Below are 72089 nucleotides of genomic sequence, written 5' to 3'. Positions count from 1 at the left end.
CTATAATAATAAGTATATAAATAAATAAGGTAAAATAATAATAGCGATAATAATTTTAAATTAATTAATTTAATAATAAAATACCCAAAATAACAAAATAGGATTAAATTGAGCTTTAGAACAAAGTTTTGGGGCAAATTAGAAATAAACGCAAAAGGGAGGACTAGATTGAATGCGTGGATAAGATAGAGGGACTGAATGGACAATAATTCCAACCCTCCAAAATGCACAGTTCCATCAGGGACTAAAATCGAAGCCAGAATAAATTAGAGGGCAAATTTTTTTTAAAAAAAACTTGATTGTAAATAATAAAAAGGGCGGAAGGGTCAAAAGCGCAAATATACCCTTCCACAAAAAACACGCGGATCCTGAGGTTGGTGCCTGAGAGGCCTGCACCAAAACGACGTCGTTTTGGGGGCCTATAAAAGTCAAGTTTTAAACAAAAAAATCATTTAGCCCCTAGTTTCAAAAAAAAAAATTGAGAGCTCTCCCCTCTCCCTTCAAAGATTTCCAGAATCTGGCTAGCTCTAGCGCCGGACCACCGCAGCGACCGCCGGTTGCCGTCGACAACGCCGCCGTCCGTGGTGGTCGAAAAATAGAAAAAAAAATATATTTTTTTGAGTTTTCTTGACTCCCAAACCCAAAAAAAAACCAATTTTCTTCAGAATCAGCACCTCCATCGCAAAAAGGTACGATTTTTATCCTTTTATTTTCGGTTTTCTTCTAAAAAAAGAAAAAAATCAAGGAAAAAAAACAAGAAATCAGGAAAAAAACAAGTTCTACCTTCGAAAAGGGTTTGTATTTAAATTGATTTTTCTCTGTTTTCTTTTGATTCATTCGTTAGTAAAAAAACATAAAATCAGGGCCTTTTTTATAGCCTGAAAATACCACTCATTTTTCTGTTTTTTACACTATTTTTTTACTTTTAGACTCTTCTTGTTCGTTTTGCAGGTACAGACGTGGCTTACGGAATGGCGTGCGCGGGAGAGGTGGCGGCAGTTAGGGCGGCGCGTCGCGCTAGGGATTTTGGAGGCAGCGACTGAAGCTTCTAGGGTTTCTGTTTGCTGTTTTTTTTTGTTTTGGACTTGTTTGGGTTATTGGGTATTTGGTTTAGTTGGGTTTAGGCTGATTTGGGTTTTAGGTTTAGGCCTGCTATTTTATTGGGTTTGTAACTGGGCTTTTAAAATTTGGTTTTAATTGAATTTGAGTTTTTTTCCTTTGGCGTTTATTGATTTAATTGGGTCCGGGCAAATTGTACCAATTACAATAAAGGTCCTAAATCTATTTATTGTTCTATATTTTTATTAATAAGAACTTGTTCTAATTTATTATTAACTTCAGATAAGATATCTTTAGATTCGTTTTTCAAATCTAATTCTATAACTTCTTCTAAATTTTTTATTTGTTATTCTATTTTACTTACTTTATTATATAACTTATCAAAATATATGGAAATAATATCTATTAAACTATAATATTTTAATTATAATATTTTATCGAGAAAGTAATTTGGTATTTTTCTATTATTTAATGACCTAATGATATATGTAATGACTCTCACTCCCAACAATTTCATTAACACAAACATTTTTGTCTTAGTTTCTGAATGCAAGGTGGTGATACTGAGATTAGATGAATTTGTTGAAAAAATTGTATTTTATGAGAACTTTGAGGTATATTCTCAATAGGTAAAGGTGGGGAGTTAAATCATAAAATTATGGTTTCCTATTTTACTCCATGAGACATTTACAACGATATATCATATGCTCAAAATAGTTGAGTGATGAATGAGAAATTGATGCTCAAAGTAAGCCACTTAGAAATATTTGTTGAGGAAAAATAAAGGCTTAGATTCCATATTGGTTTAATACCAAGTCTGAGATGTGTTTATATATAGGAACCCTCTTGAAAGGTGATTGAATGAATAAGTTTAGAACCCTGCCTTGCGCTTGCACCCGCATGACGTGAGCGACATGAAATGTTCGAATCAATCGGACCCAACGTGGGCCTATAGATATTTTAACCCAACACGAAATTATTTTTCCTCAGCAGACAGAATCTGTTTATATAAGGACATTTATCTTATTTATTTGATTCCAATCAAATTGATTTAATTTTTAATCAAATTAATTTATTGGCTGCTTAATGGCAGATTTTGTGGAAATTTCCAAAATTCCAACATTCTCGATGCCTATAAAAGGCTATGCATTCTGTAGAATTTCACACACTCTCATATTCTCTCACACTGAATTTCTTTTGCTCTCAAAATTCTTCTTTTCCTCTCCGTATTTTTTAAATGTTCTTTTGATAGAAAAAGATATTGTTTGTTCATTGATCGTTGTAGAGGTGTTGTTGCTTTGATCATTGTGTTGTTGTATCCTGGGAGACATTCGACCAACGTTTTTCCAAGTACCGTAGGAACGATTGAATTTGTCTTAAGGAGACTGTGTTAAACAGGTCTCGGCGTTTAGTAAATCTCTATTCTTATTTTCGATTTCAACTTTTGTTACACTTTTATTGATTTACATATTTGACAACTTAAATATAAATTGTTTTATTTATATTTTACATTATATATAAACATGTGTTTATTTATATTTAAATATTTTGTTCGCTAACGTGTTTTGTCCAACAATCTTAAGACATATGATTATTTTTGTAATTCTCTAATCCGAGACCAAGGCGAAAAAGTAAAAAATTAAAAAATATATAATTAAATAAATTTGTTTTGGGATTTTTCCCGCCGTTCAACAGATTTTTTTCTCTATTTTGTTTTATTTCCAAACGAATATTAAAACTAAATAAAATCTGTTTTGAGATTTACTCCCCCCGTTTAATAGATTTTATTTGATTTTTTTTCCAAATTCAAAGTAAATAAAATTCGTTTCGGGATTTATTCACGTCGTTCAACGTATTTTATTCCATTTTTTATTATTTCCAAACAGGAAATTAAAGTTAAATATAATCCATTTCGGGATTTATTCCCACTGTTCAACGAATTTTATTCCAATTTTGATTTTATTTTCAAAAACGAGTATTAAAATTAAAATAAAATCAGTTTCGGGATTTATTCCCGTCGTTCAATAAATTTTATTACAATTTTGATTTTATTTCTATAAAACGAGTATTAAAATTAAAATAAAATCTATTTCGAGATTTATTCCTGCCGTTCAACAGATTTATTACATTTTGATTTTGTTGCCAAAAACGAGAAATTAAAATTAAATAAAATCTATTTTGGGATTTATTCCCGCCGTTTAACAAGATTTTATTTTATTTTATTTTGTTTCTAAATTAGAATTAAATTTAATAAAATCTATTTCAGAATTTATTCTCGCAGTTTAACTAGATTTTATTTGATATTTTTTTATTTTTAAACAAAGCCGTAATCAAATAATTCTGTTTCAGGATTTATTCCTTCCATTTAACATGTTTTATTTTGATATAATTTTGTTTCGGAATTTAATCCTGCCGTTTAACAAAATTGTTTTTGATTTTGTTTTAGAATTTTTATTCTCCCATTTAACAAATCAAATGAAAATTTTTCTGTTTATGGTGGCCTTAATTTTGGCTTTAAATTGTGAATTAAAAAGAAATTTATCAACGGTGAATTAAAAAGACAATATGAGAATGCATGTCTAGAATTGGTTCTTTGAAAGACTTGGTATTTAAGCGTGCCGAGTGCACCACATCTCTTTTAGGGTTACCTACCTAATGCATTGTTTTATTGTATTTTTTATTAGACCGTATAGACTTTTGTTTCGGGTTTTATTAGATTCCTGCCGTTTAACAAAAGTTGATAAGTTTTCTAATTTTGGTTTAATTCCTTAACAGAAAAATGCAGACTCCCACCAATTCAATCAATTTGCAATCTGAAGTTTTGGTTCAATCGCAGTCTTTGATCAAAAACTAGTATTGTCAGTGGCAGCTAACGAGAAACCTGTAAAATTTTCGAGACAGAATTTCATGACTTGGCAATAGAAAATGTTGTTTTATTTGACCATGTTGAACTTGGCCAAATTTTTTAAAGATGACCCTCCTACTGTTAAAGAGGGCAAGGTAGATGAAGTTACCGCTTTCACTGCTATTAAAGCTTGGAAACATTTTGATTTCCTATGTCGAAACTACATTCTGAATGGATTGTCGGATATACTGTACGAAATGTATAGTGTTAAGAAAACAACTAGGGAATTATGGACATCATTGGACCATAAATACAAAGTCGAAGATGCTGGAACTAAAAAGTTTTTAGTTGCTAAATTCTTGAATTTTGTAATGGTTATCAAGTGCATCATTCATGGAATTCTTGCTAAAGGGATGATAATAAGTGAATCCTTCCAAGTGGTAGCCATTATTGAGAAACTGCCTCTTGCCTAGAATGACTTCAAGAATTACCTAAAGCACAAAAAGAAAGGAAATGTCAGTGGAAGACCTAATTGTCAGACTTCGTTTGAAGAAGACAATAGAGGTACGGAAAAAAGGCTCAACAAAGAAGCAAATAACAATGTTGCTAGGGCAAACATCGAAGAAGTCAAGAAAGACTTTAAGAAGGGAAAACAACAACAGAATGGGTCAAAACTGGGACCAAAAGGTGGTGTTTCTGAGAAGCAAAAATTTTAAAGAAAATGCTTCAATTGCAACAATATGGGGCACAAGTCATTCTACTATAAGATCCCAAAGAAAGTTAGAGCTAACGAGGCCAATGCTGTGGAAGAAGTTTCCAAGGAAGTGTCCGATATGGACTTATGTGCCTAACATACACAAGAACTTTGAATAAAAATGTTATTTCTAAAGGGGGAATGTTTGTGGGAAGGGAATATGTATTAAACTAAATGCTATCTCTGTAAAAGCAAAACTATGAATAAGAATGTTGCTTCTTTTCTGTTTATATGCTTAAGTCATTTAATTTATGACATAACAGGCTTGGACATGTTAAGATACTTTATGTACATTAATTAACTTAGAGAACATTCTTTCATTTCACAAAAATTATAATTATAAATATGAAACATGTGTTGAGACAAAATTAACAAAGGTAAAAAAACCACTTGATCTAATACATAGCAATGCTTGTAAAGCTTGTTTAAATGAGATGGATGAATAAATATTTTTATTACCTTCAATGCTACGTATATTTGCTTAAAAGCAAAGATGAAGAGAATTTTATTCTCTATAAGTAAGAAAGTTGAAAACCAACTTAATAAAAAGATTAAGTAATCGTGGTGATGGATATGTTGAATCATTTGAATATTGTACACAACATGACAATATTCATGGAGTAACACCACCATACTGTCCTCAAATAGAGTAACCGAACAGAAAAATCAAACTTTAAAGGAAAAGATGAATGCACTGCTAAAAAGCTTTGGGTTATCACAAGAAATGTGAGGGAAGCGTTTTTATGAGTTAATTACCTTTTAAATAAGGTGCCCCACAAGAAAAGGAATAAGACACCATATGAGTTATGGAAAGGTAGAAAACCATCGTACAACCACTTGAAAGTGTGGGGTTTGTCTTGCTAGCATAACATATAATGGTAAGTCAAGACATATGCGTCGTCGACACAATACCATTAAACAACTGATCTCAAACGGAGTTATCTCTATTGATTTTGTAAAATCAAAAGATAACATTGCGGATCCACTAACTAAAGGCTTAAATTGAGATCATGTTGATAAAAAATCGAAATCAATGGTATTAAAGCCCATGAAAATAAAAGGCGCTATGTGAAGGAAAACCCTACCTAATTGACTGGAGATCCCAAGATCTAGGTTCAAAGGGACAACCTAATTGCATAGATCTTGTGAGATCACTGTGGGGGTACTTATCCCAAGTCCGTTCCTATGATGTAAACAGTGACTAAAAATGGGATAGGTTAAGCAATACTTTTTAATGATCATTGTATGTTTTGGTGAGCCAAACAACATAAGTCACCTATGTGAAAGTGAAGTGGGGCCGCTTCAAGGAGACTACTGGGGAATAGTTCTCTCAAACTCTTGTAGAACCAAGAGATGTTTACGGCTATATAAACATACCCATGAGAATTAAAACCTTGTCTGTGAGGCAGTTGTGTGAGGTATATCATCGTTTACACAAAAGGCAGAACAGTTTAAGGACATCACGTCTACTGGTCAGCTAGTAAAGTAAATACACTTTCATAAAGGAAGGTTCAAGGGTGGATACCTATCTATCTTACGCAACTATCAATCGTAGATTCTATCACCACATCGAGTCAATGTTTCTCAAGAAAACTATCAATTTTCATTAATGTGGGGGATTGTTGAAAAAATTACATTTTTTGGAAACTTTGAGGCATATTCTTAATAGGTAAAGGTGGAGAGTTGAATCATAAAATTATGATTTCATATTCTACTCCATGAGACCTTTACAACGGTATATCATATGCTCAAAATGGTTGAGTGATGAATGAGAAATTGATGCTCAAAGTAAGCTACTTAGAAGTATTTGTTGAGGAAAGGTAAAGGCTTAGATCCCACATTGGTTAAATACCAAGTGTGAGATATGTTTATATATGGGAACCCTCTCAAAGGGTGATTGAATGACTAACTTGGAACCTTGCCTCACGCGCAGGGGGTGTAGGTCTAAATCTGACGGGGTTGGGGCGCACTCACACGACGTAGGCGACGTGAAATGTCCAGAATCTCTTTAATATAAAACAACATTTATCTTATTTATTTGATTCCAATCAAATTGATTTAATTTTTAATCAAATTGATTTATTGGCTCCTTAATGGCAGATTTTGTGGAAATTTCCAAAATTCAAACATTCGTAATGCCTATAAAAGGCTATGAATTTTGTAGAATTTTACACACTCTCATATTCTCTCACACCGAATTTTTGTTGCTCTAAAACATCTTTTTTTCCTCTCCGTATTTTTCAAACATTCCGGTGATAGAAAAAAGGCATTGTTTGTTCGTTGACCGCTGCAGAGGTGCTACTGCTTTGATCATTGTGTTGTTGTATCCTGGGAGACATTCGACCAACGTTTCTCCAAGTACCGTAGGAGCAACCGAATCTGTCTTAAGGAGACTGTGTTAAATAGGCCTCAACGTTTAGTAAATCTCTATTCTTATTTTTGATTTCAACTTTTGTTACGGCTTTATTGATTTACGTATTTGACAACTTAAATATAAATTATTCTATTTATATTTTACATTATATATAAATATGTGTTTATTTATATTTAAATATTTTGTTCGCTAACGTGTTTTATCCAATAGAATTTTTGAAATTTAAATGTTCTCTTTATTATTATTATTGTAATTTGTTAATTGATTTATATCATATTACAATCATAATGGCTTTCCTTTTTCATCAAGATAGATCCAATTGTTTTTTTTTTCTCAGCAAAAAATATTTTATTAAAATTAAAAAAGTAAAAGTTTATCGGTATGAAAACAAATCGAAAGCAAACGCCACCTAAACATAAAATCAATGAAGCAACCCGAAAATACCAAAGAAATAAAATCCAAAATACACATATCAACACCAAATCAACAGCCTAGTATGCAACACATAAAAATGAACACAAACCAAAACAAAATCATCAAGACATAACCCGAATCCCAAACACTCAACAACCTAAAGCATTGCTGAAAAATGAGGACAACATTTATGACACCAAGCCATCATCATTCCTCAACACCCCAAAACACCAAGACCAAATTGATCCAACAATTGAAATTCCGCAAAGGACTTAATGGAGATCAATCCAATTGATTCTCAAATCTTGGGGATGGACTTCATCTCAATAATCTTTTGATGCTCAAATGAAACACCAAACAACCCTTCTTTCAGAGAACCAAACTGTAACTTCCTACAAGTCAATAAATCCCAAAACAACAAGCACCTATTGAACTTTCAACTCAAGTGAGCCAACACATCAACGGCTCCTTATGCAGCTATTGAGAGTTACAAAGCTGTTTAGACAACAAATAACTTGGCTTCGTTAGATTCATCACACCACACCCTTATTGTCCCTCAACATTCCACTGCATCCAGCAGGCCCCACTTATCTCCGTGCTAATCCATCGGCATTGAAATTAACGACATTAGGCATTGGATAATCCCAAGAAAATGGGGGGGGGGGGTCGAATAAAGGGCAAGGCTCCACAACTTACTCGTAGCATCCTTCAAATAATATCTGACTTTGAGAGGACATTATCTCCTTTGATATCATAACAGAATCACCCCACTCACAACCACTTCTTTCCTCTGCATATAGAGTTTTATTTAAATCGCTTCCTAGGACCCAATTCCTTTAAGGCCCCTCTTACCTTCAAGTAGATATGCCATAGCTGAGGTTTGCCTTTTCAGATTACACGCGACGTAAACAATCATGATAGATCTGGGGAATTCCCTAGAATCCGTATAGAATTGTTGTTCGAAATCATGAGATGTTAAAGTTGATTATATTTTGAGGAATCATATTATAGTTTTATGATTTTTAAATCAAATTTATGAATATTTATTTCTAGGTTTTTCATTTTTTTCTAAATTTAAGTATTTAAAAAACCCCTGAAATATAATTAAAAGATCAATTGAGTCATTCAAAACTGCAATTAATTAAGCTCTTAATTGAAAGTTAGTAATTAATTGAGCCTTTGGGTTATGCTTCTCTGTTAAGTACTGATATGGAAAAAATGATCTGACAACCGACATGACATTAATGTGAAAAAATGCTAATAGGGATGACTTAATTGATCTTTAATTATTTTACAAAGGCTTAATTAAATTTTTTAAATTATTTTAAAAGGACTTACTTGATTTTTAATTATTGAAGCCTAAAAATTATAAAAATATTATAGTTTTTGGAAATATCAAAATTATAGAAAAACTATAAATATTATTGAATATTATAAAAATCTAGAAAATTATAAAATTTTATTAATATGTTATGAAAAATATGAACATATTATATAAATAATATAAAATTTTAAAAATATAAAAACTATAAAAATATATCAAAGAGATTTTATAAAAGAAGACCTCATCACATATAAGTGTTAAAGTGATTTTAAAAGTAACTCTAAATCTAGTTTATAAAAGAAGGGGGACTAACCGGTAAAAACTTATAAAAGGCCATTCAAAAAAGATACACATTCTTTTACTAAGAATCTTTTTTCAATTTTTTTCCTTTTTCAGTTTATATGTCATTATTTCGATGAGCACAAAAATTTAATTAATATTAGGTTTTAGCGTCTTTTATCATTAATTTGTTGACGCATTTAGAATTTTTTTTAAAAAAATAATTAGCCTATAATTTTAATAAGAAAAAAAGGTAGGGGTCAAATTGACAAAATTTATAAAGGTCAGGGGCTAAATTTATGATTATACCTAATTTTTTAGCAAAGTTAATAGGAAAAAGTTAACAGAGGGACTGAAAATGAACAAATTGAAAAGTAGATAAACCAATTTTGAGCAAATAAAAGTAGAGAGACTAAATTCACACAAATTGATTAGTAAAGGGACTTTTCTCAAAATTTAACCTATTTTAAATCAATTATTATTTAATTTTTAGTTTTGTATCAGTTATATTATAAATAACATCCAACAAATTGACATTCGAGATTTTCTCGCCTTTTCAAAGTTTTTCATCTACCCGATTTTTCTTTGCTAAGCACAACTTTGCAAGAATCTTATATTGACTATACTATAGTATCCCTTAGTTTTCACTCTCAATTATTCTTAAACCTATATAATGTATCCACCTAACTCTCAATATTAATGACTCTACATCTATTTTCGTGTTGGGGCCAAAAAGAAAAAGGATCAAGAAATTATGCATTAGGCTCATGATTTCATTTGAGGTTCATCAAAAAGTGGAATTAGGTTAAAATATTGGGTACTAGGGAATTTTCTTATAGGTTCGGCTTTTTGGCTCTAGTGGTGACCAAACAATGCCTTTGGCCATCCCTAATTATCTCAATTCATGGATTCAATTAACCAAATTTCAACAATCTAACAACTTATAAATCAACTGAACACATATGCTTTTCATGCACTTATTTTTCATTCAGTATACTTAACACACTTTCACCTATTTTACAGTGTAAAAAAATGAACTAATTATTTTAAAACTAAACAACTTAAAATCAATTATGATTGAGCTAAATTTACAGTTTAAACACAAAATTCTATTTACATGCTCCTAACCAATCACTTGTATTTCTATAAGCTCATGCACAAACAACACATAAAATTAAAATTTACACTACTAAGCTACTAAAATAAAACAAAACATAACAATTTTGAAAAATTTCTATGTTATACCCCACACTTTATTTGACACATTGTCCTTAATGTGCACCTAATAGATAAGAGAAGAGATTACCCGATTTAAGCGTTGAAGTGCTTCAGATGTAATCGGTGATTCTCCTGTGTCGGTTTAGCTCTAAATTGTTGTGTCGCATAATGAATGGGGTTCCCACACATAATAACGCACGTTTTTTACAATTAAAATAAAATAAAATCAAAATAATAATAAATCATTTTTAAGTTCTGGATAAACAACAGGACAGTTCAAACATGTTAACATAATTAACAGACTCAATGTACAAAGGAACTCACTAGAAACCTTTACACAGAGTTTTCTACTCGACAGGTTCTTTTCCTTTAGCACTGGAACCTTCTCTTGTATCTTTAGCTAAAAACAATCAAATAACTCATTTAAATACAAGAAGAATTGAAATTTAACATAATAACAAGAATTGATAAACATGCAAATAGTTTCAAGAAGAAAGTTTTCTTCCTGTCCGATAATCAGATGGAAACCCTACTGAACAACTCTTAAAACTACTTCCTATCTGGTAAAACTTAAAGAAGGATTTAAGAATTTACTAGCAGACAACTTAAAGAAGGAAGCTTGTACAAGCTTAACAAACAACTCATTCCGTTAACGATGAAAAACACCTCTGGGTGTTTCTTTGATGATAACGAAGGTAAGTAGAGAAGATGAAATGAAAATCTTATCTCCACTATCAGTTTATCCTATTCATAGCTAACTCTAGCGCAAATACCACTTAAGTAAATCTCTAATCAGTAATCATGCACACAAGTTTCCACTAATTAATCTCATCTTACGAGGCTCTTTAGGTGTCCTGGTTATTGACACGTTACCTCTACTAGGATGCTAGATGACTTAAACATGTCCCACTAACCACTAATTCTAATACCCAATTACATCTACAACAAAACAAAACATGGGTGGCAGACTTATTAACAAAAGATTTCGTCAAATAAGGATCTCGCCAAAATAAGAAACTCACCAACTGCGAAATAAGAATCCGCAAACTTGATAAGCTCAATTAAATACTTTACTAGGAAATTCACCAACACTAACCAGTCTAAGTCTCACGACTTAGGCAGTCTCGCCAACACAATCTTCCAAACATATCGATTCGCCAAATAAGGGTGTGACAGAGTGGATTATCATGATACCTTTTCCCTTGTTGTTAAACAAATCACAATGAAATTTGTCATAGTTGTAGTTGCAATGTATGACTAACCTCTATATCACATGGAACTTGCTCAGAGATTTTGCAGATAGGGGAGAATAAGGTGTGTAAACTATGAAATCCTTTTATGGTTTAAAACATACTTCTAGACTGTGGAATGTGAAGCTTAAAGAAGAACTTATAAGTGTTGGCTATGTTCAGAGTAAATATGACTATTCTTTGTCAAAAAAGAAACAAGGCAATAGACTTGTGATCATGATCGTTTATGTCGATGATTTGCTTATAACGAGGAATGATTTTGCCTTAATTGTTTAATTAAAAGTTATCTTGAACTAGAATTTTAAAATGAATGATCTCGAAGACTTGAAATTCTTCCTTGAGATAGAAGTTGCAAGGCTGAATGAGGGTATTTTTCTCAACCAAAGAAAGTATGCTTTGGAGCTTATAGCTGATACAAGTTTAGGGGAAAAAAAACTTGTCAATACTCCTTTAGAACAGAATATGTGGGTTTGTTTCAAAGGCTTATTAGAAGATTGATTTACTTAACTCGTATATGACCAAATATTACTTTTGTTGTACAACATTTGTGTCAATTTATGCAAAGGCAAAAACAATTACGAGGCAACAACTAGAGTTGTAAGAATATAAAGAAGGATCTAGGTCAAGGGATTTTCTTTCTTGCATAATGTTCAAACTAGCTACATGTTTTTGTGACTCAAATTGGGCTTCTTGTCCTATGACTGGAAAATCAATTACTGGTTTTTGTGTTAAGCTAGGAGAGTCTCTCATCTACTAGAAGTCTAAAAAATAAAATACAGTTGCCAGATTTTTAGCAAAGGCTGAATACAGAATAATGGCGTTGACTATAGTTAAAATCACACGGCTTAAAGGATTGCTAGAAGAAATTAGAGTAAAAGTTGGAGAGCCTATCAAATTATATTGTGATAGTTAAGTTGCACTTTGAATTATAGTTAACCTTGTTTATCATGAAAAAACGAAGCATATCAAAATTGATTGTCATTTTATAAGGGAGAAAATACAACAAGGTCTCATTAAAACTGAGCATGTGTCAACAAAGGAACAATTGGAAAATATCATGACAAAAGCTTTCAGAATACAACAACATTGTTACTTGACTTCCAAGTTGGGGGTAAAAGATCTTTACCACCCTCCAACTTGAGAGAGAGTGTAGAAAAGTTAGTTGTAAATTAGTTAATTGACCTACTAGTTAATTAATTGATTAGTGCATAAATAGCTAAAAGTGTAAACATTAGTAAGTTTTTTTATGTTATTCCTATAGTTTGTAGTTTTTCAATAAATCATCATTTTTAACATTTAGAATAAAGGTTATAATTTGAGGATGTTTGGTGGAATTAACACTTTAGTTTCTTATTCATATTATACTATTCTTTTAAACTCACATTTATTCACTTTTCCCTATTTTGTCTACATAACGGCCTGATTTATTAAAGTCTGTTTTACGAATTTTGTCATAATTAAGCATATGTATCAGTGGTTAAGCATCTTAATTCTGTGTTTAAGGTATTAGGTTCGAGTCTTAGTTCGATTGTTCTTTTTTTGCTCCTAAGCCTATCTGATTTTAAATAAAATATGTTTTGTTGTCAAAATAATTTTGAAGTGTTTTCAAATGAGTTTGTTAAAAAATATATATTACTAATAATTCAAGTGCTTATTTTAAATATTGTGTCTCTTGGGCTTGTTTTGAAATAAACAAATAAATTAAGTATTTGAATTACTTTGCGTTTATCCATCTTGTTTTTTTAAAGGAAAAAAAAGATTAAGTAAATCCATTTTACCTTTTATTTGTTTTATTATTATTTTTGTTACAAACCACAAAAAAACCCACGTTCTTTCCTCTCATATTTTCCCTAGTCATGTCGCAAACCCTAATTTCAAAATTGGATTTTCTTGCTTTTGTCTTCTTGTCCGTTCCTTCAATTTTCGTTTGGGAAATTTTTTTAGTGTGGGTTGCTGTTAATTTTTGAAGCTGTAGGGTGATTCTTTGACTGCAATCCAAGGGTAAGTATTCAAGTTTAGTATACTATGTGTTTTTCTAGAGGTGTTGGTTGTTGGATTGTGTTTAATCGGATTAGTGACCTTGTATAAATTCTGATGCATTTTAGGAGTAGAGCAAGAGGCAGAGGACAATCCTCTAGCACTTTAGAATTTGCGTAGTGGCGACTCATTCATCGGTAAGTGGGTGGTTGTGTTGAAGGGTTATTTTAGTTTGATTGGGGGCCATTATTAGTTATGTTTTCGCGAATTTTCATTTAACTTGGTTGCATTAACATAAGGAAAATACCAGGTGTGTAATGAGAAACCCAAAAATCAACAAATGATGAAAGCTAAAATTTAGGCATGTCAACGCCACACGGCCGTGTGACAGTGCGTGTGCAAGGCCGTCACGTCTTAGGCCATTTTGGTCCATGTGGGCCACACAGGCATATTGACCCAAATTTTAAAAAATTTCTCTAGGGTCGTACATGTCGTCCCGATTGATTGTGGACCTTCCGTGGGGTTGGTATGTGTTTAGACAAGCCTTAAAGCATGAAATCTGTTAACCTGTTTGTATGGAATTTGACGTAAACAACACCTAAATGCATGTAAGGTAATGCAAAATGTCTGATCTGCTATGTATATGCATGTTTAATATCTGTTATACGAGCTTGCCTGATATATTAATTCTGGTGTTTGTTAATTCTGTTGTATCTAGTATTTTGTTTGTATCTGAATATGGGGTGGGGTATGTATTATGTGGAGGAAGTATTCTGTGTGAGGCGATATCTCACCAATTTACTGGCAGCACTACTGCGATTATTCTGAAAAATTTCGTATAGATACTATGCGGTGTGTAGGGCTGGGTGGGTGTTTAATACCCCACATGGTGTGTTGGGATGATCGGAGCTGATGTGTAGAGGATGGGGGTAGGACTATGCATATCTATATCTGTACGACTCTGTTATGAATCTAATTCTGTAAAAGACTTATGTCTTTATCTGTTCTGCCATGTGATTGAATTTGAATTTATGTTTAAGTATGCATTACACTCTTTTATTGTCTATTACTTTTAGGTAACCCTCAAACGTAGGCGGGTCGGTACGACAGAAGCTCGGATGTGCCACGACTTCGTAAGACATTGATTACAATAATTTGCGTAGTTAAAATTTTGGTTTTGAAAGTTTTGTAATTTGAGACTCTCTGGACATTTGGGTTTGATTTTGAATTTGGATTTTAATTTGGGATATCTTGCATGACATTTGATAAAACGATTTATGGAATCAACCATTTTTAAGAAAACAAACTCGGGTTTTCAAAATATAATGACTTAAGAACTTCCACTGCAATTTATTTTTTTTATTTGAAAATATAAGCAATTGATGGTTTTAACTGATAAGTATAACAACATGTTTTTTAAATAATTGGATTCTTTTAGCAACAAAGATATATGTTGTTTTCAAAAGTAAAAGTCAGATTTATAACTTTTCTTCGTAATATTATCAGATTTAGCCATAAGGTCTACGTCGGGTTTGCGGTGTTACATTTAGTGGTATTAGAGTCAGGTTGCAAAATTCATGCTGTGAAATTTTGGGTTCAAAATTTTATTTGTAAAAACTATTTTTCCGGGTAAAGTTTAGTTTTTAATCTAAAAAGTGAATATGTGGTATATCGAGTCTCCGGCGTTGTTCCTGTAATTACTTCTAACTTAGAAATACTTTAGTTAGAAAACTCTAAAATCTGCACTGAGTTAGTTAAAGATTGAAAATTTTTGAAAATTTTTAAACTACTTCTGATAATTATTTGAAACATAAAATACTTGCTAATAAATACTGAAATTGATTCATAAAACTTTGTAATGTAGATAAATCTGATAATACGATGAGTACTCATGGAATACGTGGCCATGGTACTCGTGGGCGCAGCGGGACCTATAGAGGGACTCAATCTGAGTCGTTCTTGATGGGTAGCATGCCTAATCTGGATACGAGTGAGACACTAGCTACACCTACTACTGAGACCGGGTCTCAAAGCCACTTGGTAGGGGATGACGCATTGTGCCAACCATGCTTAGAATATTGAAGAGGGTCGTTGGGCCTATTCTAATTCTGGAAACCGTGGGTCGGAAACTAAACGACTCCGGTCTATTGGTGCTGAACTGTTTAGTGGGGTCACTGGAGTCGCCCTGGCAGTGGCCGAATATTGGTTGAAGGCCACTGAAAGGATAATGAATGATATTGACTGCACTTCTGAGTAGAAATTGAAGGGTGCAATATCTCTGCTTCACGATGAAGCGTATCAGTGGTGGTTAATGGTTGAGGAGGGTATTTAGCTAGATCAGATTAATCGGGAATATTTTAAGAACACCTTCTAGAGGAAATATGTGGAGGTGAGTTATGTAGATACCCGCAGACACAAGTTTATGAACCTCACTTAGGGGGATAGGACTGTGGTCGAGTATAAGGCTAAATTTTTTAGATTGAGCCGTTACATAGTGGAATGGTGGCGACTAAGTATGAGAAATGTGTTCGTTTTGAGGATGGTTTAAGGGATAATTTGAGAGTTCTGATAGGTCCGCAGAGGGAGTGAGAGTTCGCCATCTTAATGGAGAAAACGAAGATCACCGAAGAGGTTAAGCGTGTTGAGCGTTAGAATAAAAATCATAAGAGAGGTAAGAATAAAATAGATCCAGAGCCCTCTAATTTTGCTCTAAGACCTAAGAAACAGGCTAGATTTGATAGGCCTTCTAGAGTTGGGCTTCTAGTTACTCTTACTATGGTTCAGCCGTGTAGTGGTTGTGGTAGACGCCATCTGGGTGAGTGTTGGAGAAAGTTAAGAGCGTGTCTGAGATGTGGGTCGGTGTAGCACTGTATTAGAGATTGCCCACAGTGTGCTAATTAGATGCAAGCTCTAACTCCGGGCTTTGTGTAGCTTCAGCGGGTAGTTCAGTAGCCGCCTAAGGGCCGTGGTTCGGCCAGAGGTGGTAATGGTATGGGTAGAGGACAGAGAGCACCGAGCAAAGATGCTACTCAATTTGAAGTGAGGCAGCCTACATTGGTTTATGCTGCTAGACGTCGTGAGGACAGAGACGCCGCTAATGTGATTATGGGTATGTTCTTTATTTTTGATGCCCCTTATTTTACATTGATAGACATAGGTCAACACATTCCTATGTAGCTAGTTCTATTTTTGTAAACTTTCAGATTCCTGTTAAGAGCACTTCCGATGAAATTTCTGTACTTAGTTCGTTAAGTCAATCTGTTTGGGTGAATAGATTGTATAAGAATATACCGTTGTATGTACTTCTTTATTTTTGATGCCCCTTATTTTACATTGATAGACATAGGGTCAACACATTCCTATGTAGCTAGTTCTATTTTTGTAAACTTTCAGATTCCTGTTAAGAGCACTTCCGATGAGATTTTTGTACTTAGTTCGTTAAGTCAATTTGTTCGGGTGAATAGATTGTATAAGAATATACCGTTGGATGTACAAAGGGTTGTGTTTTCGGCTAATCTGATGGAGCTATCGTTCAGAGAATTTGATCTAATTTTGGGAATAGACTGGCTCGTGAAGCATCGAGTTAGTTTAGATTGTGCTACTAAAACGGTAGTTCTAAGATCTAAGAATGATGTGGAGGTGGTTATGATCGGTGAGCATAGAGATTACTTATCAAATGTGATCTCCGCTTTTGAGGCCGAAAAATTGGTTCAAAAGGGATGTGAAGCGTATTTGGCTTTTTTAAGCGATTCAGCTTCTGTGGACTCTTTTGTTGGGAACATCCGAACAGTTAAGGAATTTTTGAATGTTTTTCCTCAGAAATTACCAGGTTTACCTCCAAATTGGGAAGTTGAGTGCGATATTGAGCTTCTGTCGGGTAAAGATCAGGTGTCCATCGTTTCTTATCATATGGCACTAAAAGAGCTTATGGAGCTAAAGGCTCAGCTTTAGGAGCTTTTGGATCATGGGTTCATTCGTCCTAGTGTGCCTCCGTGGGGGCACTGATTTTTTTTGTAAAGAAAAATGATGATATCATGAGAATGTGTATCGACTACCGAAAATTGAATAAGCTAACTGTGAAGAACAAATACCCACTTCCAAGAATCGATAACTTGTTTGATCAGTTTTGTGGGGCTTCTATATTTTCCAAGATAGATCTCTGTTCTAGGTACCATCAGCTTAAAGTTAAAGAGGTTGATGTCCATAAGACTGCATTTAGGACTCGTTATGGGCACTACGAGTTCTTAGTCACGCCCTTTGGTTTGATAAATGCTCTAGCGTATTTAGATATTATGAATTGGATTTTCTAGCCGTATTTGGATCGGTTTGTCATGGACTTCGTCGACGATATTTTGGTATACTCTAAGACCGAAGATGGTCATGATGAGCATCTTAAAGTAGTCATTTAGATACTTCGAGAGAAACAACTCTACGCTAAGTTGAGCAAGTGTGAATTCTAGTTGAGGGAAGTGACTTTTCTAGGACATGTAGTTTTTGCAGAGGGGATCCAAGTTGATCCTAGAAATATTAAGGTTGTGCTTGATTGGAAACAACCTAAGAATAGTTCTGAGATTCATAGTTTTTTGGGTCTTGCGGGTTATTATCGAAAGATTTGTTGAGGGGCTCTCATTAATTGCAACTCCTTTGACTAAGCTGTTGTGTAAGAATGCCTCTTTTGTTTGGGCTGATGAGCAGTAAGAGAGCTTTGAAAATCTCAAATATGTTTTGACCCAAGCTCATATTTTAATACAACCTGAATCTGGTAAGGAGTTCATGGTATATAGTAATGCGTCGCATGTTGATTTGGGATGTGTTCTGATGTAAGATGGTAAGGTTGTGGCTTATGCGTCCCAACAGCTTAAGTCACTCGAGGGAAATTATCCGACGCACGATCTCGATTTAGCTGTCATCGTCTTTCCCTTAAAGATTTAGAGGCACTATCTGTATGGTGCGAGGTGTATCATCTACATTGATCACAAGAGCCTTAAGTACCTCTTTACTCAAAAGGAGTTGAACCTTAGACAGCGTAGATGAATTGAACTGCTCAAGGATTACCACTATACTATAAAGTATCATCCTAGTAAGCCCAACGTGGTGGTTGATGCTCTCAATCGTAAAGCAATGTTTGATTTGAGGGTGATGTTTGCTCGCCTAAGTCTGTTTAATGATGGGAATCTTTTAACCGAGTTGCAAGTTAAGCCGACTTTAATTGATCATATTCGGGATAAACAGTTGGGGGATAATTCTCTGGTTCTGCGAATCTGTCAAATGGAGGATGGTAGTACTTCTGATTTTAGGCTGAATAGTGATGGGGTTCTGTGTTTTCGAGGATAGGTTTGTGTACCAAATGACTCTGATTTGAGATAGTCCATTCTGTGGGAAGTACATAGTAGCCTTTATGCTATGCATCCCGATAGAAATAAAATGTATCGGGATCTTCGTGAATTGTACTGGTGGTCTGGTTTGAAACGGGAGGTGAAAGACTTTGTTTCTCGTTGTCTGACGTGCTAGGAAGTGAAGGCTGAGCACCAGTTACCTTTGGGTTTGCTTCAACCCATTAAAATTCCCTTATGGAAATGGAAACGGGTGATTATGAAATTCATTAGTGGGTTGCCTTTAACGCCTACTAAAAAGGATTCTGTGTGGGTCATCGTAAATTGGTTGACCAAATCTGTCCACTTCATTCCAGTTCGGACAGATTACTCTCTTCAAAAGTTGGCCAAATTATATCTTTTAGAGATAGTGAGACTTCATGGGTTACCGGTCTTGATTATTTTTTATAGAGATCCTCGCTTCACGTTTCGGTTTTGGAGGAAGCTTTATGAAACTCTGGGTTCAAGGTTATATTTCAATACTGCGTTCCATCCTCGGACAGATGGTCAGTCTGAAAGGGTGGTTCAGATACTGGAGGATATACTTCGGAGTTGTGTGATCGATTTCGGAGGTAGTTGGGAGGATTTTTTGCCATTAGCCGAGTTCAGCTATAATAACAACTTTCAGTCAAGTATTTAGATGACACCTTATGAGGCTCTGTATGGTCATAAGTGTCGTACTCCATTGTGTTGGACTAAGTTGGGTGAACGATGAGTTTTAGGTCCTAAGCTAGCTTGTAAGACTCAGGACAAAGTCAGACTGATTCGAGATCGTCATAAGGCAGCTTCTGATAGACTATGTGTTTCTTAAGGTGTCTCTATGGAAAAAAGTTTTATGGTTTGGAAGTAAGGGCAAGTTGAGACTTAGGTTCATTGGGCCGTATCAGATTCTAAAACATGTAGGGCTAATTGATTATCAGTTCGAGCTACCTTTGGAGTTAGACCATATCCATGATGTGTTTTACATCTCTTGTTTGAAGTGGTATCGGTCGGACTCATCTCATATTCTTCTGGTTAAGGAGATAGAGGTTAAACTAGATTTAACATTTGAGGAGAAAACGATTCAGATTCTGGGTTGAGTTGTTAAGGTCTTACGAAGGAAATCTATTTCATTAGTGAAGGTTCTGTGACGGGATCATGGCACTGAGAAAGCCACGTAGGAACCTGAAAACTCGATTCGGCAACAGTATCCACATCTATTTGAATTAGGTAAATTTCGGAGTCGAAATTTCTTTTAAGGGGTAGAGTTGTAACATCCTGATTTATCAAATTCTGTTTTACGAATTTCATCATAATTAAGTATTTGTATCAGTGGTTAAATGCCTTAATTCTGTGTCTGAGATCTTGGGTTCGAGTCTCAGTTGGATTGTTTTTTTCTTCCTAAGCCTATCTGATTTTAAATAAAATATGTTTTGTTATCAAAATAATTTTGAAGTGTTTTTAAATGAGTTTGATAAAAATATATATATTAATAATAATTCAAGTGGTTATTTTAAATATTGTGTCTCTTGCTTTTATTTTGAAATAGACAAATAAATTAAGTATTTGAATTACTTTGTGTTTATCCATCTTGTTTTTTTAAGGGAAAGAACAAGATTAATTAAATCCATTCTACCTTTGATTTGTTTTGTTATTTTTTTGTTGCAAACCAAAAAAACCCACGTCTTTCCTCTAATATTTTCCCTAGTCACGTCGTAAACCCCAATTTCAAAATTGAGTTTTCTTGCTTTAATCTTCTTGTTCGTTCCTTCAATTTTCGTTCGGAAAATTTCTTTTAGCGTGGGTTGCTGTTAATTTTTGAAGCCGTAGGGTGATTCTTTGACTACAATCCAAGGGTAAGTATTTAAGTTTAGTATACTATGCGTTTTTCTAGAGGTGTTGGTCATTGGATTGTGTTTAATCAGATTAGTGACCTTGTATAAATTCTGATGTGTTTTAGGAGTAGAGAAAGAGGCAGTGGACGATCCTCCAGCACTTTAGAATTTGCGTAGTGGTGGCTCATTCATTGGTAAGAGTGTGGTTGTGTTGAAGGGTTATTTTAGTTTGAATGGGGGTTGTTATTAGTTACATTTCCGCGAATTGTCATTTAAATTGGTTACGTTAATTATCAATATAGGTTTTGGGATTATTTGCATTACATCAGCATCAGGAAAATACTAGGTGTGTAACAAGAAACCCAAAAATAAGTGAATTAAAAAAGTCAAAATTGGGGCCTGTCGATGCCACACGACCGTGTGCCAGGCTATGTGGAAGGTCATGTGTGACACACGGCCGTGTAACAGGGTGTGTGTAAGGCCATCACAGCCTAGGCCATTTTGGGCTGTGTGAGCCTAAATTTCAAGAAATTTCCCTAGGGTCGTACATGTCATCCCGATCGATTGTGGGCCTTCCATAAGGTCGGTATGTGTTCAGACAAGCCTTAAAGCATGAAATCTGATAATCTGTTTGTATGGAATTTGATGTAAACAATACCTAAATGCATGTAAGGTAATGCGAAATGTCTGATCTGATATGTATATGCATGTTTAATATTTGTTATACGAGCATGTCTGATATATTAATTCTGGTATCTATTAATTATGTTGTATTTGGTATTCTGTTTGTATCTGACTATGGGGCGAGGTATGTATTATGTGGAAGAAGTATTCTGTGTGAGGCGATATCTCGCTAATCTACTAGCAGCACTACTGCGATTATTCTGAAAAGTGTCTTATGGATACTATGCGGTGTGTAGGGCTGGGTGGGTGTTTAATACCCCACATGGTGTGTTGGGATGATCGGAGCTGGTGTGTAGAGGATGGGGGTAGGGCTATGCATATCTGTATTTGTACGACTCTGTTATGAATCTGATTTTGTATAAGATTTATGTCTATATTTGTTTTGCAATGTGATTGAATCTGCATTAATGTTTAAATATGCGTTACACATTGAGTTATCAAAACTCACCCTTTATTTGTCTATTACTTTCAGGTAACCCTCAGACTTAGGCAGGTCGGTGTGATGGAAGCTCGGATGTGCCACGACTTCGTAAAACATTAATTACAATAATTTGTGTAGTTAAAATTTTTGTTTTGAGAGTTTTGTAATTTTGGGACTCTCTGGACATTTGTGTTTTATTTTGAATTTGGATTTTAATGACATTTGATAAAACGATTTATGGAATCAACCGCTTTTAAGAAAACAAGCTCGGGTTTTCAAAATATAACGACTTAAGAACTTCCGCTGCAAATTATTTATTTTATTTGAAAATGTAAACAATTGAGGTTTTAACTGATAAGTATAACAATATCTTTTTAAGTAATTGGATTCTTTTAGCAACAAGATATACATTGATTTCAAAAAGTAAAAGTTGAATTTATAACTTTTCTTCGTAACATTTCCAAATTCGACCATAACGTCTAGGCCGGGTTTGGGGTGTTACAGTCTAATATTAAAGTTTCACTTTATAATTTGTATGTTTTTATCAATTTTAATATTATTTTATACTATTTTTTTCTAATTAGTATTATATTTATAATTTTATAAAAATTTTCAACTTGTCATTATTTTTTAAGTAATTTGCAACTCGAAAGTAATTAATTGTATCAAAAGTCCAAAGTTAATCAAAGATTATAGATCGAATAATTAGAAAATCAATATGGAGATGATGAACAAAATGATGGATTGAAATAGGGGATTAAGATAGAAAAATTAAATATATTTGTAATATTATTAATATTTATTTTTAAATTAGATTTTATTTTAACTTTTTAAGAAGTTGGATTTTAAATTTATCTTTATTTTATTCCATTGTAATTTTTTATAATACAATTAGATTAATTAATCTAAATAATTGTTACACTTACAAAAATAAGTTATTAAAAAATTAAAAATTATATTATGATTTCTAAAGTTTAATTCGAGATACAATTTGAATTTACTTTTTAATTAATAACATTGTTAGTTAGTTTTAAATTAGAAAAAGAAAATGCTAAGATAGCTTTTATTACTGAAATTAATATTTTAACATTAATACAGTAAAATATAAATGTTTTATTAAATAATAAAAATATTTGTAATTTTAATATATTAAAATCTTAATTATTATTATCTATTATTAGCGTGCTTATACAAATTTAATCAAATTCTAATCTCAATCATCAACATATTTTTATTTTTATTTTTGAAGTTTAATCTTTAAGATATTTTCATAAAATTTCAAGATAAAATTCTCCTTTTTACCTTTATTCAAAATGAAATAATATATCTTTAATTATATTTTTATTATAATTTGAACTATTCAATTTAATCAATAAACAATATATTTTTATTTTAAATTATTTAATTATTTTATTTACATCAAGTTTGTAACGATGAAATATTCATATTTTAAACATAGAGTGCAAATATTTCTTTAATGTTGAAATAAGAATATATAATATATTCACAATGTATGATATTTAAGACTAATATTATAAAAGTGTTTGATATATTAATAAAAAAATAAGTAATGAATATAATTATGGTATTTGATAATAATAAATCTTTATATTTATTTTATAATAATTTATATTAGTTTAGATAGTTTTAGATAAATGTTAAATAGTAATTTATATTATTTCAAAACATAATAAAATTTAATTTGATTATCAAATGCTTTAAAAAATATATAATAAATATTTTCAATACTTGATAGTAATCGGAAAGGAACAATGGCGAGGCCAACAGCCAGCAATCAATGAGTCATTTAAAGCAACTAGGAGTGAAGCAAATTTTCTTACCATCTTCCTACTAACTCCTACATTCGTGTGTTTTATGTAATATTTTTTACACCGATGCTTTACTTTTGTTCTTCTTTCTTACTATATGAATTCATTTTTAGGAACTCAGACCCTTTGAAGAGCCTTCATGGTTCTTCAGGTTTCTCTTCTTTTGCTACAATCTTATCTTTCATTTCGCTTTCCTTGACTAGTTCTTCCACAGAACCCACAAGAGCTTCAATCCGCACAGAGATTTCAATTAGTATAGAAGCCAAAGTCACCACTGGTATGATTTCCATGAAAGGGACTAAACCAGTTGCAGATATTTGGTTTTCTGCAGTTGTTGATGGATTCAGCAAATGAGAAAGAGATTTTAAGTCATTGTGAAGTTCTTCCAGTGCGCTGTTCATTTCTTCAACCAACAAATCTATGGTGGGTGACTTGTTCATTTTCTTCACAGATTCTGCTAACTCTTTTATGGCACTTGAAGAGCTAGAGCTTACTTTCAAGCAACTAGTGCTTAGATGTTTCTTTATTGATTCAGCTGCCTGGGTAGAACATAAAGCAAAGTGATGGCAGCCTATGTTTAGTACCTCTATTATATCATTATCATGGAACAGATAATCAGATCAAACAATTTGGACTAGTTATGACCTGATTTTCTGAGTTGATGCAACTGTTGAGAGCCTCTATACAGTAAGCACAACTGCGCATCGATGCCCCGATTTTCAGATATTGTTTCCATGGATGCCGGAAGTTGAAACGTCCATGGGAAGGCTCCCACCTAGCAAAATTTGCCTACAGGAAATCATGCCAATTTACTAATCAGATCAAAGACGTAATAGTCTTCTTATGTTTCTCAAACTTGGTGTCGGACTTACCATTGATTCTTCTGATGCCTTCGAGCTCAGCACGCACTTGTAACCTTGCAACTTTTGATCATCTTCTCCATTGCTGTTGGTAAAATACAGTCTTACACAACCTGCAACCGTGGTGAGAAAGATAGGTTCTTAGCATGTCATGTAAGAACAAACTAAGCATATTGCGAACGAGAACGAAACCAACCGTCGAGGGAATCGGAGAGTTTGTCCATGTTACGAACAGTGAGGCTATGGAGCTCTTGACCGGACCAAATGGGGCAGACCAGCATGATTACAAGAATGCATAAGGAAGTTCCAATGATAATGGTGGATATTCTTTGATGGGCCAGGTCAAATAACTTATCCACCCTATAGCCTGATATAGCAACGATGCTAAAGGTGAGGATGAAGATCATGGCACCATAATCAAACATGGATTTCACTGATGGAATGAATCTCGAGAAGGTTGCTATCGAAGCTGAAAAAAATGAAATAAAGATAAGTAACACCAAGGTTCAGCTTCAGCATTAACAAAACACAATGAAAACAACATACCTAATATGAAAATCGATGCTCCTACGACAAAGGGTTCAAATCTGTCTCCGGATTGACTCGCGATCCAGTGTACCCCGACGGCAAGAAAACCAGCCAGACAAGTTGCACAAACTCTGTTCAAACATTTGTATAAGGTGGCGCCTGTGATGAAGAAAAGAAAACGTTTGTACCAGGGAAAAAAGTACAGAAGTAGTAGATTTTGAAGAACTTGGAATTGGATACTTAGTTACTTACCAACTGTGGGTTCGAATACTACTACGACAGTCATAATAGCCCACATAGCATTGCCTCCAACACCATCATACAAAGGTCTCATGAAGTAGACCAGTGATACAATTGTGAGTGCTAGTCCTACCTTAATGCAGTGGATCACTTTTCTAGGATCATTAGCTCCCATGTCCCATGCTTGCTTCAGAAACATCCGCACTTTCATACGCAAACCTGAAATTAAGCCTTTTGTTCTTAGCCACACCTTTCTTGCAAGCCCTGTAGGTGGAACCAAAACCTCGGATGAGCCATCAACCACCCTTATTCTCCATTCCACTCCCTCACATAATTCCTTCCCAGAAGCCATTTTTTTTTTCACTAAGTTGGGTTTATAACAGAAATGATTGTTGTTGATATGTTGAGTGTAGGAAGCAAGGACAGCAAAGGCATGCAAATATGAGGATGAGGCTTTGGTGATCAAAATCAATATGACTATTGGACTGTATATAAAGGACATTGAATATGTGTTGCTGATCTTTTCAAGAAAATGTTATTAAAAACAAATCCCAATAGCATGGGGGATTTTTTATTTTTTATTAGGTATTATTAAGGTCATGATGTGGATGCAAGTATGAAGTGCGGGGAAAAAGTAATCTCTAGTTTACAATTCTTAACAAGAGTTGAGTGCAATGGTAAAGTTTATTATATTTATAGAGAGAAAATTCGAGTTTAAATTCTGAAAATAATATTATTAAGAGAGACTTACTAAAAAGGAGATGATGATTTGTGACCGGATAAAAAAAATATTTGATTTAAAAGTAAGTTTATGTTGGGGGAGGTGTTTGAAATAATGTGTCCTAAATAGAAAAGCAAAACGTCAGCCAACCAAGATTTAGGTCAAAGAAAATTCTATAAATTTGGCATTTTTTTAGTTGTACTCTTTAGTGGATCTCTGAATGGAATCCTCTCTAATCTTGTCTTTTCCAGATAAGAAAATTAGGAAACAGCACCAATCTTTTAGTTAAAGTATTTCGATATCTTCATTTTTATTTATTTGTGAAATCATCACAGTGATATTATGTGCTATTACAATTTATATGTATATTTGCTTTGCATTGCATGAATCAATTTGCAAAAGTTATCAAATATCATTTTTTTAATAAGCTGGACATCACATTCATAAAATAATATAGCCCCAGTATATAAAATCTCATCCCCAAGGCAAATTAGGTCTTGAATATGACCATAAAGGTTCCCCATCTTTGAATAAAGTGGGGAGGGAATAAGATGTTAAACAAGGCTTGCGTTGACTTGTTTTGATTTCACTTGAATGGAGAGAACACTTATCCGCTGCAGTGCACTGATTTGAAAGGCCAATTCAGCTATCAGAATTTGCATTACACTCAACAAGGGTTTACTTTTCTAGTATATATCAAAGTGCGAACCATGTTTAACCCTTTGTCTGTTTCCATGAATCCAATAACTTTTGGAATGCTTTGCATGTAATTAAAATTTGTATAAACAAGTTAATCTGAAGGGAAATTTCAAGCAAGTATATATCGCAGTAATGCAACATTCGGGGAGACAAAGCAAGCTAATTCTATTTGATTATTTGCTAATCAAACAACCACAAAAGGACCAAGAAAAAAAAATTAATTAGCTGTTAGCCTACAACTGTGTCATTTGCTTTGGATTATGAACAAACTATTGCAGGAGCAGCATGCAATAAGCTAAAAACTAAGATCTATAATTCAAACCAGCTTGGTCCGCAGATGATGAAATGAGTTTCGATCAGGTTCTTGCTACTTGTGTAGGCATGCTCCACCATTCCATGGTCTCTCCTCACTTTTTCAGAGATGGTATGGGGTGCAGACAAATCGCTTGCTGCTCCTTTGAGAATATTTCCTAGTCAACCATATACATTATGTCTAAAGGAAGTTGAAAATGCAACGAAATCTTCAGTTTTGGCTTTTCAATTACCAGAACACCAATCACCGCAGGCCCTTTAGATGTCAATGCTCAAGGTACTTCTGGAACCCTTAAATGTGTGTTCTAATTATTGAAATGTCTCAGCCGTGTTGAGAGGAGGTAGCGGAAAAGGTTGCAGGTAATTGTTTGATAGCGGAATCCCACCATTCACATCATTGCTTGGCTGACTGGCAGAATCAATCCCACTGCCGCCTGTCTGTTGCAGAAGCGGGAGAAGAGACCAGATTATACATGTCCTTTCAACTTGCTCCTTTGCCTGTCATATTCACTTTAGGGTCAGTTCTTTGAAATCATTTTTAAGTAGTCTTAGTACGTTGTTTTGAATTCTTAACTTTGTTATTTACCTCAACAATGAACCGTGCCCATATCTTATCTTCTTGGAGCTCCATCACCGCCCTCAAGATATTCAACCCAATGCCCCGAATGACATTTGCTATTTCAAGAAAGAATCCTTGATCTTCACAGAGCATCTGCAACCAAGAAATGATGAGCTTGAGTAATACTGCCAAGATTGTTTAATTAACCAACTTTGAGGAGTCTTTTCATACCTCTATAAGCATTTGGCCAGGTGGATTTAGGTCCTTAACTACAATAGGGATACTCTGAGCCCCAACTTCAAATGCCCATGTAGCACCACCACTTATCATGTTATGTTTTGGAAGCATTCCATCCTCGTTGCCGATAATCTAAAGCCCAAGCAAGTTTATTAACGCATTAGTGAACTACAATCACCAAACTCTGGGCTTCTTCAGCATCACATGTCACTGAAATAAAACAACAGGTTACCTTTGGTTCATCAGCTTGTTTAATCTTGTCCGCATATTTTGTCACGCCTTGCAAGAAAATAAGGTATTTGATAGTCTGCTCCAGTAAATGATCAATGCTCAATGGCTGCATTATGGAAATAACATAAGCCACATTATAATGAATCAAATACTTCATTGTGTTGCAATTTGGTACCAGAAATAATTTTCAGCGATAATGCTTAAATAAAAGAGTAATCACTAGTACCTTTCCATTGTGTGGGATAATCCCTCTCAACTCTTTTATACGATCTTGGATCAACTGACGGTCTTTGGGCCTGGGTCGAGTACTTTCACCAGGTTTAGCTCTTTTCTTGGCTGGCTTCTTTGAAGTTGCAGCAACAGCTTGGCCACCATTTACACTGCAGCTATCATCTATCCACGCACCAACTTGTGATTTTCGATGAATGTCTTTGTTGAATATAGTATGTGAATGATGCACTGGATTCATGCTCCCGGCAGAGTAAGAATGACCCACAAACTGACCTTGACAAAAACTAGACGAAGAACTTTCAGTTTTCCTTCTTTTAGTAATAGAAAGTTGATCCTCAACACTAGATTTCGTAGCATGAGAAGAATTGTTAACACCATCTAGAAGCTTTTCAAGGCCTAGTTCAGAGAATAAGCCTTTTCGCTTGCCATTCATGGCACGGGCATCCAATTGCGAAATGGTTTCCGACAATCCTAAAGTAACAGTTGAGTTATCACCATGTAGCAATGGCACGATAATATCTTCCAAGGACTCCCCAGTTTTTCCAAATGCATAATCAAGCCCCACACCATCGAACAGATCAGTCCCGTTATCATGAACAATGGTAGATTTCTCTGCATTAGATATGGATGCTTCAGTGATGGAGCTTTGCAATGAATTAGCTGTTTGTCGGACAGGAATGTCAACTAAGGTATCACCTCCAACGAGAGCAGATGACACTGATGTAACTCCCACTGAAGATGAAACATCACTAATGATAGTAGCTCCTGTTCCATTGATGTCATGCCGGGGCAAAGGAGAAAACAACTGAGAAAGATCATCCAGATTAAAGGAGTTACAGAGATCTATTGTAAAGTCAGCTGGGTTAAACTCCTCAGTGATTCTTTGTAGGTTAATCGCATCATCAAGAAGGCCGTTGTTAGTGCCAAAAGAACATTGATACTCAGCTGTTTTCCCATAGCTGTCTAGAGTAGGTAATTCTGCATCAACAAGTTCCCCTATGCCGTAAAGTGAACTGAATGTCGAAGCACCTTGCAACTTTTGTTCCATATTTCCACTAACTGCAAGATCGTTTGCCTTAGGAAGCATATTCGGTGAATCCCATATTCCACTTTCCGATGGAAATGATGTCTCAAATGAAGTTAAAATTGAACCCTCACTACGCCATGTACTAGTGCAAGGGGTATAAGCAGCCAAGCAGTTAACAGGAGAGATCTTACCGGACGATAAAGATAGAGCTTCTGCATTACTTGTTTGCAGTTGATTTCTGAGATGAGGTAAGTTCTGTACCACCGAGTTTACACTTGGGTCTCGAATCTCGCGCATGAAAATGGAGGATTCAGTGGCATTTTTTAAGGAACATGGCCACCCTTTTGGCTCTCTAGGGAAGCCATACAGTTCAGTTGCCAGATTCTCATTGTAAATATTTCCACGTGATCCTAGTGCCGCAAAACGATCGTCTTGATTGCAAGCTTCAATTTCCAAAGGGGTAAACCCATGAAAACTCCCCACATCACAAAATATCTTCTTTGTTTCATCCAAAAAGTCCAATCTCTCTAAAATCTGCAACCACAGCAAACAATAATTAGAAATTTTTGCAACAGGGGTGCTTGTGCACGGGATGAATGCTTACTTGCAAATTAATTTATCAATCCATTTGCTTTAATTATATATTTCTGAAGTAGAAATCAAAATATAAAGAAGACTAACCAAATACACTAGTTTGGGTAATCCATATAAACATGAACAGATAAGACTGAAAATAGAATCGCTAAATACTAATAAAAAAGAATATATTATATCATTCATTTTCATATGTACTTACCTTTTGTGTGGATCCAACCTGAACCATTCCTTGTCTTCCCAAAGAGATTATTGCTATTGTCTGCAGATCATATTCGATCGTAAATAATACAAACATAGAGAAATATTACTCACAGGGTAACATTTTTGTCAAATTCAAAAGTTACCTTGATCCCACATGAAAATTGATTTTGTAACTCAGATTCATCCTGCAAAATGGGGGGAAAATCTCAAATTATAGACTAAAACATTGCAATGCCATATGTCCTATTTTTTTATTTTGCAAAAACTAGAATGCTTGTTTCTTTGACTTACCAAAAGTTATAAGCATGCAAAACAGTATGTATGGGACATAGGGGGAGTATTAAAGTAACCCAAAAATGAAAAGTAAGAAAAAAATTGAGGGAAAAGCAGAAATGGGAAAAAACGTACCTGAAATGTAATTTGATTTCCAGTGTAACTATTTGAACTTTTACCATAGGAGTCTGAGAAAATCCATCGATGCTTTCCTGTGAAAGCAGCTTGGCCAATGATCCTAAGTTGACAAAAAATAAAACAACAACAAGATTTTGCTGTTAGAGATCCTTGTTTTACTCTCTCTCTCTTTTTTTTTTTGGCCAAATTTTGACTGTATTTTCACTACAATTATTGGATTAAAAAAGAAGCAGCAAAAACTGAAACAGATTAGTTGATAATCAAGCATACCCTTCACCCAGGATGTGGAATTTTTGAAGTATACTGTTAAACAATGGCCTCATTTGTTCTTCATAGTAGGCATCTTCCATTGTTAACAACCTGTTAAAGTTCCAAGTACAAAAATCCATGTTTAGAAAAAAAAATGAAAAAGTCACTTTAATTTAGTATAGGAAACTAAGAAAATGATGTTTATCACGGTAAACTATCTCTTTATTTGCTTCTTATTGGAGGATATAAAACAAATTGGGAAGGAATTTTAGTAATAAAATCACCATATTTGGATTTTCTTTAATTAACAAAAAAATTCTAAGAAAAGGAAAAAAAAGGTATGGATTGAAACATGCATGGCAAAAATATGAAGTGAAAAAAAGAGAGAAGAATATGCAGCTAAAAGTTCAGATCTTGAAACAAACTAAAAGCCAAAGATAATATATAAATTTGGAAGAAACCAACGAAATAGATAAGAAAACAAGGACGAAGCAAACATTACAAAAACAAAAGAACAAAACTTTACATGGAATTTCTCTGATCAAAGCGCCAAAAAACACCATAACACCACCCATTACTGCAACAAAGATTTTTAAGTGTCTGCTTTAACATTGAACCCTTCTCTGCTTCCCCCATTTTCCACAAAAAAAAAAAAACTTCACGATTCAAAACTTCACTTCCTTGAACCCCATTAAACACCTAAGCTTAAATCCCAGTAAAATCCCAGGAAGGAAAAAAAAAGAACCCAGAAATTTTCTGAAGCAAAAGGGTAGGAAAAAGAAAAGGAGCTTTTTCCTTTGTCTTAGTTTCTCTACTGTAAGAGAAATGAAAACAGAAAGTGGTTGGTGTAAGAGAGATAGTCGAGAAAAAAAAGGTTGGGTTTAATATATATATAGCATAAGAATGAGAGAAGGAAAAGGAAGAACAAATATTTATGATTTTACGAAGCAAAAAAAGAAAGAAAGGGTGGTGATTGCTTTGTAGTTTTGTCTCAATTTAATTTAATTAAAATTTTTTTTGCTGTAATTTATTTAGTCCATACATGTGGGTTTGTTGTTGTAATAATTCTGTAGATTCTTATTATTATGTGTTACAGACAGAGAAAAGGAAATGTGATAGAAGGTTGAAGAGACTTACAGTGTGTATTTACTCATTTAAAACACTTTAGATGTCTTGTATTTTCTAAGGTTGGCTTTCTTTTTCTTTTTCTCATTTGTGGGATGAGAAAGAAATTCTTTGATAGATACAAAATGAAGAAAACAAATTATATAAACAAAATCAAAGATCGAATCTCATTTAATTTTAATACAAGAGTGTAGTTTCAAGTTTTTTTTTTTTGTGATTTACTGAATTAATTTGATGTTTTTAGCTCATCACATTAAATTCAATCAACCAGTATGTTGTTGCATGGTTAATATTTTTGCTTTTAAATTTTATAATTTCATTATTAAATATTTAAACAGATTTTTGATGCTCCGGGAAGATTTGGTGTAGATTTGCTTGCGGAAAATTTAATTCTATTATTTTGTATATGTAAATGATATTATCCGTAATTAATATGAAATTTATCATTAAATTGTTATTATAAATTAATGTGTTCTCTACTTGTATAAAACTTACAATAGCTTAGGGCCAAGTTAATCCATATGTTATAGGAGTTCTTGCATATTTAATTTTAAAGCAAATAAATCAAATTGCAAACAAATGTTGATTTATCGTTTTAAAGTAATGTTGAAAAATAATAATTTAATCTTTTTTCGTGTTTTAAAAAGCTTACTAATTTGACTAATTAGGCCTTCCTATGTCTTCACAACAAGGTTCAAGTCATTATGTTTATGGGATTGGCTAGATCACCAAAAAAGTGTGTCGTTGGGAAAAAGATCCATCGAATGGTGGTATGGTAGCTATGGAGGACAATATAGCTGACTCGTTGAATTTTAAGGTTTCGCTTTTCAACAGCAAGCTAGATGAAGAGGAAGAGGACCTTGAGAAAGATGATTTTGAACTTATTGATGGTGATGTGACGACTCAAATGGTTGATAATGTTCCTGATATTCAATTCTCAGACAAGTATGTGCGTTGCTCCATAAGAGCATGTCCAAGTCTGTTGTTATCAAGTTACTAGGGCGACGGAATGGTTTCAGTGTCCTATGCGATAAACTATATGCTTTGTGGAAACCGAAACGCTCATTTCAGTTGATGGATTTGGAAAATGATTACTATGTTGTTAAGTTCCAAGCATAGGCGGTTTACAAGATTATCCTCATTAAGTAGTTCTCTGGGTTTGGCTTTCAGGGTTCTCTAGGGCTACGTATAAAAATAACATTATCCAAGCTACTGGTGGTATGATTGGGCAGGTTATTAAGGTCAATAAGAACACAAATAACGGTGATTGAGGATGCTTTGCGTGCAAGGCCATTAGTATTGATTTTTGGGTACCTCTAATATCAAAAATTCGGATAGAGAGGTGCTTGTAAAGGGTCGAGTATGAGAGCTTGCCGAATGTTTGCTTTGAGTGTGGGTTATATGGCCATTAAAAGATTTCTATTCTAAAGCTCGTACTAGTGATCTGCCTATAGGGGAGGATACAAATGCACAGAGTGTGGTTGACCCGAGAGTTACACAACAACCAACTTCGACAAGTCTCAATATACGTGTAGGAATGAAGGTTTGTGGCTCATGGATGGTTATGTCTAGAAACAATAGGCGTCCACTCAAGAATAAGTGGAGATAGGGTAATCTTCGCACTAAAGTAATTTGGGGGCACGTTTCGATCTGATAATTTATTTGAATGACTAAGGTGATGATTTGAAGTTAGGTCCTGGAGGGGTCTCGATGGCTATCAATAGTGGGATTAAAGGGGCACTAATTGTGGCCTAAGCTAAAGGGCCTGTACCAAAGCCAATGGGGAATAAGGGGAAGGTAATGGCACTAGTTAGCCTAGCATTCATAAAGGTTTGAGTAAGGGATTGGGTTCTAATGGGTCTTGTTCATGAATGATTGTGATAAGAGAACCATTGTAAAAGGGTGAGATTGTGAGAACTATAAATAGCGCCACTAAAGGCATGGGGTTGTGCAATGGTAAGTTCATTTAGACCCGAAAGCTCACTTAGTAGTGGTTCTATATGAGAATAGGGACCCGAATGTTGGCATTTCAAGTGGTAATTAAATGAGCAAGCTTGCCTTTCAGGAAAGTGGATCATCAACTTTGATTCTACCTGAGGAGGGTACTGGTGAGGGTGGTATTGATCGAAATGAAAGTGGCACTACCCTAGATAGGCTCGGGTTTGCTGGAAGGTCAATGGTGTTGATTCAGGATATGGTCCAATCCCTTATGCATGTACTTGGTACGGGTGTCCCCAACAATTCTATTAAGGCCATGGAGGTTGGTAAGGGACATAACTACATTGAAGGCTTATAGATAGCTTTAATGGAGCAGGTTAGTACATTTAGCTTTCTATTTGGTTTTTTTTTTATGAAAGTGTCGATATTTGTTTGGAATTTTCAAAGTTATGGCCAGCAACATTTTCACCTCATTGTCAGTGAGTATCAAAGGGATTTTGGTTTTGAGATCACAACTTTGGTTGAGACACGTATGGCTGGGAGTAAAACGGACCTAGTTGTAACAGCCCAGTTTTAGCTAAATCAGAATAGTGGTTTCGGAACCACAAATCCTAAGTCATAAAATTATTTTAATATTTTTTTGATGTGTTTACAGCATGATAGCATGTATGTGTGAAAATTTCGTGATTTAATTTTACCGATTGGTTAGTTAATTTGATGAAAGGACTTAATCGCGTAAAATATAAAAGTTGCATTCTATTTGTTTAAAGTGCTTAATTGCTATGATTAATTAAATTAAAAGTCCTTATGATGATATTAGACCATTGGTAGTGCTAATGGACATTAATGACCTTATATTTGATGATTAAATGGTTTAATAATCAAGGGTAAAATGTTAAACTATGTATTAATGTATAATAAATAAAACAAAAACAAATTTTAAGCTTATTTTATCATATTTCTCACCGAACATCAAAAGAATAAAGATCATTTGAAGCATTTTAGGGATCAGCCTTTTGCAATCTTGATTTAGGTATGTTTTGAGCTCGGTTTTTGATGATTTTTATGTTTTTGATATCGTTATTTCGTATTTTAGCTAGCCCATGCTTTAAATTTTGGATTGGTTGATGAATTTTTGATTTTCCATTGATGATAGCTTGATTTTTTTGTTGTTTGATGATGAAAAATATATATTTTATGTTAGATTATCATGTTTAATAAAGTGATTTTTGATGAAAATGCAAATTAGGGATTAAATTGTGAAATGTGTAAATTGGGGGGTTGAAATGTGAAATAAATGCAAGTTGTGGGCTGCTAGGGACCCTTAATGAATTCGGCTAAGCATGGGTGTATTAAAATTTTGTGTATTTTGTGATTTTGTGAAATAAGGACTAAATTGAATAAATGTGAAACTTAAGGGGCTAAAGTGCAAAATGTTCATTTATGTGTTTTTGGATGAAATTGAATGAATATGTTTTTAAATAAGTTAAATTTGAATTGATTCAGATCAAGAAAGAAAGAAATTGAAGTTAGATCAGGGAAAGTTGAAAGTTTGTCGAGTAATCGATCTGATTCGTCAATTTCGAATACGAGGTAAGTTCGTAAGTAAATAAATGTTTTGAAATTAAATATAATTTTTTTATACATTGCTGAATTTGATTAATTATAGATATACATTGCCGAATTTGAATGTTTTATATTTTGCCGAATTCGAATTGTTTATAGTTATATATTGTCGAAGTTGAATTGTATATGGATATATTAATTCGTATATGGTTGAACACTGCTAAAAATAATTTTTTATATGGTTATACATTGCTGAAATTGAATTGTATATGTATATTAGTTGCCGAAATGATTCGTATATGGTTGAACATTGCTGAAAATAATTTATATATGGTTGTACATTGCTGAAATTGAATTGTATATGTACATAAGTTGTCGAAATGATTCATATATGGTTGAACATTGCTGAAAATAATTTGTATATGGGTATACATTGTTGAAATTAAATTATTTATGAATATAGGATGCCGAATTTGATTTGTATATGATTATACATTGCCAAATTTGATTCGTATATGGTTATATATTGTCGAATTGTTTGGTATATCAATATTCATTGTCGAATTTGATTCGTATATGAATATATATTGCTGAATTGAATTGAGCATTAGATGACAGGTTTCGTGTATGAAATGATTGAATTATGAAGTCGATAGCTCATAATGAACCTTAGAAAATGTATTTGATATAGATGACATGATATTAGTACTTCAAAGGTGTGGTTTCGTGTAAGATCATGTTTGGGACATTGGCATTGTATATGATTCGTATAAGACCCTGTCTGGGACAGTGGCATCGATATGTGATATCATGCAAGACCATATCCGAGATATGGCATTGTACGAATTTTATAAGATTTCTGTGTGTTCTTAACAAATTCGAATGTGAATTTAAACTAAATGGTTCAGGTATGTGTGAAATTATATGTTTATGAAATATAAAGGTAAGTTTAACATTTAATGTAATAATATGAATACATATGAGTTAGTTAAATGTATATGTGTTTGTGATATGTTTGAATTCAACTTAGTAGAATTGAATTATAATTTTCATTGAAATGATTTATTTGCTTATGGCTTACTAAGCTCCCAAAGCTTACTTTGTGCATTCTTCCACTGTTTTTTTTAGATTATCGAAGTTAGCTCGGACTCGGGGATCGTCAGGAAACGTCATCGCACTATCGAACATTTTGTTGGTACTTTTGAAGCTTTATATATATGGTATATGGCATGTATAGGCTAGTGAACTATTAGTATAATTTTTGAAAAGTAATTCTAGCCATGTGATTTGGCTAGGAAATGGTGTATATGATAGAATTGTGTTTAGCATGCTTATTATGATATGGAATGTTTTGATGATTAAATGATGGCAAAGAATGAATATGTTTTATGAATGATTGGTCGATTATTTAGGTACGGTTATAATTGGTAAAAAAATAAATGAGTAAAATGAAAATGAATTGACAGTTCTAAACCGTGTTTTGATCAGTAATGCCTCGTAACCCTAATTTAGTGACAGATATGGGTTAGGGGTTTTACACTAGTGATCTCTCGTCTTGGATTTTCATATTCACATCAGGTTGAAGCTAAGGGTGTAACACCCTTAACCCGTATTCGTCGCCGAATTAGGGTTACGAGGCATAACCAAACAAACACAACCATTTTTTTTTAAAACCAAACTGATCACAAACATGAAAATTAAACCATTTTCTCATGGCTATTTATATTTTACAATCCAAATCTAACCAAAATCATATTCAAACCTATACATGCCATAAGGTCGAGTTCAAAATTTTAACAAAATACCAAAAGAAGTCGATAGTGTGATAGACTATGCTGATAATCCCCGAGCTCATAACGCGTCTCCAAAATCTATAAAACAAATGGACAAAAACAATAAAGTAAGCTTTCATAGCTTAGTAAGTCTATAGCATATCTAAAATACATATAAAAGAATGTATATTTAACTAATACACATAAACAGACATATGTATAGACATTATATGCATATAATCAAGTTACCAACATAATCATCAACTGCATATACTGATTTCTAGTGTATTTTTTTTTGCTCGCACTTCATCGGATCCATTTATATATAATTTTCCAAATACATATACCAATAGCATATTTTTATACTTATCAATTACAAGTGCCGAATACACATATACACTTATAATCCACATATGCCGAATGCGTTCATATATATATATCCAACAATTTCATGACAACCAATATATGTACATACTCAATAATCACAAAGATTCAAACGTTTATACACTCATCAAACACATTGAAACAAATGTTCATATATTTTTCCATTACATATAATCAAAAGCATATATATATATATTTATACCTAATGCATATAATCACTTAATTTAAACAGATTCACTAGCACTTCGTCTGCTAGGTTTAAAGTCTAATTCAGTTCACTGGCACTTAGCCTGCTAGGCTTATAGCCTGATTCAGTTCACCGGCACTTAGCCTGCTAGGCTTATAGCCTGATTCAATTCACCGGCACTTAGCCTGCTAGGCTTATAGCCTGATTCGGTTCACCGGCACTTAGCCTGCTAGACATATAGTCTGAATAATTTCACTGGCAATAAATCCGATTGATACTGAGCTTTAACAAAAGAATCTCTATTCACAAAAGTTGTATCTCTTATTTGTATATAAAATCCACACAAAATTCAGCTCAATATTCATAACTTATATCTTAAAAAAAAAACACATGGATAAATATAAATCCCAATCATCAAATCTAACTTAAATAACTCAATAATTCAACCGAAACACATTTATGTATATATAACCTCATACTTTAGATTCCACTTCTAATATCATAAAATTTAACTTATAATATACTAGGTACCTTTAACATTTGAATTCCATATATACCCATACAATTTCATATACCATCTCAATACTGGACCTTATACATGTACATATAAGCATGTTCGAATCTAACAAACATATATTACTCTATACTTATATTCGAAACAAGAACATATACCTATATACTCATACATATTCGAATTTAACATATATATATAAATATAATTTCATACTTATACTCAATATAAATATTTATTCATAAGTACACATACTTATTCACTCCAACTTATACAACTATTTTATACTAAATTCACACCTTATTCGCACACACATACATATGTTCGAATATATCTCATACCTTTGTAATTTCATACCTAATTTCAATACAACAAATTTTACATATATATACATGTATATTCGAATATAATTTGTACATATATGTTCATACCTAAATTTATTTCAAGGACATTCATATGCATATTTGCATATTCATAGTGATTCGAATCTAACATATATATATACATAATTTCATACTTTCAATTCCAATTTTTATACTTTTAAATTCAACTCAACACACATACCATTGATATTCATACTCATATGCTGATTTAATAAAATTAAATAGCTAATAGACTTACCTCGGACGATGGAAAATCGAAATCGGACGATTATTCGACTAATTTGGCTTTTCCCCGATCTAACTCCGATTTCTTTGGTTCTCGATCTAAATATATTCAAAATAAGATAATTTATTTATTAACACATTCAATTTAATCCAAAAACACATAATTTGGAAAATTACTATTTTGCCCCTAATATTTACACCTTTTTGCAATTTACTCCCTATTGCATAAAACACAATTTATACAAAATTTGTCCATACCACACAAGGGCAGAATATTCATGGTTCTCATACAAGTCCACTCATTGCATTTATTTCACAGTTTAGTCCCCCAAAAATTTAATTTCACAATTTAGCCCTATTTACTCAATTTCACTAAAAATTCCAATACAAAACATATTAATCTATCACATATCTTTCATTTTTCATCATCAACTATCACAAAGTCCAAGCATTCATCAATGGCACATTTCAAAATCATCAACAATTCACAAAATTAAAACATGGGTTTTGAATAACACAAAGCAACGATCTCAAAAACGTAAAAATTATCGAAAATTGAACAAAACACATACCCGAATTAAGCTCCTAAAGGTGCCGAATGTTTAAAGCTTCCAAAGCTTTATTTTTTTCTTCTTAGAATCGGCCAAGAAAGATGAACACATGCATGGCCATTATTTATTTATTTAATACATATTAATATACATTTTACAATTTTAACCTTAATGATTTAATTAGAAAACTATTTAATGGTTGTCTATTTTTGTCCATGCATAATTCTAATGATTAAATTACAACATAAGGACTCCATATAATAAAAATCATAGCAAATAGGTACCTTTGCATATAGCATGCTAATTTTTCATTTTACACGATTAAATCCTTTTAATTAAATCGAGCACACCAACGATAAAATTTTCACACGAAGTTTTCACACATATAAATTAACATACTGTAGACTAAAAAAATAATATTAAAATATTTTTCTGACTCGAATTTGTGGTCCCAAAACCACTATTCCGATTAGGGTCAAAACCGGGTTGTTACAACTCTCCCCCCTTAAAGGATTTTGTCCCTGAAAATCTTACCGGTGAATAGGTTTGGATAACGCTATTTCATTGTATCTTCTGACTCCCAAGTTGCTTCTTCAACTCCGTGTTTATGCCACAATACTTTAACTAACGGAATTTTCTTCGATCTCACGAGCCAGAATGTTAATCGGTTCTTCTTCATATGACATATCAGAGTTAATTTCAATCTCCGTCGGACTAATCACATGTGAAGGATCAGATCGGTATCTACGGAGCATCAAAACATGCAATACGTTATGAATCTTTTCTAACTCAGGTGGTAACATCAATCTATAAGCAACCGGTCCAACAAGCTCTATAATCTCATACGGTCCAATGAATCTCGGACTCAATTTGCCTTTACGACCGAATCTGAGTATTTTCTTCCACGGTGAGACTTTCAAAAACACTTTATCCCCGATCTGAAATTCTATATCCTTTCTTTTCAAATCCACATAAGATTTCTGACGATCCGATGCTGATTTCAGACTATCCCGAATCACTTTCACTTTTTGTTCAGTCTCTTTAATCAAATCAACCCCGTGTATCTTATTTTCACTGAGCTCAGTCCAATACAATGGTGTACGACATTTACGATCGTACAAAGCCTCGTAAGGTGCCATTTTGATACTAGATTGAAAGCTATTATTATAAGCAAATTCAATCAAAGGTAAGTATCGTTCCCACGTACCTTCAAACTCGAGAATGCAACATCTCAACATATTCTCAAGTATCTGAATGATTCGTTCAGATTGACCATCTGTCTGCAGATGGAAAGCTATGCTAAAATGTAGTTTTGTACCTAAAGCATCTTGTAGTTTCTTCCAAAATCGCGATGTGAATCTCGGATCTCTGTCTGAAACAATAGAAATAGGTACACCATGCAATCTCAGAATTTGAGAAACATACAATTCAGCAAGTTTATCGAGTGGGAAATCCGTGCGAATCGGAATAAAGTGCGCCGATTTTGTCAACCTATCAACAATAACCCAGATTGCATCTTTCTTGCTCAGTGTCAACGGTAAACCGGATACAAAATCCATCGTAACTCGATCCCATTTCCATTCAGGTATCATGATCGGCTGAAGCAATCTAGATGGTACCTGATGCTCGGCTTTAACTTGCTGACAAATTAAACATTTCAAAACAAAGTCAGAAATGTCTCGTTTCATACCATGCCACCAATAGTGTTGTTTCAGATCGTTATACATTTTCGTACTTCCCGGATGAACAGAAAATCGGCTATTATGAGCTTCATTCAAAATCTCCTGTATTAACTTTGAATTTCTCGGAACACATAATCGGTTCCTGAATCTCAAACAATCCTCAACATCAACTAGAAATTCTGAATCAACATTTGAGTCACACTGAGCTCGTTTTGCAATTAAATTATCATCAGCTTTCTGAGCTTCACAAATCTGTTGAACAAGTAACGGTTTTGCTTTCAATTCAGCTACTATCGCACCATCATCAGATATAGCCATATGTGCGTTCATTGCACGCAAAGCAAACAATGATTTTTGACTTAAGGCATCAGCAACAACATTAGCCTTTCATGGATGATAGTCAATCACAAGCTCGTAATCTTTTAGCAATTCTAACCATCGGCGCTGTCTCATATTCAGATCTTTCTGAGTCATCAAGTACTTCAGGCTTTTGTGATCGGAATAAACATGACATTTTTCGCCAAACAAATAGTGGCGCCATATTTTCAACGCAAATACAATAGCTGCCAATTCCAAATCGTGCGTCGGATAGTTCTTTTCGTGCGACTTTAACTGTCTCGAGGCATAGGCTACAACTTTGCCTTCCTGCATCAAAACACAGCCCAAACCATTTAAAGATGCATTACTATAGATAACAAACTCTTTACTCAATTCTGGCTGAACTAATACTAGAGCCTCGGTCAAAAGAGCTTTCAACTGATCGAAACTTTTCTGGCACTTTTCTGACCACTCAAACTTAACGTCTTTCTGTAGTAGCTTTATCATCGGGGTTGCAATCATAGAGAATCCTTTTACGAACCGTCAATAATAACCAGCAAGTCCCAGAAAACTTCGAACTTCCGAAACATTTCTCGGAGGTTTCCAATCAAGTATAGCTAAAATCTTGCTCGAATCAACCCGAATGCCTGATGCCGATATAACATGGCCTAAGAAACTGACTTCACGCGACCAAAACTTACATTTACTGAATTTTGCATACAACTATTTATCTCGCAAAGTTTGTAACACAAGTCTCAGATGTTCGGTATGCTCAGTTTCGTCACGAGAGTATATCAAAATGTCATCTATAAATACTACCACAAACCGATCCAGATACTGTCTAAAGATCCGATTCATCAAATCCATGAAAACAACAGGTGTATTAGTAAGTCCAAAAGGCATAACCAGAAATTCGTAATGTTCGTACCTCATTCGAAAAGCTGTTTTTGGCACATCAGAGTCTTTAACTCACAACTGATAATAACCCGATCTCAAATCTATCTTCGAAAACACTGAAGCCCCTTTTAGCTGATCAAACAAATCATCAATACGTGGTAGCGAATACTTATTCTTTATAGTCACCTTATTGAGTTGTCGATAATCAATGCATATTCTCATCGTTCCATCTTTCTTTCTCACAAATAGAACTGGTGCCCCCCAAGGAGAGAAACTCGGTCGTGCAAAACCTTTATCAGTCAACTCTTGCAACTGTGCTTTCAATTCTTTTAATTCGGTCGGTGCCATGCGGTATGGAGCTATCGAAATTGCAGTCGTCCCTGGTGCTAACTCAATACCAAACTCAACTTCTCGAATAGGTGGTAAACCTGGTAATTCTTCAGGGAACACATCTGGATACTCACATACAACAGGTACTGATTCAATCTTCTTTTCTATCACTTTACTATCAATAACATATGCACGATAAGCTTCACAACCTTTTCTCACATACTTCTGAGCCAACATAGAGGATATCACTGCCGATAAACCATTCAGATCATTAGATTCAATCCAAATAATCTCGTCATTCAGGCATCTTAAATCAATAGTCTTCCTTTGCAGTTAATCACGGCATCGTGTAAAGTCAACCAGTCCATACCCAAAATTATATCGAACTCTTCAAATGGCAACAACATCAAATCAGCCATAAAACACAAATCTCGAATCATCAACGGACAATTCTTACACACTTTGTCAACCAATACATATCGGCCCAGGGGGTTTGATACTTTAATTACAAACTCAGTAGACTCAACAGGTAGAGTCTTACGGAAGACTAAGGTCTCACACACATAAGAATGAGTCGAACCAGGATCAATCAATGCAATAACATTAGTATCATAAAGAGTGAAAGTACCAGTAATAACATTTGGAGAAGAAGCCTCCTCTCGAGCTCGGATGGCATATGCTCTGGCAGGTGCACGAGCCTCAGATCAAACTGCTGTGTCCTTTGTCCCTCTCTGACTACCACTTACATTACTCAAATGCCTTGGCGGTCTACCCCGTACTGACACATTACTCGGTCTGGTATTCTGCACAGTGTTTTGATCAGCTACCATCAGACACTCTCGAATGAAATGATCCTTTGAACCATACTTAACGCAAGACCGATCATGTAATCTGCAATCTCCAGGATGCCATTTCCCACAATGCTTGCATTCTGATCTATCTTGTCGAACACTACCAACGCTAGCAACTGAAGTAGCTCGTGAACTCATAGGGGGTCGATCTAGATCATGCTTAGGAAACCCTGCAGTAGCTTTAGATCGGCTATGATCCTCTCTGGATTTCCTTGAGGCCGACTGGAACGATTTACTAAATGATCTTTTACGGGAATCTCGAGCTTCATAGTCAGCTTTTCTCTTCTCTTTCCCGAGCTCCTCGGCTTTACAAGCTCGTTCAACAAGTACTACGAACTCCTTTATCTCAAGTATGCCCACTAACAGTTTAATATCTTCATTCAGCCCATCTTCAAATCTTTTACACATAATAGCTTCAGTCGAAACACACTCTCGAGCATATCTACTGAGTCTCACAAATTTCCGCTCATATTCTGTCACTGTCATCCGACCCTGTTTCAATTCAAGAAATTCCTTACGTTTATGATCAATGAATCTCTGGCTAATATATTTCTTACGGAACTCAGTCTGAAAGAATTCCCAGGTTACTCGCTCTTTCGGAACCACCGATACTAGTGTATTCCACCAGTGATATGCAGTGTCCCGTAGTAAGGATATGGCACATTTTAAGCACTCGTCAGGGGTGCAAGATAACTCATCAAATACTCGAAAGTATTATCAAGCCAAAATTCAGCTCGCTCAGCATCATCATCATCAGTAGCTCTGAACTCTTCGGCCCCGTGTTTTCGAATTTTATCAATAGGAGGTTTAAGTAATCTCATCGAATCACTTACTTGAGGTATAACAGGAACCGAAGATGGATTAGTCGGGGGTGGAGGTTGTTGTGCAACTGGATTAGTTCGGATATATTGAGTAAACTAGTCATTCATCATTTGGTAGAAGGCCTGTTTAGCCTCTCCCTCCTGGTTACTCGAGGTCGGTCGAGAATCTATCGGCTCTGTCCCTTGTGTGGGAGCAGGCGCTATACTCTCAACATCATCGGCTACGACTCGATCGGGATCTATTACTATACGAAAACACATTTTTAGATATCAGAAGTCTTCACACTATCTCAGTATAAAATATGGCATGTATAGCTAGACTCATACACGCTACGTTAGTCCTAGAATCGACTAAACCGTAGCTCTGATACCAATAAAATGTAACACCCCTAACCCATATCCGTCGCCTAATTAGGGTTACGAGGCATAACCAACAAACACAACCATTTTTTAAAAAAAAACCAAACTAATCACAAACATGGAAATTAAACCATTTTCTCATGGCTATTTATATTTTACAATCCAAATCTAACCAAAATCATATTCAAACCTATACATGCCATAAGGTCGAGTTCAAAATTTTAACAAAATACCAAAAGAAGTCGATAGTGTGATAGACTATGCTGATGATCCCCGAGCTCGTAACGCGTCTCCAAAATCTATAAAACAAATGGACAAAAACAATCAAAGTAAGCTTTCATAGCTTAGTAAGTCTATAGCATATCTAAAATACATATAAAAGAATGTATATTTAACTAATACACATAAACAGACATATGTATAGACATTATATGCATATAATCAAGTTACCAACATAATCATTAACTGCATATACTGATTTCTAGTGTATTTTTTTTTTGCTCGCATTTCATCGGATCCATTTATATATAATTTTCCAAATACATATACCAATAGCTTATTTTTATACTTATCAATTACAAGTGCCGAATACACATATACACTTATAATCTACATATGCCGAATGCGTTCATATATATATATCCAACAATTTCATGACAACCAATATATGTACATACTCAATAATCACAAAGATTCAAACGTTTATACACTCATCAAACACATTGAAACAAATGTTCATATATTTGTCCATTACATATAATCAAAAGCATATATATATATTTTTATACCCAATGCATATAATCACTTAATTTAAACAGATTCACTAGCACTTCATCTGCTAGGTTTAAAGTCTAATTCAATTCACTAGCACTTAGCCTGCTAGGCTTATAGCCTGATTCAGTTCACCGGCACTTAGCCTGCTAAGCTTATAGCCTGATTCAATTCACCGGCACTTATCCTGCTAGGCTTATAGCCTGATTCGGTTCACCGGCACTTAGCCTGCTAGACATATAGTCTGAATAATTTCACTGGCAATAAATCCGATTGATACTGAGCTTTAACAAAAGAATCTCTATTCACAAAAGTTGTATCTCTTATTTGTATATAAAATCCACACAAAATTCAGCTCAATATTCATAACTTATATCTTAAAAAAACACATGGATAAATATAAATCCCAATCATCAAATCTAACTTAAATAACTCAATAATTCAACTGAAACACATTTATGTATATATAACCTCATACTTTAGATTCCACTTCTAATATCATAAAATTTAACTTATAATATACTAGGTACCTTTAACATTTGAATTCCATATATACCCATACAATTTCATATACCATCTCAATACAGGACCTTATACATGTACATATATGCATATTCGAATCTAACAAACATATATTACTCTATACTTATATTCGAAACAAGAACATATACCTATATACTTATACATATTCGAATTTAACATATATATATAAATATAATTTCATACTTATACTCATTATAAATATTTATTCATAAGTACACATACTTAATCACTCCAACTTATACAACTATTTTATACTAAATTCACACCTTATTTGCACACACATACATATGTTCGAATATATCTCATACCTTGGTAATTTCATACCTAATTTCAATACAACAAATTTTACATATATATACATGTATATTCGAATATAATTTGTACATATATGTTCATACCTAAATTTATTTCAAGGACATTCTTATGCATATTTGCATATTCATAGTCATTCGAATCTAACATATATATATACATAATTTCATACTTTCAATTCCAATTTTTATACTTCTAAATTCAACTCAACACACATACCATTGATATTCATACTCATATGCTGATTTAATAAAATTAAATAGCTAATAGACTTACCTCGGACGATGGAAAATCGAAATCGGACGATTAGTCGACTAATTTGGCTTTTCCCCGATCTAACTCCGATTTCTTTGGTTCTTGATCTAAATATATTCAAAATAAGATAATTTATTTATTAAAACATTCAATTTAATCCAAAAACACATAATTTGGAAAATTACTATTTTGGCCCTAAAATTTACACCTTTTTGCAATTTACTCCCTATTACATAAAGCACAATTTATACAAAATTTGCCCATACCACACAAGGGCAGAATATTCATGGTTCTCATACAAGTCCACACATTGCATTTATTTCACATTTTAGTCCCCCAAAAATTTAATTTCACAATTTAGCCCTATTTACTCAATTTCACTAAAAATTCCAATACAAAACATATTAATCTATCACATATCTTTCATTTTTCATCATCAACTATCACAAAGTCCAAGCATTCATCAATGGCACATTTCAAAATCATCAACAATTCACAAAATTAAAACATGGGTTTTGAATAACACAAAGAAACGATCTCAAAAACGTAAAAATTATCGAAAATTGAACAAAACACATACCCGAATTAAGCTCCTAAAGGTGTCGAATGTTTAAAGCTTCCAAAGCTTTATTTTTTTCTTATTAGAATCGGCCAAGAAAGATGAACACATGCATGGCCATTATTTATTTATTTAATACATATTAATATACATTTTACAATTTTAACCTTAATTATTTAATTAGAAAACTATTTAATGGTTGTCTATTTTTGTCCATGCATAATTCTAATGATTAAATTACAACATAAGGACTCCATATAATAAAAATCATAGCAAATAGGTACTTTTGCATATAGCATGCTAATTTTGCATTTTACACGATTAAATCCTTTTAATTAAATCGAGCACACCAACGATAAAATTTTCACACGAAGTTTTCACACATATAAATTAACATACTGTAGACTAAAAAATAATATTAAAATATTTTTCTGACTAGAATTTGTGGTCCCGAAACCACTATTCCGATTAGGGTCAAAACCAGGTTGTTACAAAGGGTTTCTATGATGGCATTTGGATATTGTGGAATGATATGGTTGATATTGTGGCCCTTGAGAACCTTTTCTAATTTTTACATTTGGATGTTCAAGTTCATGTAACGGGTACGACTTTCTTGCATACTATCATGTATGGTAGTTCACAACCTTACTTTTGATAAGTATAAAAGACCTCGGATACCAAGGGTGTGGGGTAGTTAGGACTTTCATGACTTCTTATCTTAGCATTATTTTTTAAATATGGGGTTTAATGGATCAAATTTTACATAAAATAGGAAGAGGTTTTGGAATGACTTTCTAGGAAAGTTTGCAACCTCGAGTGGTGTACGGCTTTTGCATGGTATAAGGTGTTCCATCTTCATCGACTGAAGTCAGATCATAGGCTTTTTTTTATTCAATTGGATGGACAAGAGATTAGGAGAGTGTTTCATTCTTTCCGGTTCTTTGCTAGTTGGTTAAAGGACTCTTCGTTTAAGAAGATAGTTCAATCCAACTAGCTGCCACTATCAAGCTTGCACGACACCATTTAGAGTTTTGTACATGCTGCATAATGCTGGAGCAATGATGTTTTTAGTAGTTTGGTTGCCCTGAAAAGAAGGGTTATTGCGAGACTCAAGGGCGTACAAGATGCAATGGATAAACGGACCACTAGGAATTTGCGAAAGTTGGAATGTAGTCTAGGTATTTAATTGAAAGATATTTTAAACCTAGAAAAGTTCTTATGCGGCAATGATCGAGGTGTGATTGGGTGGTTCATGGGGATACGAACATATTTTTATCACCACCAGACTATGAGCTATCATCGCAAGAATTAGATTGATGCACTTAAGTTAAAGAGTGGAGAGTGGTGTTTTGATGATGATACACTCAAGCAAGAGTCTATAAATTATTTCATGTGAATCTATTCTCCTGAAAGGGTTATGTTAGATCGATTAAATGAAGTTGGCACATTTTGGACTCTTGATATTGTAGTGGTGAAAGTTTGGTTGTTGAAGTGACAGATGAAGAAATTAAAGTAGCTCTTGATTCTATATATCTATTGAAGGCCCCTGGGGTTGATGGGTTGCATGTGAAGTTCTTTCAAAGTCAGTGGGTGATTCAAGATGTTTTTATAGCTGGGCACATTGAGCCAGATATAAATAGGACCTTTCTTATTCTCATCCCGAAAGTTTCTTCCCCGAGAAAAGATAGCTCATTATATGTAACACCCCTAATCTCTATCCATCTTCAGTTTAGGGTCTCGAGCATTACTAATGAATCAAACAATTAATCCAATCATCATCAACATATAAACTAACTAATAACATTATAATATGCAGGGGCAGGTCACGACAATCTAATACTTTCATGCTAGATTCTTATTTATTTGAATAATAAATTATGCTATGCATTTCTAAACTTGATCTTCCACGGTCTACACTATTATCACTATTTATCCCTTCTAGAATGTCAAATTTTGGATACATACAAGACTATTCCAATTATTAGCATCAAAGTATTAGTCCATACTCTGTCTACGATTATCTTTTTAATTTATCTTCGATGATATTAGTCGAATGCACTTAATTTAGGTTTGCTAATCAACCCCAATTCAAAGTAAAAGTTACTCTTACAACCCCTATTACGAGTCTACGAGACCCTAAAAAGTAGTTAAAAATAGGCAGGAACTAATTTGAAACAATTCTGGAAGTTTAGGAAATAATTACAAAAAATTTGATTTCAGGGGTCACACACCCATGTGGCCAGGCCGTGTACCTCACACGGCCGAGACACACGCCTGTGTGGCCAGGCCATGTAACTTTTTGACTTGGGCCACACGTCCATGTGTGTTGCCCCTGTATGGCACACGCCTGTGTGGTCAAGCCATGTCCACCCAAAAGTACCTTAAAACTCAAGTTTATTGTTTCCTATTTACTTAGACACTAAACAACTCAATTACCAATCGTTTAACCTATTCAAAACACGATTAAACATGCCCAAAATACACCAAATTCATCACCTAATATGCCTAGCCAATGTACTCTCATTGGTACCACATTTTATATGTTCAAATACATCAACAACACATCAAACATTCAAGACTTTCATTCATATCACACTTACCATATTTGAACTAACTTTCAAACTTCTAAAGTTACCAAATATGAAGCTAAGCAAATACCAAGCATTATGCTAAGCTACCAAACTTTAAACTAACCAAACTTTAAACTATCACATACCAAAATATAAATTAGGCTAGCATACCAACATAGCCTCAACCACAACCATATACACATTTAACCATCATTTCACTAGCTACTAAGTTAAAAACATCTTATAAATTATATCAACAAAAGACTCCTTAGGTATATGCCATTATAAAATGAAATATCACCACACTTGAGCTCGGGATTTGTGATTTGATGCTGAGTCGGCAATAATTCGAACAGTACCTAACCTGCGCACGGAAAAAAAACTGCATGCTGAGTAAAACTCAGTTGTATTTCTATAATCCGATAACATAACTTAATGTAAGTATTTAAAATGCAAAATGCAACAAGTAAGCTATGTTCATGTGTTTCAATTCAATAGTATAATTTTTGCTCTTTCCTTATTCACATCTACTAAGATTTTCACATGTTCAAATATATAAGTATATATATCAATGGCATTCCATTTAACATTTGAATACATCATCTCATGCAATGGCATGATTCATATCTTTTATCAATACTTGAATTCATTAAAGTTTCACATCTCAATTCATCATTTCATATTTCATTTCTCATATTTTCCATTTCAATATTTTCTCATCTCATAAATTATTATTTTACTTTCCCCTATTAACAAGACATAGACTTGGAGGAATACACGGATCCAACCAACACACTAGTTTGGCATCTAGTGCCTCATCGGATAAATCTGAAGTAATAACTGCGTCCAACGTTATATAAATTGACACCCAGTGTCTCATCGGTTAAACCGAAGCAAATTGGCACTTAGTGCCTCATTGACTCGAGGTCGAAGTAATCCCTAAACTCTTCCTATCCTATGGAATGTCATCTATATCCGACTCAGTCCGATATAGTTAATAGCGATTCATTTCACTTTTCAATACAACCAATGTCTCAATTTCATGAATATATGTCATCACATATAAACATATATTCATTTTGATAATAATCACATTTTTCTCAATACACATATATTCATAATCAATATATTTCATAATAAACAAAATCAATCCATTTCATTTCAATTATGAATTTAATTCAATTCCCAAGTATCAAAGTACTCACCTCAATTGCTTACCATATGTAAACAATTATATATGCAATAATCTACTATTTAATTCGGATTATAGAAACACAAACCACGATTTCTGAGCTATTTGACGTCGATTTTATCCTTCCCCTTTTTACTTGAGGATTTCTGTACAATGTTAACTATGGAATAAAACAATTAAATCACATTAATATTACACATTTCAACTTTACATTAAATTTCAATTTTTGCACTATATTTTGTTTATTCTTCAATTTAGTCCTTAAACCGAGACTAATTTTAACATTCACAATTAACTTCATATTTTTATACTAATTTCACTCTAGACCACATTTAACTTCCTCTTTTCCAATTCAACCCCATAATTTCAAATTTTTCACAATTTAGTCCCTATTATTCAAAATCAACAATTAATTCCACAATTTAGTCCTTTTCCATTTCTAACTTAAAAATCTATCTATTTAATCCCTAAATTTTAAATATTCAATAATGTCAACATCTAAAATCTTGAAAATTTTTAAAAATTACAATATGGGTTAGGTAGCCCTAAGTATCGAGATTTCAAAAATATAAAAATTACATGTGTAGGGACTAAGTTGCACTAACCAATTTAGATTTGAACTTCAAACCCCCAAGTGCCGTGAACTTCTTCTCTTTTTTATTTCTTTCTTTCCTTTTTCTTTCTATTTCATTTAATTTATTATTATCATTATTAACTTTATAATATAACATATACATACATGCATTTACACTTAACCATATTCGGCCACCTACACACAACCATTTATTAAATGGTTTAATTGCTACTTTAACCCTTTTAGTTTATTTCAATCTATAATTCAACTTTTAACCCTTACGTGATTTAGTCATTGTACATTAATAACTCCTAATTTCACAAAATTCACTGTTTCAAAAATTAATTAGCTACTAAGCTAGCCTCGTAAATATTTTTAAAAATATTTACAAGTTCGATTTACGAAATCAGAGTCCCAAAAATATTTTTTCGACTCCCCTAATTATCAAGTCATTATATTATATGCTGATCAGTTTGTGTTCTATAAGATTATTACCAACACAGTGGTGATGTGACTTAAGTCCCTGATGTATTATTTAGTCATCCCTATCCAAGTGAATTTTCTAGCTGATCATTCCGTCACTGATAATGTCCTTATTAAGTAGGAGATTATTCACATGATACGAACAAGTAAAAGGGGCCAAGGTTTGATGGCGATTAAGATGGACCTTGAAAAAGCTTATGATTGTATTCGATGAGATTTCTTGGCTGGGACTCTTGAGTACATGAGGTTCTAGCTACAACTTCGTATGGTATTTATGAATTGCGTTACAGCAACATCAATGCAAATTCTATGGAATAGAAAGATGATTGTGGATTTTAAGCCTTCACGAGGTCGTCAACAAGGCTTGCTCTTTCTTTTATCTTTTTGTCTTGTGAATGGAACGATTGGGTCATTGCATTAATAGTGTAACAACCCAATTTCAATGGTGCCAGAAAAGATCTTTTCGGAACCCCATTTCTGTGAACTGGGTTCATAAATATTAAATTAGACTATTTACATAATTAATATAAAAGAATATTAAAGCCTAGTCCTTCAATTTTTTTATTAATTATTTAATTAAGTTATAGGGACATCAAGTTTCGTTTAGACTTTTACAGCCTATAATGATTCCAGAGTGGAAATAAGAATGAATCACTATGGATTTTTTTATTGGGTTTGCCTTTAACGCTGAAAAGGAAATATGCAATATGGGTAGTAGTTGACAGATTGACTAAATCGACTCACTTCATTCTTGTGAGAACCGAGTATTCCTTCAAAAAATTGGTTGAAATTTATATCTCTGAAATTGGAGATTACATAACATACTTTTGTCTATCATTCCATATCGGGGTCCTAGGTTTACTTCTAGATTTTGGAGCAAGTTACACAAAGGTTTGACACTAAGCTAAATTTCAATACAGCGTTTCATCTTCAGACTAACGAGCAATTAGGGCGAGTGATTCAGATACTCGAGGACATGCTACGTTGTTTTGTCATTGAATTTGAAGGTAGCTGGGAAAGATTCTTACCGTTAACTGGGAAAGAATTATTGCGGAAATTCTTTATAGAATAATGAAATATGGAGGAGAAGAAAAAGAAACAAAAGTTTTTATATATTTTTTTGTGTACTAAAAAATGAATTTTGACTCATATTTATAGGAGTTCTCATGCCTCTTAATAGAAACATAACTACCCAAATGGATAGTCATACCTTTAACAATAAACATGGTTATTCAATAAATATCTACTTAAATAATTATGGCTATTTGTTAATAATCAAGCAATATAACTTTTGGTATTTAAGAGACATACATTATCACAATGAATAGTGGCAACTCTTAATCAATAACCAAGTGATATAACTTTTGGGTCACTTATAACCTTTCATTTGTAACTTTTGGAACATTATGAATATTTTGAAAATGTTCCAACATACTGTTTTGAGTAGTTACAAAGTTTTGCGTCAAGTTGGTTGGGCACCTCATGAGTCGAAATAGAAGTTAGTATGGAAGCTCGGTGTCTTGTAGCATGGTCGCCAATTTTTGTGGCTTGTGCTACCTGATCGATTGATAACAAATGCAAAGTGACAAAGATTAAGATTGGCTAATAATGCCAACTATTCTATATATGAGCACCATGAGGAGACCATCATTCATGTGTTACGTGATTGTCTTGCTACATGTCCTACATGGTGTTTGATTTTACCATGACAAATTAGAGCAGGTTTCTTTTGCCTTCCTGTCGATTGTTGGGTGGTAGAGAACATCTAAAATTATAGGTCAATGTTGGTTAATGGGGTTTACTGGGAGACGATGTTTGGTATTCTTGCATGGAGTTTGTGGATAGTCTTCCAATAGGCGCATCATAACATAGTTACCATTGTTGTTGCGACTATGTCTTTGGCAAGGATTATCAAGGAATCACAAGTACTAGCTCAGTATTTTGACAGTGGTGAAGTGGATGTTGCTTTCGGAGGGAAGGCACAAGTTGAACATAGATGGTGGAGTTAATAACACCACGAGAGTGGTAGAGGGTGGAGGCTGGATACAAAACTCATTGGGCTATTGGTTTGTGGGGTATTGTCGAAGTATCGATTGTTATTTGGTGTTACAAGCTAAGATTTAGGGGTTGTATGACGGTTTGCCCATGGATTAGGATGCTGGCTTTCGGTGCTTGGTGGTGGAATCCAACAATTGGGTTGTAGTTGACCTTGTCACGAATGTTATTGGGGAGGAGATGCTGGAGATTGTGACGATTGTTTGTGGCCTTTTGTCTCGATCTTGGAAGGTATTAGTGCGTCATATTTCGCAGGGTACTAATGCGGTAATGAATGTTGTCACTAAGCTTGTTAGGGATCGTCCGCTAGTTTGCAATTAGTTCGACACCTTCCTCCATCTGTCCAACTTGTGGTTGAACGGAAGGAGCATGCCATCTTTCGCCCATGAATATTAATCTTGGCTGGTGTTAGAGTTGTGTGACTCGAATCATTGTTAAAGAAAATACAATGGTAAAAGTATGGGATATGTGTAAGGCTTAAAGTCGAATGCATGATGCACAAGTAGAACCCGTATAGAACTACACTTCGTTTATTTGACATTGATTAGAATAAGATTTTTTTAATCTTTAAATAGATGTAGTCGAAACTCCTCTTGTATTATTTAGTTTTCAACATTAGTGAATTTTTCTTCCTCTATCCGTGATTTTTTTCCTGAAAGGGTTTTCACGTAAAAATCTATGTGTTTTATTTTTTTCTTTCCTTTTTACTTTGCGATCATTCTATATTGCCATTATCAACATTAGTTTCAACAGCTGACTTTATTTAGTTATGTTCTCCAAAAAAAAGTTACTAAAATTTTATATTTCTTTCTTTTTCATCTCAATTGAAATGCAAATTAATATTTTTTTAACATTTAAAGTAATGACTTTTTATAGTTTTATTTTTATAAATATTAGATTATGATATACGGAGAAAGTTGGTGAAAAATTTTATGTAATAAATCTATAAAAAAAATTATTGAACGTCGCTTTGGTTCAAATAATAAAGTTGAGCAAAGGAGGATTTTGAGGTCTTAGTTCAAATCTCATTACATATATGTAATTTTTCTAAAGTGCATATAAAAAGAAAAAAACTTTCAAAATTATATTTGTTGTTTTATAAAAAGATTGAGCTTTTGGTAATTTCACAATAAGATAAATATCAAATTTATACATGAACTTTGGTGTAATGTGATACATAAACTTTGATTTAGTGCAATTATACATATGAAACTTGAATTGTGGTTTATATATATTTATATATATATAATTTTTATTTTGATTCAGTTGTATACATTTAAAGAAATAAATACATACATTTATTTTCATATTCAATTAATATAATTATTTGTGTATGCAATATATCATCGTAAAATGATGTTGATTCGATAATGTTGTTAACGATTTGTGAAAATTAAATTAAATCAAAATTTCATATATAAAATAGCACAAAATCAAAGTTCATGTATGACATTGCACATTGGGTCAAAGTTCATGATAGTTTTGATATTCACTCCTTTCACAATTGAGTTAAGATTCGGTTGAGTGTGTCACCAACTCCGTCAAATTTTTAAATAATAGTATAAATATAGATATAGATATTATATTCGTGCGGGCATGTGAGAGGGTTTGGGCAAAAATACAGGCCCGAAAAATGGGCTTGGGCAAAAAAATAAGGTCCGTTTAAAAAACGGGTCAAGCCTTGAGTAAGGTATTTTGGCCCGGCCCGAATTCACTAAAAGACAAAAAAAAATCTACTTTTTTTTGTTTTTGAATGTTATTTTCTTGTCATTTTCTCCCTATTTTGCTACCATTTTACAATTATGTTACTACTATTTTATTGTTATTGTTTGGATATTGTATAAAATTTATTTTATTATTATTTTAAAGGCATTTTTTAATTTTGTTATTATTTTAGAGGCATTTGCTTGTTAAGTTGTATTTATCTTAGTGTTATTTAAGTCTACATATTTTTTAAATTTTATTTTTAATTTGTTGGGAAATAATTATTTTGATGTTTTTAGTATTTTTGATGTATTATATATATTTAAAAATTATATAAAAAATTAATACGGGTAGGCTAGGTCGGACTCGGGTTTTAGTATTTTTATCCGGGTTGGGCTTGGGAAAATTTTAAACCCGTTTTTTGGTCCGAGCCATGGCCTAGTAAATGGGCCCAAATTTTTAGTTGAGCTCGGCCCGGCCCATGAGCACCTCTATTCATAAGTACAATATAATATGAATACATGTTTAAAAAAATTATAACTTATAATCAAATCAATATAAATCACGATGGTCAAAGAACCAAAAAGAATGAAATGATGCCCATGTTATAATTGAAGATTCACATATCACAATTACACATGATAAAACTCGAACTTGGTGTTTAATTTAGGCATAATGATTTATTTGGCCCTCCAACTTTATAAAAAAAGTTATTTTAGCTCTTCATTTAATTTGTTGTCTCTTTTGACCCTTAAACTTGTATTGTTTGTTAAATTACCCTAAAATGGATAGAAAAATTAATGTTTTGTTAACTTTGTTAATGTGACATCCACGTGGATTGTCATGTAAATATGTCAGCAATTAATTAAAGTTTTAAAATTAAAAATTTTAAATAAATATAAAAAATTTTAAAAAACTAAATTATTAAAATTATTTTAAAAGTATAAAAATATAAAAATTTATTTTTAAATTTTTAAAAATTAATTAATTTCTAATGTGCCATACATGTGAACTGTCGTATAAATGTCTTATCAATAAATTTAATAAATATTAATTTTTTTCTATCCATTTAGGGTGTTTGATGATAATACAAATTTAAAAACTAAAAATAAAATGAAAAATTAAATAGATAACTAAAATAATTTTTTTTTATAAAATTGAAAGGTTAAATAAAACATTATATTTTTAATTTACGATACACGAACCAACATCTCCACCCTATCCCACAAAAAAAAAAAACTATGCTATGCTATGTGATTACGTTATCTATTACTCAAAGGTAGTAGAAAGTAATAGAGTTGCAGCACCCCATCCAGTGAGGAGAGCTGAGCAGTCAGCCGTAGTAGCGGGGTTAGCAGACAAAACCCAGAGCCGAGAGTGGTGGCAACTGGCAGCCCGTCCCGTGCAGTGGTACAGAGCCACCTAGCCTACACACCAATTTTTTTTTTTAAATTTAAGCTTACTCCAACAACGACTTCAAATAAAAGACGAACCATGAGCCCCATGGCCAGTGGGGACTCGTCTCTACACTGGACCAAATTGCTTACACAACTCACCTAGCCCTTTTCTCTTTGAACCGTGTGCTCATCATCACCATTTAACTGTAGTCTTTGTATTTTTGTTGCTTCTAAATAAATAGAAAGGTCTATTAAACATCAACACTATTATTTAAATATTGATGTCTTGAATTAATAATTAAAAAATTTATGAAAATATCTTTCTGTGTTTAAAATAAAAGTCTCTTAAACCTCTACACTATTATTTAAATACTAATTGAGTTGATGTTATGAGTTAATAAAATATCAATTCAATTAAAAAATTATAAAAATATCCTTCCGTATTTAGATATTATTCTAAAGTACTTTAATTTTTTAAAATCAATAAATAATTTGCATACGGTGAGATTTGAATTCATGACTTTTATGTTAATAATATTTTGAATTTTACACTCAAACAAAACTTCATCTTCGAATAATTTCTACATTTTAATTTTATTATACACACTTTATTACTTGCGTCAGTTGTATATATTGATAATGTTATCGATTAAGCTGATGTCACAAATTAACTCGACATTAACTCAAGTAGATGACAATATAATGATAAACAATTGCAGTGCATTTAATATTCTTAAATAAGACAATTGAGTTTTAGCTTGGTTGACACTAACATTTTTGTCAGTGCAAGAGCATGTGGGTATGAACGCCCTGAAACACGTTTATCATCCTATTTAAGGGTTGAAGAGGGGTTATGGATAATTTTAGGCATTGTATAAAAATATTTTTAATCTAATGTATTACGTGCTTAAAGTCCGTTTTACTCACAATTTTATCTAATTTTTCATTTTAATATTGTACATATTACATGTGTTATTATTAATTGATTTCAAATAATACATTTCATTATTTATTATATATTATTTTAAAACATATCCTTATTTCTAAATACGTTGTTTCCACATGCATACGCGTGTGATAGAATTTCTAGTATCAATAATATCATTTATTGAGTTTGTGTGACAAGTCAGCTCAATATTGAATTTTTTTATATTTTTTATATAAAAAATGGCAATAGCATGATAAACAATTTGAGTGCATTTAATATTTTTTAAACGTGATGTATTTACCTATTTAATTTTTTTACTCACAATTTAAACTAATTTTTCATTTTAATTTCACACATATCACGTATGTGTTATTATTTTTATTTTCAAATAATACATTTTTTATTTATTGTATGTTACTTTTAAAAGCATACATGTGTTCTAAATATATGGTTTCTATACGCATGCGCGTGTGATAGAATTTTTAATATTGTTAATCTTGTTGGTTCAGTTGGTGTCACAAGTTAATACCATGATAAACATTTAGATTGCATTTAATATTTTTAATTTGATGTATTTACCTTTTTAAATTTCGATTTACTCGCAATTTAACCTAATTTTTTAATTTTAATTTTGTGCATATTGCATATGTGTTGTTATTATTAGTTTCAAACTTTACATTTTAATTATTTATTATATGTTATTTTTAAACGCACACCTATATTCTAAATATATTGTTTCCACAAGCATATGTGTGATAGATTTTCTAGTTGTACTTATAAGTTTTTAATTTCATAAATAAAATCAAAAAAATCTTTATTAATATTTAAAAAATGTTAAAATGCCAAATAAGTCCTTGAAAATAATTAAAAAATCAATTAAACTCCTTATTGAAAAGTGCACATATTTGAAACCTTTGAACCATGATTTGTATCTAATTGAACACTTGAACTCATTTTTTCATTAAAGCTTATGATGAGCTAAGTGTTGATGTGTCAAGCTGACATGGCGATTGGCATTGAAATTAATATTTTAACATTAATTTTAAAAATTAATGGTTAGCTCGAGTAATACATTAAAATAATAATTAATTTTATTTATTATTAGTGTGCACACACAAATTAAATCAAACTGTAATATCATTTTTCAAAATATATATTTTTTTTAAATTTAATCGTACATAAATTTTCGTGATGTAGTTATTTTCCATCTATTGAAATCCATAATATATGTTGAAAGTAATTAATTTTTACTTATACTTTTATTATAATTTAAACTATTAAATATAACTAATAAATAATATTTTATTATTTTATTGACATCAAGATAATACGTCTAGATCTTAACTATTGTACATATATACTTAGAAATAATAAAAAATAGAAAGCTTATAAAATCGAAAATTCGTTAAAGTAAGTGTTGGTGAGCACATTCTATATACTACCACGAAACAAATATCTTGAGTTGACCGAAGAGGTGAAGCCTTGAAAGGGCTGGACTGCGGCTTGCCTTTTAAAAGTTTCGGTAATTTAGTAAGTTAGTCCCTCAAGATATTAGATAATTTACTAAAGCATGTATATGGTAAATTAAATTAAATTGGCCCCCTCAAAATATATTTTATATTTTATTTATAACTTAATTTTATGTGAAAGGTAAAAAAACTTTATTTGTTATTTATCTTTTATTATTATTAATCATTCAAAAAATATTTACACCTAATTTATAAATAAATAAAATCAACTAACAGAATAACCCAATTTATAACTAAAATATTTACATATAATATAAACCAAATAAAATTACACCTAAAATACAAGTCGATTATGAAATCTTAATATAAAAAAATAAATGAAGTGGTTGTCAGGTGGAAGAATTTATTGGATAATATTGTTTTAAGTAATGAGTTAAATTTTATTAAAAAAAAGGGATAATTACGTATTATGTCTCAATATCATTCCATCAAGGCTTCCTTTGGTTTGTCATTGCATACCAGTGAGGTGCAGTTGGGGGGAAAAATGGTAGCAGTCTCACTGGTCAGCCGTTTGGTTTAGCATGCCAGTCCGGTGAGAAGCCATCTCCACCACGCTGGTCAGCCCCAAATCAATTGGAGATTTTTGGTCCAGTAAAAATTTAGCAACTTCAGTTGCTTTTTCTTTTCCTCTTTTACCCATATATTATTTCTTTTGTTTCTTCTGTTTGATAACTTGTAAAAGCTTACGACTTTTCTGATGTTTGGTTACCCTTCTTCTCCCCTTTCCTCTTCCCCTTCCCCTTCCCTTTCCCCTTCCCCTTGGGTTGCAAATCAGTTTGGTCAAGGACCTCTTCCGGTTCCTCCTTCATCCAGGTAAGGCTCTTCTCCTTCTTCTGTTCTTCATTCCTTTTTCTTCTTCCGTTCTTCATCTTCTCTTCTCAGCATATTCTATTTTGTTTCCTCTCTTTCTCTCTTTCTCAGGCAAATCTACCGTGAATTCTTCGCTGGGTCTCAGGCAATAATTGAATACCAAGTTGATCTTACTAGATGGAAAGCTAACTAAAAAGCAGCCATGGATGGCATGTGAAGGTTTTTCATTTTTTGGTTTAGATTTTTGTTATTGCAGTTTTAAGTAAAGGATTTCTTGTTTATGGTTTCTAAAGTTTTAAGGCGATAGCTTTTGCTTGTGATTTTACTTTAAATGTGAAAGATTTTTCATTTTTGTTATATTTTGGACTATGGCTGAACATAGTTATTGTTTTGAAAATGAAATTAGTACCTAGCAATTGTTAAATGTTTAACATAAATTTTGTGTTCATGTCTCTGCAAAGATATATGAATTTTGCTTTCTATCAATTCTAGTTATTGTTTAAAATTATGAATGACTAATACTCATTGACTGATTTTCTTTGTTACCTGCTGTATGGTTTCAGTTGATTCACAACCAACTATGGAGGAAACCATATTGGTTGGTGATGACCTATTGATGGGGCCACCATCTCCTGTCATCCCACAAGAAATCACATCTCATGTGCTTGAAGGTGTCGAGTTATGTGATGGGATCTTACGAACTTTATTTTTGTGTAAGTTCTGTGTTTTTAACTTAACAATCTTTATGTAAAAGGCGGAGTATGTATAGCATTGATTGACTGATATTTATCTTCATTCTTTTTGGTGACATGATTGATTATTTGCTTAATTTTGCCAAATAATAGACCAAATAATTTCTCGTGCATTTAGTGCACAGCCATACATTCTTTATGATTGCTGTATGCTGTAAGTCTGCAGATTAATGATATCGAGCCTTTCTGTCAAGATGAGCTGGCATTATATAGACAATGTGCTGAAAAGAGGGTAAGGTTTCTAATGGTTATTCCTGTTGCATGAATAAGTACATCGAATTAGCTTTCTTGAGTTTCTTAAAAAAAAAGAGAGGCTTTCTTGAGTTTGTTTGAAAATCTTGGTTTCAGGACAAAGTTTTATCCTGTATTTTAAAATGCTATGTTGTATGTATGCTGATCTGCATTTTATTCTCTTGTGTTCTTTGTCTGGTGATGTTCAAATTGTTAGGGAGCTTGTTACAAATACTTTTAATGTCAACAACATTCTATTTCAGCGTTTATTCTTGCTATGTCTGGTGTTTGGTATTGCAGGCAGAGCTCGAGTCTTTTAAAATGGAATATGCAAATGCACGACTGGAATGTAATACAGCTGATGAACGTGCTAATATATTGGCTTCTGAAGTCATTGGTTTGGAAGAGAAGGTAACAAAGTTTTAATGGGTAAAGGTTTTCTTCCTTCTCCAATTTCATTCTATTTATTACAGAACATATATCACTCTTGATAATAATGCTGAAAGATCAGTAAGCTGCCATGTTCGTATATTCATGGTTGTAATATATACCACGTGAAGGGTGTTTCTTGGACGTATAGTAGAGCTGCAACATTTTTAAGTGCCAGTTTTACTTAAGTGGCTCTCTAGTCCTTTTTATATTTGATTTGATCATGTTATTTGCTTGTTTTATATGATATTATTAGCATTTGGAGTATCTTACTTTATTCCATTGAATATATTTCTGTATAAAGCAGTTGACATTGGAGTGAAATTACTTTTGTCTTCTGCTAGATTAAAATGAAATTAATTTCCTTTCTGTAGGCACTTCGATTAAGGTCAAATGAGCTAAAATTGGAGAGGCAATTGGAGAACTCACAGGCTGAAATTTCATCTTTCAAGTATGTATTTTTTACGTCTAATTATGAAATTTATCCCTTTATTTTACAGCATTTGAGAAGTTAGTCCCTCTGATTTGTCAGAATGGTCCTCATATTTTATGAACACTAAGAAATTAGTCCAATTGAGTAACACTGTTAAATCTTCTTGTTAAACTGAGCTGTTCAGTAACTTATGTGCTAGGAATTAGTAAAAACCAACAGTAGCATATTTATGTTACAAAAAAATTTGACCTATATTCAACTTAGGTTACTATTTAAGTTTTGAGTATAGTTTTGGCACAGCATGCAACGTGTTAATTTTGCACCATGCATCTGGTGTAATTATATGTTATTTTCAGTCTTACTAACCTGGATTATTTTAACAGTTTGTATCATTGGTGCATCCATTAGTTAGTGTTGATTGTTCGATACTACATGATTGCTATGAATCATTTGCAATGTATTACTTTGGAAGATACCTTGTTGCTTGCTTGGGTATGTTCATTTCAAAGACCTTGAACTTCAAATAAAGATTTTATTTCTTATCTCTGGATCAACCTTGCAAGATATTTCATTTAGTTTACAGTTTCTGTGGTGACATTGTCTTTGTTATTTGCTTTGCTTATGCCCTTGAATCTGAATTTTGGACACCCATATATTATTTTCAATGTCATTGAATAGTCATTTCAACACTCTGCTTTTTCATATCTTTACTTTTAAGAATATATAGGTTCTTCTGATGTCTAACATACCATAATCATAATTCCCCTTAATGCACTAAAAGGAATATGCACTACTTTGTTAGTAAGCAAAGTACAGGATGTTGATGAACTTTGGCCTGTATTGCAACATGAAACCAGCAGCAAACCAGCATGCAGACCAACATCCAAGCTGAACCAGATAAGCAGCAGCATTTTGTTTATTTTGTTCATTTGTAACTTGATTCAGTTGCAATGTAATTTATACTTAAAGTAAGTAGGAGTAGTTGTTGATTTATGTTTGATGTTATAGCTAGTATGTCAGCTACATTTTGTTTGTAATTCTATCTAGGCTTTAGTCATGTATTAGTGGGAGCAGTTATACATTAGTTAACTGCCATATTTCATTGTAACATAAATGCTTCTCAAGTCAATGAAAAAGATCTGATTTTTGGAAATCAAATTCACTTTTCTTCTTGTTCAAACTTCTTTGCATTTGTTTTTCTTTTTCTCCTTAGTTTTCTGCTAAAAAAACCAACTCATGTAATCCGGACTACTTATGTATATGGAATATTGCTTATTCAAGTAATGAAGTTAATCTTTACATCATCCGGAACTACTTCTGTTTTCTTCCTCTACTTATGTATATGGCATATTGCTTATTCAAAATTTTTTTGAATTTTTCTCTAGTTTTAATTCATTTTTAATTATTTATTATTGAAAATAAATATAATTGAAATAATTTTTAATCATTTATTAATTTTGTAATTGTTAAATAATTTTAAAAACTTCTATTATATATCATTTTTAATCTAATGTCCTTAAAAGTCATTTTCTATTTTCACCTTACCGCTACAGCTGCGTTTGAATCCAAACACACACTCCACCGTTGTTTCTAATCTCACTGCTACAGTATCCAATCTCACCGCTACAGTAACTAATCTCACCGCCACTGCTGTTTTTAACCTCACCGGAGCTAAACACACCATCCATCCAAACTAAGGGTGGGTTTGGATGGGCGATTGGGTGCGGTGCGGTGCGTTTAGCTTACTTTTTGTCTCACGCTACAGTACCGCTACAGTATCTAATCTCACCGCCACCGCTGTTTTTACACTAACCGCAGGTAAACGCACTGCCCATCCAAACTCACCCTAAGCCTATGACATTTGACAAATGAGATTTGGATGTATAATTAATGAATTTGAATAACTTATTTCCTTTTTATTTTTAAAAGAAAATGAAATGATAGGTCCCCACATTAGTGTTGTGGGGGTTAGTAGGGTTCGTTTTCTTAGGCCACTTTCTCCCAATGCTTCTATCCCACCTCCTCCTTGATGATAAAAAAGAAGTACAATTACATACATTTATTCATATTTTTTGCTTTGCTTCACGCCTAATGAGTCAATCACTCGGTTCGCAGAAGCCCTGGGTTTTCAAGTTCTCTTATATGCTATTGTCTTTCCTGAATTTTAGTTTAGATGGTTGAGTCAGTTTATAGGTTTTAATTTGGATGGTAATTATATTCGATTTGAAAATTTTTAAATTTTGAATTAATTGAATCGAATTATTCGATTTTTCGAGTTAATTTGAATAAGTAATGTAGATTTTAAGTTCAAATCGAGTTGAATTTTACAAATCGAATAATTCAAATAATCCGAATAATAGTTTGATATAAATACCCTTTTAATCCCTGTCAATTTCGAAAATAAACAAATTGGTCTCTTTTTAACAAAAATTACAAAAAGAATATTCAAAATCATTTTTAAGAATATCAAATTTTATATTTTTTAGTAAAAAATAAAAAAATTATTTTTTTCTAAAATAATAATTTTGAGACATAAATTAATTAATTAATGATTCAAGTTTATCATATTAAAGTATTTTTTTTCTTATTTTGCTTTGAAAAAGTTTTAAAATATATATGGTTTCAAATTTAGGTGCTCTAATACGGAATTAGTTATACTGTAATAATATCTCAATTTGACATATTTAATTTTTTAATTTTACTCTATTCAACTCGATTTGAATTTTATGTCACTCGACTCGATTCGAAATAATTTCAAATCGAGTTAGTATGATAAAATAAGACTCGCCAACTCGATTAATTTGAAAATTTTTTCACTCAATTTGATCGAACTCTTGCCCTAATTGCATCAATTCTAGCCTGTTTTTGATGTAATAGTTTAATTTTGCAATACGATTATTCAAACTGTTCGTTTAAAATAATTTAATATTTATAATAATTTAAATTTAAATTTAAATTTTGATTATATTATACTTGTTACAGTTAAAATAAATCCTTCATGAAATTTTAATTATCTACTATATAGTAAATTATTATACTTGTTTAGGTATGAATTAAAAAGAATTGAGAACATCATATTATGGTTTAAAAAAAGATCATATTATAATCGTATGGATAGTGGTCCACTAAAACATAGCATGGATATCTTAATCTGGATGATCATGATTTTGATGTGATCTGATCTGATGGATGACAGCAATATATATCTTCTTCACTAGATTAAATATGAATTCATTGTAATTTAAGTTTATGTACTATTCCCTCTTTTCTAATTGAAAGCAATTTAAGTGGAAAAGATAGGAAAAAATATAAATTTTATACATAAACTCTAAATTTTTATTATAATTAATTTTTTAAAAATAAAATATACCAAAATTTATGTTCTTCTTATGAACTAATAAACTATGTGTAAATACTTTAACATTTTTATGTATTTTGAGAATTTATGAAGGATTGTATCTTTATATTTGGATATGTGTCGAACATTAATATCCCTCACTTAATCTGATTGCTAGATCCATGTTACGAAATGTTATATTCATTATCAGAGTAACCATGGACATTTATATACTTTCCAACCAATTAAACATGTAATTCAACATTAAAAAGTATTCACAACACGATACACAATCATTTTGCGATTTCACACGAGCTTATAAAGCTCTTTTGCTAACCCGAATATAAAGCAAGACCAAAGTGTAGAGTTTTTAAAAGTTTCGGGTTGACGTCACGACGTCAAGTTTCCTCATCGCGGCAACATCATCACAGTGAGTCATGTCACGACAACATGCATACCCACGTTGCGATGTCACTTACTGTTGATCGACATTGCGATATCAAAGACTTCTCATCGCAACGTTGTCCCTGTTTTTGCCAAAATGCACATTCAGTACCTACACTAAGCAATTCCAATTCATTCCAAACATGTTTACATCTATGTTCAGCAAAAATAAGGTCATTTAACTCAACCAATTCATGTAAAAACTAATCAATCAACCATGCAATACCTTACCATCTAATTATTCACATTTAGCTATATATACTTGACCATTCCACCTAATTCTACCAAAATGCCTTCAATTTTCAGCTCAACACAATCATCTTACCAAATGAAAACCACCAATACAAGGGGATAACATAAATAAGTCAAAACATATGCCAAATTACACAATATAACATAACCAATTCAAATGGCTTAATTGATAGTTTAACATGCCAAACTAATTAAAAGCATAATCATCATTCAAGCTTAACCAAAATATGCACTATTAACTTAAATACCAAATGGTACATCCAACATTAACCATCACCATAGACAAATAATGCCATCCAACTCAACATGACCATAAGCATACTAAAAACCTTTAAGTATATGACACATAGTCTAGATTCAAAATGTACATATAACTACCATCTCGAAATACTCAAAATGTACATTCATAAACTCACAGATATTCTCAAGTAATCATTTATGTAGTCACATAAATGATTAATACTATACTTTTCATGATTCTGAATTCATAATTTGATCAATTTTTCTACAGATATGCTTCGGTATGAACATTATATATGTAAGATTCAACATAGGAACTCACCTTATTCTCACTAACGATAGTTTAAAACTCCAGATCTGGATATCCATCACAATCCAACAACAACCACTGCTTTTAGAACATGAGAACACCATTAAGACTCATTCGTATACAATTTACCATCAATTTGAGCATTGAAAACTCTCATGCAAAGCCTTATACTTATATTTTACTGTTCATGCACCTCCTATAGACTTACTCTTTCAGAATTTAACATGCAGAATAGTAATACTTAACCTTGAATGAAATAGCCACTGATCATAACATAACTTTAACTTCTAGATTATTGATAAAGAGATACATCCAGACTTAAGGAAGGTATCAATAAATTACAATTAAGGAAAAGGAAGAAGAACCCTTTTCAGAGGACACTCTCACATATAAATATAACTCGTTTTGCTTAGTGGAATTTAACAAGTGTCATACGTATCAGAACTTGCCTTCTTATTGTCCTACAGTTTCCGAGAAAAATATAAATAAGTTCCTTTCATCATACTTATCAGGCTAAGTTATATAATTGGTTTCTAACCAGATTACTTAAAGTCTAACTAGCATAGTATTCCATATAAACCAGACGTACTATACCTTTGGCAAATACTCATTCCATACTTCCCTTTTATCCCTTAATACTAATGTCTCCTTAATATAGTAGAATATCATGAAGTCACTTACAAACTCATGTGGCAGTTAATATACGCCGACACATATATGTTAAAATAATCATTTGGACGGATAACACTTCGTCAGACAAACTATTTACTGCTATACGTGAAAACTTTAGACCTGTCAAATCTAAGGTGTTAAAATAGAAGCTTATTGTCATAGGAGTCACGATATCGAACCAATGCCGCGATATCAAGCCTCTAAAGTCGTGATACTCTTGAAGGTGTTGAAGTGAATAAAATTGAGGTTAACTCTAGTGATGTTGCGATACCAATAAGTGGGCGTCACGACACCAAAACCCTCAAATTCGTCATTATTTTGGGTATTGCAACACCGAAGCCTAGGTGTCGCGATACCGCTGCCTAACTGGGAAAAAATAGCTACAAGAGTAGTCTTTTGCCTAGCACATTACTCAATCAAAACATTTCTAGGGGCATTCTAGTCAACAATTTTTATTATAATTAGATGTTTTAAAGCCACGTTTGGCTGAGAACAAAAGAGGCTATTAACTTTACTTTCTTTTCATCCTTTTAGCTTTCTAGTTAGATTCTTTTTCTTTTTTTAGGGTTTAGTTTCAAGCTTTTTCTAGTTTTAGAGTTAATTTTTATTGTAGCTTGGTTTCATTTGCATTTTGGTACTTAAAATTTCTTTATATTTTCAGTTTAATCCATAATCTTTAATATAACTCAATTCCATTTTCTTTTTTAAATAAAAATTTAAACTTTTAGTGTTATTTTTCACCTCTTTTGTTGCCACCTTCATCTTCTCTAAGCAACCCTTAAGAAAACATTAAGCTTTCTTTAACTTTAATTTTGTGTTTGTTTTAATGTATACTTTGAATGTATGTTCGATTTTGCTTGTATGGAAATGATATTGAGTAGCTAAATATATGGTGGTTGGTTAATGGAAATGTTGTTTGGTTGGCTTTTGGTACAAAGACTAAATCGTAAAAATTAGACTAAATCGTAAAAACTGGACTAAATCGAATAAAGTTTAAAACTTAGAATTGATTCGTTTAAGGGAAAACATTAATAGGTGAGAGTGAGAGGAGATACTATTGAGCACCAATTTGGTTGTCCTTAGTTAATTTGGTGAAGTCGAGAGATAGACCAAACTAAATCGTCTAATTTAGTAAAATAGAAATCGAAAGGTAAAATTGAGTCAATTAGAAGTGTAGGCTTTTTAGATCCCTAATCCAAAGATTAATCAGCAATATGGAAGTTAACTAATAGTACTTATGGTAGTTTTGAAGGAGTTGCAATTATTCAAGATGTCAATGGATATCAAATAATTATTTGGCGCACAATTGATGGCAATAACAAACTCCACTATAGATTTCTCTTGCGTTTTATATTATTACATATTAGAATTGAATGACCCAAATTCTTATTAAAATAAAATATATTGATAAAATAAAATAAAAGTAAAATCCATATAGAACTATAGTTTTTTTTATTTAATTTTAGAATAAGGTTTTTCAACCTTATTACACTTCATCTATTTGATATTGATTAGAATAAGGTGTTTCAATCTTACTACACTCATATTAGAATATGGTTTTACAAGCTTATAAATAGACATAGTCTACTCCCCTTGTAAATCATTTGAATTTAACATAGTGAATTATTTTCTCCTCTGCCTGTGGTTTTTCCCTGAAAGGGTTTCCACGTAATAATCTGTGTGTTCTTTATTTTTTTCTCTTTTCTTTGCGATACATTGTCATTATCAATGTTCTATTTTTCAAAAATTAGTATCAGAGCTTCCAAGTTGTTCATCTCAATCACAATAATGGCGTCTTTGAAATATGAAATTTTGTTGTTAGATCGCAACAACAAATTCGCGTTGTGGCAAATAAAGATGCAGGCAGTTCTTACCAAATGGACTTAGAGGATACCCTACTAGTGATAGATAAGATGCCTTCAACATTGACGGAGGAAGAGAAAAGGTGTAAAGATCAAAAGGCGTTAACACAATTACACTACATTTGCCTAACGAAATTTTACAGGATGTGACGAAGGAGAAGACCGTCGCTGCATTATGGAAGAGGATGGAACAAAGATGTATGTCGAAAACTCTAACCAACAAGCTGTATATGAATCAACGTCTTTATGCTCATCATTTAGAAGAAGGTGCGTCTGTACACGAACACTTAATAGTGTTTAAAGAAATTCTCTCAAACTTGGAGGCCATGGAGGTTTAGTTTGATAAGGAAGATCTAGAGTTGATTCTACTTTAATTCGTTGCCCCTGTCTTATTCAACCTTTAGAGACACGAGTTTATATAGCCGTGAATCTCTCATACTTGATTAGGTTCATGATTCTTTAACCTCGTATGATAATGTAATATCCCAAAATTTGGGGTTAGAATTTTTGAGACTATAATCAAAGTCAATGAGTAGGTTGAGCAATTGTGTTTCTTTCTCTGTTTTAATATTAGAATGAACCTGCTGGTTCAATGATAGAGTGTGTTGATAGTTTGCCTTGGTTTCGAGTTCGAACCCCGATGTGAGAAAAGATGAAGTTTTGATTTAATTTGATTCTTTTTTTGAGTTAGCTTAACTTTATTTATTTTCCTTTTATTTTAAAAAAATTAGAGAGAATAAAATCCCCAAAATTCTTGACCCACGTTACTCTGTTCTTTTTCCCTCTCTTGCACGTCAAATTTCTTTTTGGATTTTTTTTCACTTTTAATTTTTGGTTGATTTTTGGCTATTACGTTTTCATTCTTCAAATTAATTTCGATCTTTATCATCATCACCGATAGTTGTTGGCTATAACATTCTTTGCATTGTCAAGTGTTTGTTTTGGGTAAGTATGAGCGTTGATTTCTTGATATTTGGTTCTTGGATGGATTGATTTTCTAATAGGTTTAGTATTTTTATAAATCAAGTATTTCAGACTGGGTGATAGGAGATATTTCGGTCGATTATTGGTGCTTGAAGGAGTATAAATCAAGTATGTTTTTGAAACTATGTGAATTCAGTAGCGTATTGTTGATGGATTTTGGGGGAAATCTATAAATTCTGGTGTGGTTTGAGTTGTTAGCGATTGAGGTTCAACTTGCTATCATAAAACCTTAATTTTAGCTTGTTCCAGTGTGGTTTCGTGACCACATGGGCGTGTGCCGCACACAGGCAGTTCACACAGCTGTGTGACTTTAGAAATTAGAGTTTTTAGGCGGTTTTGGTGCTACACGGCCTGGCCACACAGCCGTATACCTTAGCCACACGGGCGTGTAGGATTCCATACGGCCATTTCTACTTTGCACCTTATGTTGATAATTTTAGACAATGAGTTACATGGACTGCTCACACGACCACGTAACTCGGTCACACGGCCGAGACACACGGCTGGATGGCCCAGTTCCACAATTTTTTGTGCGGTGTCACAAACTAACTCGTCTTGTATTTGGTGTTATCCAACCCTCGGTTAAGCTTCAATAATTATGTTTGGAACTTCGCTTCAAGTTAGATTCATGTATGTGTGTGTGTTTGTGTGAGTTGAGTTTAGAGAAACGGGAAAGGTTCTGATGTGATTTGATAAATGAGTTGAGATGCTTACTTATTATCGAAATTGTGAAAAGTGTACAAACACTATTGACTCTAAAATTATTTCATTTGAACATGCGTAATTTGTTTCTACATGATTGTTTGTAAGATATGTGCATTGTACAATTGCATAAAAATTTTAGGATTTTGGTTGTGAAGAGAAAGAAGTCTGATTTTGGCAGTTTTAACTGCTATGCTTTTGTATAGCGGTTTACCACACTATACTGACTGTATACCATCTTAGTTGTATGCTTTCACTCGAGTAGCTTAAGTCCACTATACGTGGTGTGTAGGGTAAATGAACCTATTATGGTTCTATGTGGTATGCAGGGTGGACGGGCCTTTTGTAGCTCTTATGTGGTGTGTAGGGTAGACGAAGCTGTGTTTGGATGGTTGGGATGGGTTTTTTTTTGACTTGTTGCATTCGGTTTGCATTTGAGCATATGTGTTTGATTATGAAATTATCAAATTGTTTACGAATGGTATATTAATTTGATGTGCTCGTACATTTGTTTACTACTTCAAGGTTTTATGCTCTGTCTGTGTGTTCTTATTTGGGATAATTATTTTTGAAATCACGTCTTTTGTTATTCATTTTTGGTTTCTGACTTACACTGAGCTCGCGTCGCTCACCTCCTTTCAGTTTATCTTTTTTAGGTAATTCGTATAGATAGGCTTCAGATTCAACAAAGCGGAGGTCTTGGAGTTCTCTGATTGGTTTGGCTTCAAATGAAATTTGGTTATTTATTATTCAAATTATGCGCACTCAATTTTGGTAAAACGTTTTCCATATATGGTGTTGGTTACTGGTAGTTTTGGTTTTATTTCATTTCAATGTAAATTGTTAAACTACTCCGTGCTAGTTTGTGTTTTGTGCCAATACGTATAAAAACTCTTTTCCGCTACAAACAACTTTCGTATGCCAGTCTTTCATTAATAAACTTGATTTGTTTACAAATTTGGCACGTAAATTGATGACGATTTAGCTCAATTCAAACAAACCATTTTCTGTCTAAGTTTTAAACGATTATTTGAAAGTTTTTTTAAGGATCACTTCGATGGTCAATATGACCTCCGAGATTCAGTTAAAACTTATGGGTCAGGTTTTAGGGTGTTACAAATAAGATAAAACATCTTGTGGT

At 32.9% G+C, this 72089-nt stretch overlaps 3 protein-coding genes across 24 annotated transcripts; 1 reads left to right on the top strand and 2 right to left on the bottom strand.

Moving 5' to 3' along the window:
- Positions 1-23513: 23513 nt before the first annotated feature.
- On the bottom strand, positions 23514-25845 carry LOC107950719 (aluminum-activated malate transporter 10). The gene is made up of 6 exons (XM_016885640.2): positions 25255-25845; positions 25021-25161; positions 24671-24943; positions 24487-24587; positions 24260-24403; positions 23514-24153 (listed from the first exon to the last, which is right to left on the bottom strand). Exons 1-6 carry the CDS (start codon positions 25742-25744, stop codon positions 23752-23754), a joined length of 1551 nt encoding a protein of 516 aa, XP_016741129.1. The 5' UTR covers positions 25745-25845; the 3' UTR covers positions 23514-23751.
- Positions 25846-26759: 914 nt separating this feature from the next.
- Positions 26760-31746, bottom strand: LOC107950721 (transcription factor bHLH157). Of its 2 annotated transcripts, XR_001698159.2 has the most exons (11): positions 31244-31729; positions 30739-30828; positions 30466-30568; positions 30201-30242; positions 30056-30115; positions 28228-29793; positions 28003-28107; positions 27765-27902; positions 27561-27686; positions 27208-27472; positions 26760-27132 (listed from the first exon to the last, which is right to left on the bottom strand). XR_001698159.2 is itself a non-coding variant. In XM_016885641.2 (10 exons), exons 1-10 carry the CDS (start codon positions 31351-31353, stop codon positions 27284-27286), a joined length of 2529 nt encoding a protein of 842 aa, XP_016741130.1. In that variant the 5' UTR covers positions 31354-31746; the 3' UTR covers positions 26760-27283. The 2 variants fall into 2 exon arrangements, 1 of the variants encoding a protein (XP_016741130.1); XM_016885641.2 differs by having other exon boundaries at positions 26760-27472; positions 31244-31746.
- A 28164-nt stretch (positions 31747-59910) lies between these two features.
- Positions 59911-63303, top strand: LOC107950723 (protein BLISTER). Of its 21 annotated transcripts, none has more exons than XM_041090007.1 (8): positions 59915-60081; positions 60266-60303; positions 60412-60509; positions 60864-61013; positions 61219-61284; positions 61584-61694; positions 62087-62163; positions 63003-63303. In XM_041090007.1, the coding sequence occupies exons 4-8, from the start codon at positions 60960-60962 to the stop codon at positions 63115-63117; spliced, it is 423 nt and encodes a 140-aa protein (XP_040945941.1). In that variant the 5' UTR covers positions 59915-60081; positions 60266-60303; positions 60412-60509; positions 60864-60959; the 3' UTR covers positions 63118-63303. The 21 variants fall into 21 exon arrangements, 10 of the variants coding, with proteins under 10 accessions (XP_016741131.1, XP_040945941.1, XP_040945944.1 ...); XM_041090010.1 differs by having other exon boundaries at positions 62927-63303; XM_041090013.1 differs by having other exon boundaries at positions 62529-63303.
- The last annotated feature ends 8786 nt before the right edge of the window (positions 63304-72089 follow it).

The sequence above is a fragment of the Gossypium hirsutum genome, chromosome D03, assembly GCF_007990345.1.
Source record: "Gossypium hirsutum isolate 1008001.06 chromosome D03, Gossypium_hirsutum_v2.1, whole genome shotgun sequence".
In the NCBI taxonomy this organism is placed as follows: Eukaryota; Viridiplantae; Streptophyta; class Magnoliopsida; order Malvales; family Malvaceae; genus Gossypium; species Gossypium hirsutum.
This window is presented reverse-complemented; position numbering and strand designations above follow the sequence as displayed.

Bases quoted from the DNA above. Each gene is read 5' to 3' on its own strand.
- LOC107950719 (XM_016885640.2), bottom strand. From the start codon at position 25,744: ATGTCCTTTATATACAGTCCAATAGTCATATTGATTTTGATCACCAAA. The intron at 25,162-25,254 runs GTAAGTAACTAA...TCTTCATCACAG, and splicing joins AGTATTCGAACCCACAGTTG to GCGCCACCTTATACAAATGT. The intron at 24,944-25,020 runs GTATGTTGTTTT...CATTTTTTTCAG, and splicing joins AGCATCGATTTTCATATTAG to CTTCGATAGCAACCTTCTCG.
- LOC107950721 (XM_016885641.2), bottom strand. From the start codon at position 31,353: ATGGGGGAAGCAGAGAAGGGTTCAATGTTAAAGCAGACACTTAAAAAT. The intron at 30,243-30,465 runs GTACGTTTTTTC...CCCATTTTGCAG, and splicing joins GAAATCAAATTACATTTCAG to GATGAATCTGAGTTACAAAA. The intron at 28,108-28,227 runs GTACTAGTGATT...TCCATAATGCAG, and splicing joins TTATCCCACACAATGGAAAG to CCATTGAGCATTGATCATTT.
- LOC107950723 (XM_016885644.2), top strand. The intron at 61,018-61,211 runs GTTCTGTGTTTT...GTATGCTGTAAG, and splicing joins CGAACTTTATTTTTGTGTAA to TCTGCAGATTAATGATATCG. The intron at 61,285-61,583 runs GTAAGGTTTCTA...TTGGTATTGCAG, and splicing joins GACAATGTGCTGAAAAGAGG to GCAGAGCTCGAGTCTTTTAA.